The 70600-nt window shown below is 45.0% G+C and overlaps 4 protein-coding genes across 4 annotated transcripts; 2 read left to right on the top strand and 2 right to left on the bottom strand.

Moving 5' to 3' along the window:
• Positions 1-33238: 33238 nt before the first annotated feature.
• Positions 33239-37343, top strand: COX6A1 (cytochrome c oxidase subunit 6A1). The gene is made up of 3 exons (XM_075898085.1): positions 33239-33399; positions 34238-34377; positions 37079-37343. Exons 1-3 carry the CDS (start codon positions 33297-33299, stop codon positions 37163-37165), a joined length of 330 nt encoding a protein of 109 aa, XP_075754200.1. The 5' UTR covers positions 33239-33296; the 3' UTR covers positions 37166-37343.
• Positions 37344-39368: 2025 nt separating this feature from the next.
• Positions 39369-47316, bottom strand: LOC112546815 (TP53-regulated inhibitor of apoptosis 1). The gene is made up of 2 exons (XM_075898087.1): positions 47063-47316; positions 39369-43432 (listed from the first exon to the last, which is right to left on the bottom strand). The coding sequence occupies exons 1-2, from the start codon at positions 47207-47209 to the stop codon at positions 43349-43351; spliced, it is 231 nt and encodes a 76-aa protein (XP_075754202.1). The 5' UTR covers positions 47210-47316; the 3' UTR covers positions 39369-43348.
• Positions 47317-47365: 49 nt separating this feature from the next.
• GATC (glutamyl-tRNA amidotransferase subunit C) lies at positions 47366-51705 on the top strand. Its single transcript, XM_075898084.1, has 5 exons — positions 47366-47556; positions 48404-48454; positions 49946-50112; positions 50973-51076; positions 51500-51705. Exons 1-5 carry the CDS (start codon positions 47413-47415, stop codon positions 51556-51558), a joined length of 525 nt encoding a protein of 174 aa, XP_075754199.1. The 5' UTR covers positions 47366-47412; the 3' UTR covers positions 51559-51705.
• Positions 51706-53874: 2169 nt separating this feature from the next.
• On the bottom strand, positions 53875-61007 carry SRSF9 (serine and arginine rich splicing factor 9). The gene is made up of 4 exons (XM_075898083.1): positions 60636-61007; positions 57305-57474; positions 55380-55552; positions 53875-54158 (listed from the first exon to the last, which is right to left on the bottom strand). The coding sequence occupies exons 1-4, from the start codon at positions 60848-60850 to the stop codon at positions 54015-54017; spliced, it is 702 nt and encodes a 233-aa protein (XP_075754198.1). The 5' UTR covers positions 60851-61007; the 3' UTR covers positions 53875-54014.
• Positions 61008-70600: the final 9593 nt, after the last annotated feature.

The following is a 70600-nucleotide window of genomic DNA, read 5'->3' as shown; positions in this document are numbered from 1 at the left end:
AAAAGTTCTTCCCCTACCCCAAATAAATCTGTTTAATGTGGGATTATGACATGAAAAGGTTCCAGCCTCCTCCTGAAGACAGTGTCTCAGGACTCCACTGTCCTGGTTAAACCCTGCTAACTTTTCCTCTTTCACTCCCAAGTATCCCCCTATTCTGGGCTGTACTGGCTCCCCAAATCACTAGAATCCACAAGGTGCAAAAGGTGCTTAGTCCCATTTCCCCTCTCCCACTTCCTCCTAGGATGCTCTTTTTGTGATGGGTATGCTAAGAGGTGATGTGCAGAGCCTTGTGTCTTGAGTTCCTTGCTGACTCCCTCCATGAAGCAATACTAGGTTCTGCAGCTCTTATATGACACGTGTTTTCCTTGTGAATGCCAAAATCCACACATTTAAAAAAAGATGTTTAAAACTCCCAAATCAGAAAACAGAATCACACATGTGAGAGGGAAACCCTCCATTAGGTCGTCTTGTCCATCCTCTAACCTGAGGAAACCGAAGCTCAGCATCCAAAGTTACCACAGCGCCAGTATTGTTAAATAAATCGGTCATGGTCAAAAAATTGCTTGTTCCAGTTTGACGACAGATCACAGCCAAAGCAGAAGAGTCAAAATGTGTTGAGCTAGGATGTCAAGGGAAGTCACGACTAGGTTCCATCTATTGGAGAATTACTCTTACAATCAATTTGGCAATGTATGATTAAACAGAGCTTGATTAAACAGAGCCATAATGAGACGGGATGTAGGGAAAGCATCCAGCCAAGTATGCAAACTAGCCATCTCCGCCTAGAATAAAAGCTTCCTAACCAATAATTTCATGCTTTTATCTGTAAGATCATTAATAGAGATACCAAACAATGCCAGCTCAATGTGATGTCAAAGGCTCTGACAGCCTCTAATTGATAATAAATAATTCAATTTCTACCCCAATCCAAAACAGCTGAATCTTGGGACATGATCCAAATAAAAGATTAAAAAGAACTTTGAAGGTAATTATATCTAACACAATTGGGGGTATTGCCCAGATTAAATTTACATAATCTATTCAGAGATGCACAATTTCAATGTAACAAATCACACTGGCAAGTCTTCATGCCTACTGGAAATGAAATGTTCTTTACTCTAGCAATGGCACAGACTCAGTCGTTATCTGACAGCTGTATGCCAGAATCTCACCCAAGCCAATCTTGCCTCCTAAAGGGGTAATCTTGTCTATAAGCACCCTAGAGAACTGAGACACACATTTAACCGGCATCATATTGCACTTAAACTAGTTTTTTAGCATTCTGTAGAGGCAGAACTCAATCTTCCATCTGGTATGACTGATACGCCATCAAAATTGCCTAAGCTACAAACAGAAGAAGACTCTTTTTAAGGAATTAATATCCACAGTTCTCGGAGTTAAGAAATTAAGACAAAGCATGTACAGAAAAGAAAATTACTGTAGCAGAACCCTAAAAATCAAGAATACAGCTTGCCAGAGACAAACCATCGGTCCCCAATAAGAGTAATCAAATGCCACAGACTTGTAATCACATTATAAGAGAGAACCCCAGTTCTGCTTAAGCTAAGGTTAAGACCTAAGGCTCATGTGTCAAATTACATTGTAGGTATGCCTAGTGAGGCCATGAAAGCTAGCAATGCAACCTGGAACCTGAATATTTCAGAAGAGAATGTTCTGACAGTTGAACCCGTGTTCCACACAGGCACTGTTAGTTTAAGTCCACCCCGATGCAGAAATCTGAAATGGAAAAAATGGGGGAGACATATGGGTACAATCTGCCTCTGTCAGGTGGTTGTAGGGGGGTCGTTTTTATGATGGGAAAATATAATCTGAGTGCAGTGGGATATTCTGTAGACATGCTATTTTTTAAAAAGAAAATATTTATAATGCAAAGGCTTGTTGGACCATACTTCCACCTGATCACTTCACATGACAGTCGCAGCTCTCTCAAACGGCTCCTAATTCCTCCACTTCCAATATACCTAACACTGTGCATCTAGCTGGAATGCATGCAGATAATTCACATTAGGTAGCCTCGGATTGAACTGTTTTTTGGGGGGGGGCAGATGTTTCACATCACTGTATGTAGCATACAACTGTCAGGATCTTGGTTAGCATATGGTGAGAAGGGAATAGTCTACAGTCCAGTCTGACTCAGAGTCTTACAGTCCAGTCTGACTCAGAAAGGGATGAGTAGATTATTCTGGCTTTGCTGAATGGAGACACAGGGCCTGTACTGCTAGGCAGCTAGGGTGAACTCAGTTTAATAGGTTGCTACTTACAGGCTTAGATTGATTTACAGGTGTTTGTCTTGAAATATGACCATCCCATGTCCTCACCACTAATCTTTTCTCTAAGAAGTCACCTCCCCCTCTGAAATCCTCCCACTCTGACAGGTTCCTATTTTTAGAACAGAAAACCTCCCACAAATACTGTACAGCAACAGCTCCCCCTAAATCTCTCCACCTCCCCATTTACACAATGTGTAATATGTCTGCTGAACAAACTGTGTGACCCTCAGTTATTACCAGTATTACAGCAAGCCTGTGGCTGTCTAACAGAGATAGAACTCAGATCTAAAAGCACACGAGCTTTTAAAGGAGAACCTCTTTTTGCACAGCTGCCTCTGATAGAGGCTTATGATGTGTAGTAGATCGGTTAATTCCATTCAATATGGGAAAGTGGCACACATATTTGCCAGGTTATTAAAATGCTATACATACAAATATTTTTATTTACTATTTGCATTGCTCTGGCAGTGAACAAGGCTCTTTCCAGACATCTCCAGCCTACACAACCTACATATAATTATACAGCAGTTTTCATTCTAAATGAATTATTTGCTTTGGTCTTCACATCTGAGGTTGTTAGGGAGCTTCCCAAATCCAAGCATTCTTTTTAGGGGACCAATCTGAGGAACTGTCCCAGATTGAGGTGTAGATATAGTACACTTAGATTTCCAGAAAGCCTTTGACAAGGTCCTTCACCAAAGTCCCTTAAGTAAGTTGACATGAGATAAGAGAAAAGGTCCTCTCATAGACTGATAACTGGTTAAAAGACAGGAAAGAAAGGGTAGGAATAAATGGTCAGTTTTCAGAATGGAGAGGTAATTAGTAGTGTCTCTCAAGGTTCCGAACTAGGACTAATCCTATTCAACCTATTTATAAATGATCTAGAGAAAGGGATAAACAGTGAGGTGGTAAAATTTGCAGATGGTACTAAACTGCTCAAGACCAAAGCTGACTGTAAAGAACTTCAAAAAGATCTCACACAACTATGTGACTGGGCAACAAAATGGCAAATGAAATTTAATGTTGGTAAATGTAAAGTAATGCCCATTGGAAAAAATTATCCCAGCTATACACACAAAATGATGGGGATGAATTTAGAGATCTTGGAGTCATTGTGAACAGTTAACTGAAAACATCCACTCAATGTGCAGTGACAGTCAAAAAAGCAAACAGAATGTTAGGAATAATTTTAAAAAGAGATATAGAATAAGACAAAGAATATATTATTGCCTTTATATAAAACTATGGTAAGCACACATTTTGAATACTGTGTACAGATGTGGTTGCCTCATCTCAAAAAAGATATATTGGCAGTAGAAAAGGTTCAGAAAAGGGCAACAAAATTATTAGGGATTTGGAACGGGTCCTTTATGAAGAAAGATTAAAAACTTTTCAGCCTTGAAAAGAGGAGATTAAGGACGGATAGCATAGAGGTCTATAAAATCATGTAAAATCATGACTGGAGTGGAAAAAGTGAATAAGGAAAAGTTATTTACTTATTCCCACAATATAAGAACTAGGGGTCACCCAATGAAATTAATAGGCAGCAGGTTTAAAACAAACAAAAGGACATTTTTCTTCACACAGTGCACAGTAAACCCATGGGACTCCTTGCCAGAGGATGTTGTGAAGACCAGGACTTTAACAAGGTTCAAAAAAGAACTAGATAAATTCACTGGGGTTAGTTCCATCAATGACTATTAGCCAAGATGGGTAGGAATGGTGTCCCTAAGCCTCTGTTTGTCAGAGGCTGGAAATGGATGACATGAGAGGGATTACTTGATTCCCTGTTCAGTTTGTTCACTCTCTCTGGGGCTTTTGGTGTTGGCCACTGTTGGTAGACAGGATACTGGGCTGGATGGATCTTTGGTCTGACCCAGTACGGCTGTTCTTATGTTTATCCGAGCAGTCCTGTGGCACCTTAGAGACTAACAAAAACCTATATATAATATCATGGGCACAACCCACTTCTTCAGATGAGTAAAGAGGATAAGGATTATTTTTAATAGAATGCAGCACAGCTGCTCCTTGCAACATCCTTACCAGCCCTTTAGCTTGCATTAAATCCAGTGGAAAGGACATGTGTTAGCTATATACTAGTAAGGCCACAGCTTTCTAGGATCCATTGAGGGTCTTGGATTCAATAATCCACTGATTCAGATATATGTGTCTGGATCACCTGTTTCTTACCCAGAGAGAGTCCAAAACACTCTTTGAAAGTATAATTATTTCCACAGCAGCCAAAAAAAACCCCAAAACAAAGCAAAAAACCAAAATGAAACAAAACAAAAACCACCAGCATAACCGACACATACACATACCCCACAACCATACTTAGAGTTATACCTACAACTAGAGACAAGGGCAAAGAAGTCTGCAGGGAGAGAGAGGAGTTCAGTACCCAAAGAAATGAGAAAATTAATACCTGTGTCCTTAAGCAGCCTTGCAGGTCATGACCCTACAAGAAAGATCCAAACCAGAAATCATCTGTTTCCAGTGATAGACCCCCAAAGGTCCCAAGTTAATGCTAACAGTGAATCTACTTGTGGAGCATGGATTCCATTTACAGAGGAACACTGGAGTCCCTGTGTGCTACACCCTCAGATTTCACTGCTGGCTCTCCTGTCCTTAGCCTTCTTTACAATTATTTTACTGTGCGTTGGTCTGTGCACACAGACCAACATACAACAGACTTTCCAGATATTTCTGTAGACCCACTGATCTACCAAAACCTGCCTTATTGTATAGGAAGCAACATCTTTGTCTTTTCACGCTGGTTTTCTCAGTGTCTGCCTGTTTCTACCTTCTTCTATTTTCTTTCAACACAGTGTCTCTCTCTCACCCTTTTTCTGTTGTGCCTGCTGTTCTCACCTCATCCCTCCCTCTGACTCCTGCTTCTCTTTTCGCTCTTTCTATTGCAGTTGCTGGTTGTTTGCTATTCAAAATCCCTAGTAATTTAGGTCACAAGCCTGGTGAATCTAATGTGGATCATTTCACATGAAAATAAAAGTGAGAAACTGAAAACCACCTTATTCTTCTCAAGTGAAATGCTGCATCCTATTCATTCAGGTGTATACATAGCATTCTCTAGTGAAGCATCAAGGGGTCTGCTGTGGGATTAAACCTGCCTCCCTAACCTGTAATTAGAAACTTTACCCTTGAAAGGCAGGCTGCCGAGAGAAAAGACGACGAGAAGGAACCAGCTTCCAGACCAACAATTTTGTTCTTAATCAGTTATTCAGAGTTTTTGAAAGCTGAGATGGATTTCCATCTGCTAGCATCACACACCAAAAAGGAAGCTGAGTCTGTGTCCTCACTGCAGAATACAACAGAACAGAACACAGGGACTGGAACAGGATAAAGAAGTCTCTATTTTCAAAGAATCAAGAATCCAGCTCAGCATTTCTCTATGTCCTCTGCGTGTCCCTTTGCAGCTGGAGCCCAACATCTACCACTTCTCCTCCATGCATAGATGTCTGACAGGTCTGGGAGGGCTGCAGATGATCAATATGCACTAATTCCTGTGAATTAACAGGTCTCATGTTTGGACTGTAAAGTCAGAAGAAAAACTCAAAACTCTGCAGCCTCCTCCATTGATGTCAACAGCACCAGACCCTGATCCTTCAGGAAAGGCTGATGTTCATGATGAAATTAACCCTATAAGGACCAGTTTGTCTCAGGCAGGGCAAGTAATAAGAATAACCCTTTCCAAAGATGTCTTCTATCCAGAAGAGTTTATAATTTTAGCAAAATGTTGTGACCCAGGAGAAAATGAGACTGTAGGAAGTATTAAAAATGAGGCAACATTTACTATTTGAGACACCCAGCAGAATAATTGGCTTCTCATAGGGAAGTTTCTGGTCTCAAGTACTTAGTGATTGAGGTTCCTTAGTTCTGGGGGATTTCAAGTCTGAAGCTATGTCAAAACTACCATAATTTGGGTATAGCTTATGTCACTCAGGTGTGTAAATAAGTTACCCCTTCAGCAAAATAAGTTATACTGACCTAAGCCCCAGTGTGGACAGAGGGAAAGCATTTCCAACCACACATAAGGGGTGGATTAATTAAATTGATGGAAGACTTAGAGAGGCTACACTAGATGTAAGTTCTCTAATGTAGTTGTAGCCTGAGAAATGTTGGGATAATCTTCCCTTTGGTTACACTCCTACAAAAAGTAATCATTGGCTTTGATGGGTGAGACTGAGAGCATAGTTTTGGCCACTTGTGTCTTGATCCTTCAGCTCCATGAGCCCTCACATCTGTGTGCAAGTATGTTCTCTGCCACCTTGAACAGGAGTTAAAGACTGCCGAAGGTGTAAATTCAGTGTGTAAAGGTGTGTGAAATTCTTCTGAAACAGAACCCTGTCCCTTCCCTAGGCCTGGTGGCAGGGTTTTACATCCACCAAGCTCTATGTCTGCATGCCTTGCTTCAAGGAACAGAGAGTCTTCAGATCATGAGGGACCTTAACATTTTTAATAGGGCAGATTTTTAAAAGTAATCTTGATGCAGAAGCCAAGGTTTATTCGTACAGCTGCCAGAATATAAACCTGTGCGAAACTATTTTGGATTATGTTAAAAGTTTTATGAACTTTTTAAAGAAACAGTGCCTGGAGATTATGAGTAGTATGTATTGCCACTGGGAAAATAAAAATTTAATTTCATCTTGCTAAACTTAATTTGGAGTGGTACGATGATAACCAGCCTTGGTGTGAAATTATTCCTTTAAATACTAACTGAAAGTTAAAACCGATTCCTTTTGATCTTCTGAGAAAGGAAGTTTATATGAGATTTTTCTGATTAAATCCCTTGAGACTTGCAAGCCTCATTGCTTAGAACAAAAGAACAAGAGGAAATAAGGCATGCTGGGACTTGTAGTTTCCACTAACTGTACCTTCAAATTAAAATACAAGACTACACTGAAAGTGACTAAAAAAATGTCAGCATTGCTGAGCTCCATGTTTGTCTCAATAATTGTGGAGACACAGTATTAAGTTTGTGAGCACAAATACTTTTTTCACATAACCCCCAGATTGCAAATACAGCCTCAGATCTGAAAGTCAAGCTTGGTTCTTTCCGGGTTGTGCATCACTAGCAGTAATAAAGACACGGCAGGTCAATTTCTCCCATTGGCTTTACAATAGTACTTTAGAGAAGAATTTGACATTGGATTTGGAATCCAGCGTGCTGGTGCATAGCTATGTTTGTCCTATAGCTATCCCTATGTTAACAGAGGTAAAGTAGCAGTAAAGTGTTTATTTGTTCCCTAATATTAGCAGATTTGATTCAGAATGCACATATGGAACTGATCTATTGACTTAGACCTTGTATGCATTTAAAAAAATAATGAAGCCATTGTTTACACTTGAAAGATAAGGACAGCCAGGTGGCTATTTTAGAGCTCTATGGGGCACATTTGACCTTCAGGTTACACTTTTGGTGCCTCTGCATTCAAGTCCGAAGCTCAGACCTGCATCTCTAGGGTCACACAGTTGGTGCTTGTCTTCACTACACAGAAAATCGACACTGCTGTGGTCGATCTTCCAGAGTTTAAATGTAATGGGTCGAGTAAAGACCAGCTAAATCAAACTCAGAGGGCGCCCCCAACAGGAGAAAGCAAACCTCTTGACCTCTTGCTGTGGGGATGGTAGGGAAACTCCAACTATGTAATTAAAATAGCTGGATTTGAGTACCTTAATTCGACCTTCCCCTGTAGTGCAGACTTCGGCTAAAATGGGACAGGCAGAATAGAGACAGACATTAACCCAAGAGGTCAGTCTTTTTAAGCCCTGAACTCCCTTTAAGTTACATCCTGGGATCTTAGGCTATAGTGTATTTTCAGAGATACGAGTCTAATTTTGGAGTATTACTACTGATTTAATTTTCTCTGGTATAAGAGCAGAACCCAGTGCATTCTGTTTCAATGCTTAAAATAATGACAGCAATTGTCCAGCTCTTGTTGAAACACCTAAATAGCAGCAAGATTTACAAAGAGGCTGAGCACCCAATGTACATCCAGAGTGCTGAGCTCTGATTCTGAACGATCACCCACTTTAACTGTAGTGTCGTCAATAGAATTACCCCAGTTTACAATGCTGAAGATCAGAATCAGGCCCTCTGAGCGTAAATTGCACCTATGAAAGCCATAATGTTTACACTCAAGGGTTCCTTCTTTCCTTCTCCCTTGCAGGGGCATAGCAAGGAAGGAGTGCAAGAGAATGAGAGTAGTATACACGGATACATTCTTAGGGCCATATCCTGCTCCCGCTGATCAGAACTGGGCCTTCCCCATGCTGCATGACAACGTGAGCTAAGAACAAAACAAAAGCCTATTATTATTTTGTAGTAATAAAAGTACAAAACTACCAGAAGGGTTGGTAGGGAGAAAGGAGGACAAGCTGTACTTCAGTTGTTCTAAAGGCCTGGGCAGACACAGGGAGGTAACCTTTGCAGGGCACTATATCTACTTTGTTTCCCCAAGAGTCTGCAAAACACAATTTTTAAATCAGAGAAATTGTCTAATTCCAACATGAATGCCTCTATAAAGCCTTTTTATTTTCATCTTTGTAACACAAAAAAAGGCAAGCAAATCTAAACCAAATTCAGTCTTACTGACCAAAACTGCTCTGGATATTTCTCTCGTATTCCAGCAAACAGGTGCATTGGCCAATCTACAGCCCAATGAAGAGGACTGGTGACAGACACGCTAACATGGCTGCACTGGGGAGATTCACCATCATACAGTGAATTGGCTTGATCTTGCCTCCCTTGCTTTCAGGCATGCAGCTCAGTCCATCATGCCCCAAACGGTACAGGTGGAGGAAACATCCTGCGGCTACATGGCTCAGGTAGCGGGTGTGAACCATCCTTCAAAAAAGGAACTTGTCACATCAGCAAGGGAAAGATTAACCTTTTGGGAGAGGGCGAGAGAGGTTACAGCTGGAAAAGTCTAGGGAAAGACTAAGAAAGAGAAAGATGGGAGGGGAAATGACCTGGGATGAGTATCCCAAGAGATACTCTCAGCTGTCCCATGGAAGAGAACACATACACTGGGCAGCACAAAAGCACCTTCATGTGACACCATCCTGGTTACAGTTCCCAATGTACGCTGACATGGATACTAGACTGGAAAAGACCAAGAAGAACATCAAAGACAGCCTCAGGAAAACTGCTTTGGTTTTAACTTTGGCTGTATTTGGTTCTCCTTATAGAAACGTAAACTATGGACTTGGCACAGCTCAGCAGAGGAAGATGACTCTGCCTTTCAGATGATGATCACCAAGCCCCCTACACATAAGGCAGACAGAAGCGAGAGCAGGTAGGTGGCTCGCAGGCCAGATGCAGTTGGCCAGGCTTAGCCCCTGGTAGGTGGCCAAATGCTCTATTTACCTGTGTGTCCACCATTCCTGGACAATGGAAGCTGCAGGAAGCAGGACACACCTCTTCCCACAGCTCCCATTGGCCAGGAAGGGTGATCCACAGCCAATGGGAACTGCGAGAGGCTGTACCTGCAGGTGCACAGGTAAATAAAATGCCACTGGCCTGCCATGGGATAACCCTGGTGAACTGCATCTGGCCTGCAGACCACTTATTGCCTCTTCCCACCCCCTAGATTAAAGGGATATTTTCTAGAGCAGTGGTCACCAACCAGTAGAGCAGGATCTACTGGTAGATTTTCCCCTATGGCAGGGGATCCTGACTGGTTTGTCTGGGAGGCACTTCAGCTGCCCCTTCCCCCACTGCCTTGCCCAGAGTCTCAGAGCTGCGCCTGGGAGCTTCCTGCTTGTTGTGCAGGGTGGGGGAGACAGAGGCAGGGGACGCTAACATCTGAGGTAGATCTTAAATTCAAAAAATGATCTTGTGCTTAAAAAGGTTGGAGACCGCTGTTGTAGAGTGACTAAATGACTTGTGAGCACGTCTTACTGAATTTCAATGGGATTTTAGGCACTTTTGAAAATGCCACACTAAGTTACTTGCCCAAAATTACAGAAGGAGAGAGTTTCAAAGGCACATATGGCATCTGGATGCAGTGAAAATCAGTGGGACTTAAGTCAGTAGGAGACAGGTGCCCAATTGTAATTTGTGTGCATTTGAAAAATCTGGCATTAGAAGCTGTGTGGGTATGTCTACACTACCCCGCTAGTTCGAACTAGCGGGGTAATGTATGCATACCGCACTTGCTAATGAAGCCCGGGATTTGAATTTCCCGGGCTTCATTAGCATAAGCGGGGAGCCGCCATTTTTAAATCCCCGCTGCTTCGAACCCCATGTAGCGCGGCTACACGGGGCTCGAACTAGGTAGTTCGGACTAGGGTGCCTATTCCGAACTACCGGTACACCTCGTTTCACGAGGAGTACCGGTAGTTCGGAATAGGACCCTAGTCCGAACTACCTAGTTCGAGCCCCGTGTAGCCGCGCTACACGGGGTTCGAAGCAGCGGGGATTTAAAAATGGCGGCTCCCCGCTTATGCTAATGAAGCCCGGGAAATTCAAATCCCGGGCTTCATTAGCAAGTGCGGTATGCATACATTACCCCGCTAGTTCGAACTAGCGGGGTAGTGTAGACATACCCTATATGATTCCCAGGCTGCCACCGCCACACATTGAGCAAACTCTTAGGACTTGACTCGGTTACTATTCAAATCAAACTAGCACTATCAGTGTTCAAACGTAATTCTAGCACAGTTTTCCTGACCAATGTGGACAGAATTTCCCTTTTCTGAGAGGTATACCGATTGTGCTATGGGTTTAGCACAGTTATTTTCAATTTATGGTCCATCCTGGATCCCTTGGACTCTGCAGACTATTTTTAAGATTTCAAAAACTTTTTAGGGAGTCTGCAGATGAAAAGAGGTTGAAAAATCACTGGTTTAGTTTATAGAACAATGGGGGCAGGACTACAGCATAGTTTTGTAACTATTTTAATGTGGTTCTCAATTTAAAATAATACTTGTCCTTAAATCTTGAAGTTACTAGACAAAACTTTCATTGAAGGCAACTGAAGTTTTTTCTGATTAAGGATAGAGTAAGTATTTCAGAATTTGGCTTAATTATTGATAGAACTGTTTTCTCAAATGGGACCAAGGTCTCATTTAGATGTATACCATTTTCGTGGGTTTTGAGCACTAAAATGGGAGTGCCAAATATGGAGGATGTGCAAACTGTTGAAGATTCTTTTGTGCAAACCCTATTATGGTATGAAAAGGAGCAAAGGTGTAGAGAAGGGGGGGAAAAACTCCCTACCCAGAAAGAGGATCAATATGAGATTAAATTTAAACCCCTGAGACATTAAAAAAAATAAACTGCAGTAAGGGAGGTTTAAGTTGGACATTAGGAAAAACTTCCTGTCACGGTGGTTAAACACTGGAATAAATTGCCCAGGGAGGTTGTGGAATCTCCATCAACTGGAGATATTTAAAAGCAGGATAGATAGACATCTATCAGAGATGGTCTAGACCAGGGGTGGGCAATAATTTTTGATGGGGGCCACTCCAAGATTTTGGAAAGTGGTTGAGAGCTGCATTCTTCCATGCTATTAATGGAGATGCAGGGTCTGGGATGGAGGTTGGGTGCAGAAGGGAGGTTGGGGTAAGGGACTGGGGTGCAGGAGGGAAACTGGAGTCTGAGAGGGAGTTGGGATGAAGCAGGCGGTTGTGACCTAGGGCAGGGGTTTGGGATGTGACCGAGAGTAGGAGGGGATTGTGATCTGGGGCAGCAGACAGGAGTGCCAGATCTGGGAGGGGGTATAGGTGTAAGAGGAGGACATAGGGTTTAGGTATGTTGAGGGGGGGGGGCAGACAGTTGGGGCAGGAAAGGGCTGGGGGAGGCAGAAGCAGGCTGTGGCCAAGAGACTTACTTGTCAGCTGCCAAACTAGCCAGCCTGCCTGCAGAGCTTAAAATGTTTCCTTGCCTGGCCAGGTGCTTCATGAATAACTGAGCCCAGGAGAGGGGGCATGATTCTTCTTAGCTGCCTGTTATTCTAACAAACAGCCCCCATTGGCTGGTTTATGCCAGAAACGGGCACAAGGGAATGTGCTGGGGGCCGGGCAGCACCTAAAATTTCCCCCCTCCCCTCCAGTTTTACCACAGTAACATCCTTGTTCAACAATGTTAATTTATCCACAACTAATTTTCCGTTGTATAACTATCAAAAGGCCTGATTTAGGCCTGATCTTATTCAGTTAAATCAATAAATGTTCATTACCTCAATGGGGAACAAGATTTGGTCCTTTATTATTATTATATTTATGAGGTTTAATAGATCTTTTTCCTTCTGAAAGATAACAAGCCATATGGAACATGCAACCATCTTGCCAACCAAGGCTGCTCTGAATCTCCTTGATTTCCTTCCTCTGTTTGAAATTATATTGGTAAAAGACATCCTGTGTGTTTCAGAAGCAAATTTGTAGATTGTGTATGTTAGGGAAGTTGTTTCCTGCCTATTTCAGTGACAATAATATGACCTTTTGGAGTCTTGCATCTCCAGGAGTGATCTTGTTTCTTTAGATGATGTTTAAACTTTTTACGTCAGATGTAAACCTCCCTGTTTCGTTTCAGAATATTGGTGCCATAGGAATTTTAAAGGCAATGCTATCTCTTGCACATTTCACTAAAGATCTCCTCTCCTCCTGGCTTGTCTGGATCCTACATTCTATCTATTCTATAATCTATCAAATATATAATTCCTCCTAGTACTGAATGATCTATGTGCATTTCAGTACAATCAGTTACAATCTATGGGACATTATTTTCCCCTAATATCAACTATGGCATGCACACCCTTCCCAAATGATTCAGTTTTTTGCGTTTTGGTATATGTACAAATATTGATCTTGGCTCTAAATAAGTGTACTTTTCCTATTAAAGTTCCTGATAGTCACATTCAAATAGGATTTAATTCTGTTTTTTGTAAGAGATTTTTACCCAACTTTTCGTTTAAACCCATACCCCACATTCCACGTGTTACCACTTGAATGTGCAATTGTATGCTGGAATCAACAGCTAAGCATGAACCTTTAGTCTTTATATTAATAAGCTACTATAATCGGATACTTTTCTTGTCTCTTTCCCCTTGCCTTGCATGCTCCAGTGTTTTGTTATTCTCCGGTCTCCTTTATGTTTTAACAGTGCCAAGCAAGTAATCTCATGTGCATACAGATGGACTAGGTAGGTCCTCAAATTCACAGTAACTCAGCATGCTTCTGAGAGTCCCAGAGACTGCATTCCTGTGTACCCATGTCAGCAGTCAAAGGAATGCCCTAGACTTAATTCCTCCACCAAAGCCAGTCTTAGCCTAACTCCACAGGTCTTCAAAATGATCCCACCATCAAGTTCCTTCTCTTTGGGCTCATGTTACATATATCGAGGGGAACCAGGATGGTGTTTCTAGGAAAGAAAGAGCAGGCTTTCCTCTGAAGTACCACTGCAATTATGCACTTTTTTTAAGCAACTTACTGATTGTGGCTCTGCTCCATCTCACACAATTCAAGTATCTCATAACAGATTTCCAAGAGTGGACAGCCCTCCTGAGGTATTTAAAAGAAAATGGAGACAAAAGCCATTAAAAACAATCTTTCCTATGTAGTGAAGACTGAAAAACAAAATCTAAACTTAAGCCCATTTGCCTTTCCACTTGTTTTCTAATTTCCTTCCTAAAACTGCAACATGATTTCTCTGTGTCTGTCATTCCCACTCTCGCTGGGCCCAATTTGGCAGTGCCTTGCAACCCTTTGCTCATTGGCCCAGTTGCAAAGGCAGTGTAAAATGCTACCGTTCTGGTTTTGAAGCACGTCATTTACACTTCTGCAAAGTGGATAGGAAAACACAAGGCATGACATTGTGGAGAATCAGACTCTGTCTTTGTGTCCCCCATTCTGAGCTGGATTCAGCAAAGATCAGGATGAAATGGCCAAAGCAGCATTATGCCACCTTTGCAGACCTCTGGTTTATGAAAGCAGCTGGGTGCCATTCCAGTCCTTGGTGTAAGTTAGAGTCGCCCAGGGAATTCTAACTTCTGACTGCCGGTCATGACCCTATCTAGGCCATTACAGCAGCCAGTAATAGCTAGAGCATAATTCACTCTGACCTTGGCCTTCCCTCCTCTGACATATCCCTCCCGCATCACAAGCCCTTAGAAGGTGCAAGGGAAAAGGGGTAATGCAAAATTGTTTCTACAGCTGTTCTCCAAGAAGGAAACTCCCCCATGCCAGGGGATTCCTAAGGAGCTATTTCCCTGCCCCACCCCACATGTGCACAAAGAGAAAGGGCTTAGATTTGGGGTTTGTGTCACTTTTTAAAGTTGATTCTCTTGTTTGAAGTCACTGTTGCCAGACTTCGGCATCATAACCTTCCCTGATAACATCACAGATCATAAATGGTTCCACTGTGATCTATAAAGAGAAACTGGAAGAGCAAGTAGTGGAACCTCTACTCCGGCACCTTTGGAACCTGACTGATACCAATCCAGAGAATTTGCTGAACCATGGGAGATCAATATTGTCTAGCAGCATTACCAACACTTCCCCTGTATACTGGGCTCTAAGAAGATATTGAAGGGTAAATTAGAGCTAAATAACAACAGGGACCACTGAGAGCCAGGACTAACACCTGTAAACAAACTTTATGAGACCACAGGAAACTTGGCCACACCCATGCTAAGTGGATATCTAAATAACTAAATCATGCAGGACCAAAGATGTTGCTGGATGAGAGAGTGCCAGACTAGAGAGATTCAACATGTGGTGAAAGAGCCCATTTGAAGTAACCTGGTCCTAAATAAACCATTTGTGGGACAGTAGAAAAAAAATCAAACATGTTTATCCTTCTTAAATGGTTGACTCATAAAAATACTCAGCATTTATCCACAGCATTCATACGCAAGAATCTCAAAGAACTATAGAAAAAGTGTGTCAAGTACTATATTATTATCTCCATTTTATTGATGAGGAAATGGAACCACAGAGGTTCATTACTCATCTCTTAATACATATAAAGGGCTGATGTGCAGTGGGAAGGAGGGACCTAGCATGAGCCGGGAATTAGCTGTCCTTGCTCATACTGGGTCCCTCCTGCTGTGCTTCTCATTTTTAAATGTTTTAAGAGCCTATTGGCTCCTAATACATTTAAAAAGCAGAGGCAGAGTCTGGAACTGTGTACAAGCCGGGAATCAGCAGATTCCCAGCTTGTACCCAGTCCCTGCTATCCCCCTGCCTTCTCTGCCCCTCACAGAGATGGTGCTGGGGAGAACCGGCTTTTAAGCTGGGTTCCCCTAGCACCCACTCCTACTCCCTCCTCTCTAGAGGCAGCAAGTGGGGGAAGCACCTAGTCCAGGTACAAGTCAACTATCCAATAAGTCAGGGCTACTCAACTTTGGAAGCCCCAGGGGCCACAATGATACTCACAGTGCATGCCAAGGGCCGCAATTTAAGTGTGGTTGCATATACATGCAAATATGTATGCAAATATATGCAAATACCTCCTTTCACACTGACAGGCACAAATACAAAGCACTTCCCACAATGCACTGGAACTCCTGGCACTTCCTCCCTGCGGGATAAAAATGCTGACACCATGTACCCATCTGTTCCAGCCAGCCTGCCTGCTTGTGTCTTTCAGTGCTCACCCCACCTGGGAGATGCCTCACTGTTGTGAAGCTTGTTCCCAGTGGAGGCCGTGTTCAAAGGATCCCACCTGAAGGCTGTGAGTTGAGCCCCACGCAAACCCAAACTGCACTGCGGGTCGCAAACTAACGGGCCGTGGGCCACGTGTTTAGTAACCCTGCAGAAAGCATTTGCTTATCAGAGAGTCGACTAGTTGCTTCCATCCCTACACTGACCCACAGAAAAATCAGTCAGGGGCCACGCACACAAAAAAACCCTCACTGATGTAGGGCTATGTCTACAGCTGTTCTTGCGCAAGAATCTGCAGAGCGTCTACACTGCCCGCCCGCTCTTGCGCAAGGAAATTTACAGTACGGCGTGGTAAGAGAGGGCTCCTTGTGCAAGAGCTACACTCTTTTTTGACAGGTGTAAGCCCTCTTGTGCATGAGCTCTTGTGCAAGAGGGCAGTGTAGATGCTCGGCAGGGATTTCTTGCACAAGAAAGCCCTATGGCTAAAATGGCCACCAGCGCTTTCTTTCACAAGAGAGCGTCCACACTGCTATGGATGCTCTTGCACAAAAGCACAGCTCGCACATGGCAGTGTGGACGTGTTCTTGCGCAAGAAGCCGCTAGTGTAGACATAGCCCTGGAGAAGCAGAAAGATACTCCCCCCTTTCCCTCACACACCAGAGCCTAGGGTGGAGGAAGGGGGGCAACCTAGTAGATTCTGTGCTACAGCTCCATGATGGAGCAGGCTCCCCAATGCAGGAACTGAGGGTGAGATTCAGGGTCCGGATCCCTGGGCCTGAGGTTCCCCACCCCTGTTCTAAACTCTCCATTCCCTTGGCTACACCCAGATAACTCTCGTTCCTCCCAGTGCGTGAAGCAGGGGGATATGATAACACAAGCTGTGAATGAACTCCGTCAGGAAAGTACTTTCAGTCCCCAGCTCATAAAAGGATGTTGGCCTGTGCTAAGGCTGCTCCAACACTTTGATTATGTCTGGCACGATCTTGCTTCAGAAATATGCAAATGAGGCTTAGCGTGGAATATCACTGAGCCTCATTAGCATATCTAATGAGCTGCCATTTTGCAGAAGAGGCTCTTGCACAAGAAGGAGATCTACACTGTCCCTTCTTGTGCAAGAAAACCCCTCTTGCGCAATGCTGCTACTCTGATTATTTCCAGGAATAACAGCATTGCGCAAGAGGGTTTTTCTTGCGCAAGAAGGGGCTGTGTAGACAGCTCCTTCTGGCGCAAGATCTTCTTCCGCAAAATGGCGGCTCATTAGATATGCAAATGAGGCTCGGCAATTTTCCATGCTTAGCCTCATTTGAATATTTCTGGCACAAGATCGCACCAGTGTAGACAAAGCCTTCCTTTGCAGGAGAAGTGACCCATTTATTTCCCTGGCCTTTTCAAACACTTCAGACTGCTGACTTCATTGGCCATGGCTCCCCCACCACTACTCGCTGGGTCTGCTTCTCAAACAGGTGCTTCCAGACTGAACAGCTCCACCCTTCCCATCCCAGCTCCTTTAGTTTTTAGTTGCTGCAATTTAAAATCTGCTGTGTGAGGGCTTCCTGGGGGCTGTTCCATGAATATTCTGACATAGGCTGACTTTCAGTCCAGGAACTGGGTTTTTTGTATTAATCTAGATAGGTGGAGGCAACCAGAATGAGGTGAAAGGGAGGGTGGGGAAGGGCAGATGAAAGGAGGCAATGTGCCTCTGTGATAGATGAAGGAAAAAAGATATGCGAGGAGAGCTGGTGTTGACAGATATAACTAATCTCTCTGATTCATCCCGTTTGCAGTTTCCCCTCAAATCCAATGTGTGGCTGAAGAAGAAGAAGGCCTTATAGTTCTGGAATAGGACTGGAAAGCAGGACATCTGGGTTCTATTCCTGGCTCCACCACAGGTTCTCTGCCTATCTACCCTGTCTGTGAAAGAAAAAAGAGATAGGCGTATCATGAATCATCAATGCCGATAACAAACGAGAGAGGCTCTGAGGAGAGGTATTGCAGAATGGAAAAGTGTTACTGCTGATAGGATTTGTCTTTACACCAGCAAAGGGATGTACAGGTTGAACCTCTGTAATCTGGCACTCTCTAATCCATCACAATTTTAGTTAGCCAGATGTCCACTTATCATGGGTGTGGCCATGTTTCCAATGTCCCATAAAGTTTATTTACAGCCACCAACATGGCTCTCATGTTCTATGTTATTATTTAACACTAATAGTCTTCTACGAGCTCAGTAAACCGTGGAAACATAATGCTGCTAGATAATATTGTCCTCCTATGGTTCAGCAAATTGTCTGGTATGGCACTGGTCAAGTTTTATTCTGTGAACTGATGTGCTTTGTTACCTCGAGATAGCCATGCAACTTCTCAGTGCCTCAGTTTTAAATCTTCCCTGACTTATGATAAACAGATTTCAATCCACACCTCCTTTGTGCCAGCTTCCATCCAGGTATTGAAAGCCATATCACTGCAGAAATCTGTGTTTAGTGGATTTTTTATCCTCACAATACCTTTATCAGGTTACCAAGTAGAAAATATTACCCCCATTTTACAAATGGGGAACTGAGGCTTACCTAAGGTTAAATCCCATGTTCTTTCTATGGGCCACCTTGTCTATGTGCACAAAACAATTCCCCTACCTTGCGGGGGAACTAGGGATCTTATTATTTGTGAAATGATTTGGACCTCAGATGGAAGCCTATAGATGTGCACAGTAAATTCAGCAACTATAAGTGAATGAATCAACCTGACTCAAAACAAAATGGCTACATCTACACTGGCGCGTTCTCCCGCAAAAAACGCTTTTGTGGAAGAGTTCTTCTGCAAAAACTCTTCCAGAAGAGAGCGTCTACACTGGCATGTGCTTTTGCGCAAGAGCATCCATGCCAGTATAGATGCTCTCTTGCGCAATAAACCTCTGATGGCCATTTTAACCATAGGGCTTTCTTGTGCAAGAAATTCATGTTGCCTGTCTACACTGGCCTCTTGTGCAAGAGCAGTTGCACAAAAGGGCTTATTCCTGAGCGGGAGTGTCAGAGTTCTGGCGCAAGAAGCCCTGATTTCATACATTAGAATGTTAGTTTACTTGCACAAGAACACACGGCCAGTGTAGACTGGCAGCAAGTTTTTGTGCAAGAGCAGCCACTTTTGCACAGGATCGCGCCAGTGTAGACATAACCAACTAGTATTAAACAGATAAAACGAACTCAGCTGGCCCATCCAGTGGTCCCTGATATGTTTGCACCTGCTCTTTTTGTGATAACAAGTGTAACCTTCCCCCCGGGAAGAAACCCAGGTTGGATGATGGTGTTCACTCCCCGTTGGTAGTGTCATACATGTAGCATCTCAGCAGGAGGAGAAGGAAGGGCTCTCTGCAGAAAAACTCTCCCAAGGTTCTGGTACAAGAGAAACTTGGGTGTCTCAAACTGCTTCCCCTAGTAGAGACCAACCCTCTTAGTTTGAGAAAGTCTCCTGCCTGCTTTCTCTCGGAGTAATTAAGAATGAAATCCTCCCCTCGATGACCCCAAGGCTCCCAGTCTGGGCTGATTTACACATGAAAGGAGCCCTCTAAGGGGCTTTCTCCCTTTCACAGTCACAAAGAGGCAGGGCCTATAAATAAAACCTCTCTGAAAACAAGAGCTTTTTTAAATGTCTGTGTGTGTGGGAAAAAGAATGGATGTGTGTGAGAAAGAATGCATGTGCACGCCTGAGAATGTATGTCAAGAAGAGTGAGCTTGTGTGACCGGAGAATGTGTATTCTTGGGGATGCAGTGAGAGGGTACTCAAAACAGTACTGTGACTGTACGTGCAGGCGTGAAAGTATGGGCGCATGCATGTGTGTGAGAGAGTGTGTAAAGGGGCTACATTCTGATCTTAGTTACACCAGTGTAAATCTAGAGTAAGTTCACTGACAACAGTGGAGTCACGGACAATAGAGATCAGAATCTGGCCCCAAAGATATGTCTGAGTATATGTATGTGCATGCAGACAGAGGACCTAATTAATTAATCGCATTGTAATCATTTACACCTGTGCAAAGTCGCTGTAATACACTAGCAGATCAGAACAGCAACATTTTACACTTGCACCAGACAGGCTTAAATAGTGAAAAGCAGTGGTGAATCAGGCCTAGGGGTTTATCTATAAGTGTGAGTGTACCTGTCTGAGTGTGCTAGTGAATGTGTGTAGTGAATTTTAAAAACTCACAATATCCTGAGATCCAGAGTGAGCAAATAATACTGGGATTTACTGGTTTTGTCCTTGTTCGAAGGCCATTTTTACAGTTTGTTGATAAAAAAAGGTTCACAAAAACAAACAGTGCAGCTGTTGGTATTCTAGAAGAGAAACAGCATCATAAAAAACAATAAATGGTCTGGTAGCATTTTATAGACTAACAAAACATGTAGATGGGATCATGAGCTTTCGTGGGCACAGCCCACTTCTTCAGATGGCTGTGCCCACGAAACCTCATGATCCCATCTACATGTTTTGTTAGTCTATAAAATGCTACCAGGCCATTTGTTGTTTTTTTTCTGTACAGACTAATTTGGCTACCCCCTCAAGCTTCTGAGCATCATAAAGTGTGACAAAAAAGAGTGTCCAGGGATGTCTGGATATTGACTTGTGTAAAAATGCACAATGTGAATCTCTAGTCTCCATTCCCAATACCCCCATATGTCTGCATGTTTTAGATATTTCCCTTCCTAGGAAGCCTGAGAAGGACCCAACAGTTTCTAGGAAACTGGTAGCTAGTGTGACCCTATCTTTAATACAAAACAGGTGATACAGAGTCCTGAGCCAAGCCAGGGCAGAGCAGATTGCAGGGTTCCATAAAGAAGGTATTGAACTCTATCATTGTCCCTAATATGGGACGGCTTTTAAAGATTTGTCTACAGCATTACAGTTTGGTAAGTACGGAGCTGCTTTAACCCATTTCTCCTCAACAGCTTAACCACTTGCTTACTGACTCTGAGATTGTCTATACAGTGGCATATAAATGCCCAAAGCTGCTAACGATAGGAGTTACACCTCTGTCCACAAGTGGTCGGAGATTTTCAGATAGGACAAGGTCAGTAAGAACAAGGTGAGAGGCAGGAGACTGGGGAGGGGATGATGCAGTGTGGAGATTTAACAACTTTTACACAGGCATCTTTAGATTTCCCCCTTCCCTGATTCTCATGAAAGAATGGCAGGCCAGAAGCAGAGAAACATTACAGGTCAGCTATAAGTGAGAATGAGAACAAACCCTCCCATGCATGCACAATGCATGAAATGTTTCTTCAGCCAGTTAAAAAACAGGCTTCTAAGCTACTTGCACAGAGCAGGACTGCAGTATGTGGTGACAGAAATGCAGAGCTCCCCCTCCTTCAGAATTTGGAGCTAAAATCCTCCTGCAGTTTCCAGGATCTTCAAATGAAGATTTGCATAATATTTCCAGATAGGGTTGCCAGATGGTTTCAACAAAAATACTGGACACACGTGACATTGCATCACAATCTACATAATATCTTATTTAGAAAATACCAGACATTTATATTTTCTCCATTTGTTTTCTGAACAGAAAGCTCAAATACTGGACTGTCCGGTTCAAAACCGGACACCTGGCAACTCTATTTCCAGATCATTCTGGGAGACAGGACAATGGCTTTCTGCTTTCCCCATTTTCCTCTCCCACCTTAACATACAAAGTTGACAGTGTTCTGGTGACAACACAAAGAATATAGAGATGACAGAATATTTATTTCTGATCACTTTTCTGAGCTGTAGGGAAATGAAGAGCACCCTTACACTGTGTGTCTAAACTCCAGACTTCACAATTATTCATAGAATCATAGAATCATAGAATAATAGGACTCAAGAGGTCATCGAGTCCAGCCCCCCGCCCTCAAGGCAGGACCAAGCTCCGTCTACACCATCCCTGACAGATGTCTATCTAACCTGTTCTTAAATATCTCCAGAGAGGGAGATTCCACCACCTCCCTTGGCAATTTATTCCAATATTTGACCACCCTGACAGTTAGGAATTTTTTCCTAATGTCCAATCTAAACCTCCCCTGCTGCACTGTAAGCCCATTACTCCTTGTCCTGTCCTCAGAAACCAAGAGGAACAAATTTTCTCCTTCCTCCTTGTGACACCCTTTTAGATATTTGAAAACCGCCATCATGTCCCCCCTTAATCTTCTTTTTTCCAAACTAAACAAGCACAGTTCATGAAGCCTGGCTTCATAGGTCATGTTCTCTAAACCTTTAATCATTCTTGTCGCTCTTCTCTGCACCCTTTCCAATTTCTCCACATCTTTCTTGAAATGTGGCACCCAGAACTGGACACAGTACTCCAGCTGAGGCCTAACTAGTGCAGAGTAGAGCGGCAGAATGACTTCACGAGTTTTGCTTACAACACACCTGTTGATACAACCTAGAATCATATTTGCTTTTTTTGCAACAGCATCACACTGTTGACTCATATTCAACTTGTGGTCCACTATGACCCCTAGATCCCTTTCCGCCATGCTCCTTCCTAGACAGTCGCTTCCCATCTTGTATGTATGGAACTGATTGTTCCTTCCTAAGTGGAGCACTTTGCATTTCTCTTTATTAAACCTCATCCTGTTTACCTCTGACCATTTCTCTAACTTGCTAAGGTTATTTTGAATTATGTCCCTATCCTCCAAAGAAGTCGCAACCCCACCCAGTTTGGTATCATCTGCAAACTTAATAAGCGTACTCTCTATCCCAATATCTACATCATTGATGAAGATATTGAACAGTACGGGTCCCAAAACAGACCCTTGAGGAACTCCACTTGTTATCCCTTTCCAGCAGGATTTAGAACCGTTAACAACTCTCTGACTACGGTTATCCAGCCAATTATGCACCCACCTTATCGTGGCCCTATCTAAGTTATATTTGCCTAGTTTATCAATAAGAATATCATGCGAGACCGTATCAAATGCCTTACTAAAGTCTAGGTATATGACATCCATCGCTTCTCCCTTATCCACAAGGCTCGTTATCTTATCAAAGAAAGCTATCAGATTAGTTTGGCATGACTTGTTCTTCACAAACCCATGCTGGCTATTCCCTATCACTTTATTACCTTCCAAGTGTTTGCATATGATTTCCTTAATTACCTGCTCCATTATCTTCCCTGGGACAGACGTTAAACTGACCGGTCTGTAGTTTCCTGGGTTGTTCTTATTCCCCTTTTTATAGATGGGCACAATATTTGCCCTTTTCCAGTCTTCTGGAATCTCCCCTGTCTGCCATGATTTTTCAAAGATCATAGCTAAAGGCTCAGATACCTCCTCTATCAGCTCCTTGAGTATCCTGGGATGCATTTCATCAGGACCTGGTGACTTGCTGACATCTAACTTTCCTAAGTGATTTTTAACTTGTTCTTTGTGTATCCTATCTTCTAAACTTACTCTCTCTCTGCTTGTATTCACTACGTTAGGCACACCTCCAGACTTCTCGGTGAAGACCGAAACAAAGAAGTCATTGAGCATCTCTGCCATTTCCAAGTTCCCTGTTACTGCTTCTCCCTCCTCACTAAGCAGTGGGCCTACCCTGTCCTTGGTCTTCCTCTTGCTTTTAATGTATTTATAAAAGGTCTTCTTGTTTCCCTTTATGCCTATAGCTAGTTTGATCTCATTTTGTGCCTTTGCCTTTCTAATCTTGCCCCTGCATTCCCGTGTTGCTTGCCTATATTCATCCTTTGTTAGTTGTCCTAGTTTCCATTTTTTATAGGACTCCTTTTTTATTTTGAGATCATGCAAGATCTCCTTGTTAAGCCAAGCTGGTCTTTTGCCATATTTTCTATCTTTCCTACACAGCGGAATTGTTTGCTTTTGGGCCCTTAACAACGTCCCTTTGAAATACTTCCAACTCTCCTCAGTTGTTTTTCCCTTCAGTCTTGCTTCCCATGGGACCTTACCTACAAGTTCTCTGAGCTTATCAAAATCTGCCTTCCTGAAATCCATTACCTCAATTGTGCTGGTCTCCCTTCTACCTTTCCTTAAGATCATGAACTGTATTATTTCGTGATCACTGTCCCCTATACTGTCTTCCACTTTCAAGTTCTCAACTAGTTCCTCCCTATTTGTTAAAACCAAATCCAGAACAGCTTCTCCTCTGGTAGCTTTTTCAACCTTCTGAAACAGAAAGTTGTCTCCAATGCAGTCCAGAAACTTATTGGATAGCCTGTGCCTTGCTGTGTTAGTTTCCCAACATATGTCTGGATAGTTGAAGTCCCCCATCACCACCAAATCTTGGGCTTTGGATAGTTTTGTTAATTGTTTAAAAAAGGCCTCATCCACCTCTTCCACCTGGCTAGGTGGCCTGTAGTAGACTCCTAGCATGATATCACCCTCGTTTTTTACCCCTTTTAGCTTAACCCAGAGACTCTCTACACAGCTATCTCCTACGTTCATCTCTACTTCAGTCCAAGTGTGTACATTTTTAATATACAAGGCAACCCCTCCTCCCTTTTTTCCCGTCTGTCCTTCCTGAGCAAGCCGTACCCTTCCATACCAACATTCCAATCATGCGTCCCATCCCACCAGGTTTCTGTAATACCAATGATATCATAGTTGTATTTATTGGTTAGCAATTCCAGTTCTTCCTGCTTATTACCCATACTTCTTGCATTTGTATATAGGCATCTAAGATACTGATTTGATCTTGCCTCCCTGTTGTGCCCTGACCCTCCTTTCTCCTTGCCATTATAGGCCATAGTCCCCCCCATTTCCAACCCATCTCCCAGTCCCGCACATTCAGCACTTACCTGTGGGCTTTGCTCACCTGTCCCCGTCAAACCTAGTTTAAAGCCCTCTGCACTTGTCAGTACCCCCACCCCATAGCAGACTCTGGACATGTTGCTTTTCTGGAGGTCTGGCCATTTCTCTCCAAACTTGAAAATGCACACAGACTGCCACTCTGAAAATCCCACAGTGCCATTTGAGAGTATATTAGTTCTCAAATCCCCACTGAATGCACAGTTTGCCACCATGTGGAGCACTGAAATACTACATCTGATATATATATATATATATGGTCGTGCCAATTTTCTTCCACAAATTGATCTGAGGAAGTGGGTCTGGCCCACGAAAGCTCATCACCTAATAAACTATCTTATTAGTCTTTAAAGTGCTGCATAGTCCTGTCTTTTGTTTCAGCTAGACCAGACTAATACGGCTGCATCTCTATCACTACACCTGAAATAATAGTAGTTTGTACTCCAATAGTTACTTCCATTTGAGAATTTTTGAAGTGGTTTTGGAACATTGTCACATTCTACCAGTGAGGTATGGAAGCATCATTATCCCCAGTTACAGGTAGAATAAATAAGACACAGAAAGATCAAAGACAACATTTTCAAAAATGTTGAAACCCACAGAAGCTCATCACCTATTAAACCATCTTGTTAGTCTTTAAAGTGCTACATAGTCCTGTTTTTGGTTTCAACATTTTCAAAGGTGATCTTTGATTAAAATTCAAACCACCAAGTAACTATTAAAGATTCTTGAAGCCAGATTATCCAGAAAGCTTATGGCCATATTTTCCAGTACTTGTATTCACATCTGGGACCAGATTTTTCAAGAATGCTCAGTACCCAGCACTTCCCATGAGATTTTTAAGAACTCAGCACCCAACATGCATCTGAATTGTGGTTTCTTTTGGAAACACTGGCTCAATTTATGAGTAATAAGCCCTACTGAAAAGACTGGCCTTAGGGATGGACTTCCACAGTAGATGAGAAGATCCCAGTAGCTTCCAAATCAGACCCAAGATCTCATTTTGGATGCTGTGGCAGTGCAAGCACACCCTGTCCTGAGACAGAGTGGGGGCTGTCACAGGCATGTGTGATCACCGCATTTATCGCTATCTAAAGGTTACCCAAAAGTCAGTCTGTCACCACAAGGCAGTGCTTCCTAATGGCTAGTGTCTATGGCATAGCCCTTGGATTGCAGGGCAACATGGCCTGATGGGTGGAATCTAAAGAGTAGCCCTTTGGTTGCAGGGCAACATGGACTAATGGCCAGTAGCCAGAAGGTTGTTGTAGATGAAGTGGGTGGGGCAGCAATCCCAGTAGGTGGGCCTGGTCCCATCCCACTCCACTAGGCCCCAACCCAGAGTCCTGCGTGTTGTGGAATGGTCCACCACTAGCTTGGGGGGGAAGGGGGGAAGGAAAGCCAACCAAAACACTCTGGCTACGTCTAGACTGGCATGATTTTCCGCAAATGCTTTTAAACGGAAAAGCACTTTTTGCGGAAAAGAGTCCGTGACAATCTAGACATGCTTTTCCACAAAAAAGCCCCGATTGCCATTTTCGCGATTGGGGCTTTTTTGCGCAAAACAAATCTGAGCTGTCTACACTGGCCCTTTTGCGTAAAAGGACTTTTGCTTGAATGGGAGCAGCATAGTATTTCTGCAAGAAGCACTGATTTCAGACAGTAGGAAGTCAGTGTTCTTGTGGAAATTCAAGTAGCCAGTGTATATAGCTGGCAAGTTTTTCGGCAAAAGCAGCTGCTTTTGCGGAAAAACTTGCCAGTCTAGACACAGCCTCTGAGTTCATTCGACCTACCATCATCATCTCTCTCATGGCAGGACGATCAATGAGGCTTCGGAGTCCTCCAGCTCTTCAGCACGAGTCACTCCCTATGATTCCACCAGCTCTGCAGACTTGTTCCAGTCTCCAGTTCCCACTGCCTGGATCTGTACCTGTTTTGCCTCTGGAGCTCCTGCTGCAGGTCCTTTCTCTCCAGTATCCAGCCCAGACTGAGTCGAGTTGCTTCCTTTTATGCTAGCCCAGCATTTGGAGCATGCCTAGTATGGCTGAGAGGGCCAGGACTTCCTTCCCCCATTGTGTTAACCTCTTCCAGACCATTGCAGGGATGCATTCACCCTCACACATACTCTTCCTTAAGAGAGAACCTGGCTGGTGTTCTCTGCCAGTTTCCCCTTCACCCAACCTTGAGAAGAAATCTACATTGGTGTGGGCCTTGCCTGGATGATGGAACACACAAATCATAGGGCTGTAGGGAGAGGTACTACCACATGATCTGGAGGGGTAGTCTCTTTCATGTTGTGTAGCTGCCAGAGGGGTGAATGGTCAGTAATTAGTTTAAATGTTGTTCCTAGCAGATAGTACCACAGGGCATCAATAGCCCATTTTACCACTTTTTTAATTGTTGAAATACCATGTTACTCTTGGGAATAGTTTTCTGCTCAGGAACAAAACAATGTTCTTCCTTGTTAACCTCTGGGGATAGAACAACCCCTAACAACTCCTGAGGCATTTGTATGGAGCACAAACTCTTTTGTGAAATCTGGATGTCTGAGGACTGGTTTTTGGAAGGTCCTCTCACAATGATCCAACCTTTGTGCCTGATGGGGTTGGGAGTTCTTAGTTAGATTTGTAAGAAGAGCAGCAACTGTCACAAAGTCAAGAATGAAACACTGGTAATAGCTAGCTTCAAGTATCAGAGGGGTCGCCGTGTTAGTTTGGATCTGCAAAAGTGACAAGGAGTCTTGTAGCACCTTACAGACTAACATATGTATTGGAGCATAAGCTTCCATGGGCAAAGACTCACTTCGTCAGATGCTTATGCTCCAATACATCTGTTAGTTTGTAAGGTGCTACAGGACTTCTTGTCGGTTTTGGTAATAGCTGGCTAGACCTAGAAACTAGTGCACGTGCTCCTTTGTTTTGGGTCTTGGCATTTTTCGATAGGGTTTGTCCCTTGTCAACCACTGGCTGTAATTTACCACCTCCCATCATGTACCTAAAATAAGTCACTTCCTCTTTCCCAAAGTGACACTTTGCAGTTTTGCAATGAGGCCAGCATCCTGCCTAGTTGGAGGACTTTCTTCAGATGTTGGAGGTGGTCTTGTAGGAACCTCTATAGATGACAATGTTGTCTATATCGGCAGCTATGTATTGGTCATGAGGCTGCAATACTTTGTTCATCAGCTTCTGGAAGGTGGCAATTGCAGTCCAAATAGTATGGCTGTAAATTGATGGAGACCAAATGGAGTGGGAAAAGCAGTCTCCGCCTGTGAGTTAGGCGTAAGGGGTATTTGCCAATACCCCGTAGTTAAGCTGATGGTCAATACATACGTGGCCCTCCTCAGGCATTACAGTTCTTTAACACAGGTCATCAGATAGACAACAAACTGAGATATGGCATTAACTTTGTGGAAATCGGTGTAGAATCTGATGGTGCCAGGTGCCACTGGGTTTCAGCACAAAGATAACGGGGCTCCTCCACTTGCTCCTTGACCCTTTGATTACTCCCATCTCAAGCTTTGTACTGAGATCTTGTTAGATGGCTAACCACATCATCCGGGATAGGGGGATGGTGAATGTCCCACACTTTCTGCTCTGGTGCTACCACGAAGTATTGGTTTACAAGATTTGTCCACACTAAGCGGATAAACAGGACATCTTGAAAGTCATCCAAGAGTTGCTGCATCTAGTTTCATTGGGGTAGGCTTTAGGGATGCGAACAAGTAGTCGAATAACCAGTAAGTTTAGTCTTAGTGGTTAATCTAGTCAACTATTTGCATTCACCCTTCTTACTGCCTCTGTATCAGAGGCAGCAAGGGGAGAGGGAAAGGAGGAACGGGTGCTGCCTGCTCTCTCGCGCTGCTGCCTCTAATAGAGGTAGCAGCACAGGGACAGTGGAGGCTGCTGTGAAGCAGCCTCTGCCCACGGCAGCGTGGACACTGCCCTGCTATTTCAAAATTACTATTCCTCAGAGTCACTCAAAGTAATTACTCTCCAGTGCTTCCTGTGGCTCTAAGTTGAGGTACCACATCCATATTAAGGGAACCTGCCTCAGACTAATTTCAAGGCTTCCCATTATTGTGGAAACGCTATTTCAAAATAGTTATTTCTGGAGTTATTTTACAATAAGTTATTTCAAAATAATTTCCTAGTGCAGACATGCCCAGAGTGACCTGCTCAAGATTACAGAGTCAGTGACAGAAGCAAAAATAGAAACCTAAACTCCTTGGTCTTTGCTCTAACCTCTAGACTAAGTGCACATCTATTCTTCCATTTTATGTCTGTTCTGGACTGGATAGATTATTTCTAGCTTTGGAGAGGAAATCAGTTTCCATGTCTCGAGACTCTTAACCTGCTAAATTAATAGAAGTGCCACATATCACCTGTGCCAAGAACAGGTTTTTGTGGTGTGGATATCTGCTCAGTAGAGATATACATCAAACACATCACACAAGGCACTCAACAGTTGTCAAATGGAAGAGAGAATTCTAAATCCATAAGTAATTATTTGAGTTATTCAACTCAGATAATGCCAAGTGATTGAAACTGCCATCTAAAGAAAATGTGATCCCTAAAGTCTGGTAAAAACTTGTGACTAATGGAGGAAGATTTTAATAATGAGCAATGACTAATTAAATTCTATTAACAAATTGCCACTTTCTCCTTTCCAAGGATTGTTGTACATCAATAAAGACACTGCAAAACATTTAAAGAAATCTTTCTAACTTAAAACCCCTAAAACCAAACATATGGAATGGTACAAGAAAAAAAGGAAGATTCCACTTCTAGGTCCCCAAGTGTCCATTATCCTTCCCTGCAAAAAATAGCTTTGAAACAGAAAAGCATTAAAGCATGCAAGTGTTTCTTAAAAGTCAGGAGGTATGACATCCAGTCTAGTTATCATTCTAATCAGGATTTAACATACCATATTTTCCGGCGTGTAAGGCTACTGGGCACATAAGACGACCCCCTAATTTTTTAGTTAAAAGATAGGGTTTCGTCTTATACCCCAGCGCCCCTCCGCCTCCCCGGCTTTGCTCCCGGTGTCCCTGGTCTGCTGGAGACGGTCCCCAGCAGACCAGAGGCACCAGGAGCAAAGCCGCAGCAGCGGCTGGGTCCCGTGCCTCTGAGGCTTGTCAGAAGCGCGGCACCCCGCCGCAGCTTCGGCTTTGCTCCCGGTGCCTCTGGTCTGCTGGGGACCGTCTCCAGCAGACCAGGGACACCGGGAGCAAAGCCTCTGAGGACGCCCTGGCAGCGGGACAGCCCCGGCGCGCCTGGGCTGCCCCGCCGCCTGAGCCCCTCCGCGGCTTTGCAAAGCCTCAGGGGAAGCCAGCGGCGGGGCATCCCAGGCGCGCCGGGGCTGTCCCGCCGCCGGCTTCCCCCGAGGCTTTGCAAAGCCGCGGAGGGGCTGCGGCGGCAGGGCAGCCCCGGCACGCCTGGGATGCCCCACCGCCGGCTTCCCCCGAGGCTTTGCAAAGCCGCGGAGGCACCCCGCCACTGGCTTCCCCCGAGGCTTTGCAAAGCCACATACCCGGCGTATAAGACGACCCCCGATTTTTGGGGGATGTTTTTTAACATCAAAAGTCGTCTTATACGCCGGAAAAAACGGTACATTACTGAAACCTGAGCACATTTAAGTCCCTGACGCATAACCAACAGGGACTTACTAAACATCATTTCACAAAATTCACGTGCGTATTTGGTTCTTCATTGTTCTTTCTGCACTCTACCACTTTTTACAGACTTTCTTCAGCAGACACCAATACCTCTTTCTGTCTTAGGCTATGTCTAGACTATGGGATTTTTGTGGGATACTGGAAGAATTTTTTTGCAGAAGAGCAAACGTGCTCTTTCAGGGAAACCTGTATACCTTGTTTCACGAGGCATAAGGGCTCTGCCGAAAGAGGCTTTTCTGCCATTTGGCCCCATCTAGACTTGGCCAAATGATGGAAAAGCCTCTTCAGAAAAGCTATCGGAAAAAGCTATGCAAATTGTGTAGAGCAATTTGCATACCTTTTTCCGATAAAGTCCTGTAATCTAGACCTAGCCTTAGTGAGCATCCCCTTTTCTCCATTTGAACTGTCAAGATGGATGGAAAATCTGATTGTTTCCATTATTAACGTACATATCACACACTCACTGCTGTCCTTAGCTTGAACTCAACCTATTTTCCTGTTCTCTGTTGTTACATATGCTACCCAGAACAGGAATCTTTTCAGTTTACTACAGCATTGATGAATCTTTGAAATTGTACCTGTTCTGTTTAAATTAATTCTCTCTGTGGTCACCTGGGCATTAAACAGGGTCCAGTAAAATGGTGCTACCACAAAAGAACCCAGGAACCATGCAGAAGGTAGGCTAATATATACAGCTGATAAAAGTAGCTGACAACCCCAGTGAGCAAATAATATTATAAATATATAAATTATACATGCTAAGGAAAATGTCATAACATTTACAGGTATCAGTGCTATGTATTATTACTTCAGTTCTGCAGCTGTTTGCATTCAATATGTTTTGCAACCAAAGGGGCTAGAAAAAAATTAAATGAAAATACAGCATATAATTTTTTTTTAAAGTTTCATGATTCATTTTCACTATAAAGATGAGACCCACTCCTTTAATTCAGTCTAGCTGTAAAATGGGCAAGAGGCTATATTATTCTTTTAGACTTCTATGGCTCAAATAAACATTAGAACCAGCACATAAACAAATACATGAGAAATAAATCACTGGGGTCTGTAAGTGTATTTCATTAAGAAAGAGTACTTTTACTGCCACGTCAGAACACTCTTCATCCCAAAGTGCTGAGTTAAGGCCAGACAGAGCAGTAGCCAGTCAAATGCAGCAGCCATTCTGCACTCAGAAGAGGCTCACACAGAGCTGCAGACATTGTGATCCTCATTTCTGAGCTAAAATTAGGGTGCTAGGATTTTCTCCTCCTCCAGAAATTACGTGAACAGACCAAAGTTGCTGCTGGAGAGCAAGGTTTCCTTCACAGCCCAAAGGGCGACAACAGCTTTCAATATTTTCATTTCCACCCCACTTCCAGGCAGTTGGGCAGGTTCCTGAAAATCAGAGCATGTTAAATGTGGCCCCACATAAGTAAAACCACTATTTCAATTAAAAAGCAACAAGGACTCCGGTGGCACCTCAAAGTCTACAGATTTGGGCTGAAGCTTTCCTGGGTAAAACCCACTTCATCAGAGGCATTTTGAGGAAGCAGGTTTTCTCCAAAAAAGTTGATGCCTAAATATCTGTTAGTCTTTAAGGTGCCACAGTTGCTTTTGCAGATACAGACTAACCCAGTTACTCCTCTTACACCCTTCCCATTGAGACTAGGGCTTTGAAGTGACAGCCCCCACTTTCTAGCCTCATCTAGATAGAGGTTTGGAGCTGCCCCCTCCTCTGCTGGGACCCAGGAAGAGCTGGCAGGACTCTGGATGCTGTGGAGAGCTGCTGGAGACAAGGGGCTCATTTGGCGGCCTCCTTCACCTCCCATTAATGCAGCGCTTGTGCGTCTAGAACCCCCTTGCATTCCTCTGGAACCCCGCCCCCGCGTCTAGAACCCACCCACGCTGCTCTGGAACCCCCGCCATGTGCGTCTAGAACCCGGGATACACTGCCCTGATCCCCCCGTTTGCCTAGAACCCGCCCACGCTGCTCTGGTTCCCCCACCCCGTGCGCCTAGAACCCGCCCACGCTGCTCTGGTACCCCCCACCCCGTGCGTCTAGAACCTGCCCATGCTGCTCTGGTACCCCCCGCCCCGTGCCCCCTAGAACCCGCCCGCGCTGCTCTAGAATCCCACCCTGCGCTTCTAGAACCCGGGACACACTGCTCTGATCCCCCCCGCCCGCCTAGAACCCGCCCGCGCTGCTCTGGTACCCCCGCCCCGTGCGCCTAGAACCCGCCCGCGCTGCTCTGGTACCCCCGCCCCGTGCGCCTAGAACCCGCTCACGCTGCTCTGGTACCCCCACCCCGTGCACCCTAGAACCCGCCCGCGCTGCTCTAGAATCCCACCATGCGCTTCTAGAACCCGGCCGCACGGCTCTGGAACCCCCGCGCTGCTCTGGAACGGCCCCTCCCTCTACCCGCCCGTCCCTGCTCCCGCGCCTGGCGCGCCGCGATACAACATCCCCACGCCGGCTCCAGGCCTAGGCGCCCCCCGCCCCCGCACGGGGCCCCGCCCATCTAGCGAAGCAGCCGGCAGCTCCCAGCCAGCGCCCGCAGAGCGCTCACTGCCCAAAATGGCGGCCAGAGGACGGGAGGGGGGAAGAGGAGAGGCGCCAGAAAGAACCACGTGACGAGTGAGAGGCCGCCCATGAGCGCATGCGCAAACAGGGCGGACTTTTGTCCGCGGCCAAGCGCCGTGCTCAAGGTCAGTCTCAAGATGGAAGCCGCTCGGCGGAGGGCGCATGCTCCGTACGAGCCTGGGGGCGGCGGGGTCATCCTCGTAGGAAATGGTGCTGGGAGTGGCGCGCATGCGCGTGACGTGCTGGCGTGTCCCACGCAGGCCGCCGTCTGGCCGCCCATTTCCGGTTCGCTTATTACCTGTTCCGGAGACGCTCCTGCGGCCTGACTGACCCCAGCGGCAGAGATGGCGGCGCTCGCTCGAGTCTCCCGGCTGCTCCTCGCCGGCGCTCCCCGCTCCCCGCTGGGGCGGCGCATGTCGGCGGCGGCTCATGCGGAGGCCGGGGCAGGTGAGCGGGGAGCCCGGCCGGGCGGGGCCGGCGGTGACCGGGTGACCTTCGGCGGGGCCCAGTTACCCCGGGAGACGCGGCCCCGCCCAGCCCGAGGAAGCAGCGAGCGGGCGCGAGGCCGTGAGCCGCCGCCGTCCGTGCCCCCGTGCTCGGGCCGGGGCCGCCTCCCCGTGTGCGATGGGGGGGCTCCCCCGTGGCCCCGCCCCCGCTGTACGGAGGGCGCTTCCCCTGGTGGGAGGGTTTGCAGCGCGCGGTGTAATCGCTCCCGTGCTCTCGTCCCGGCACGGACCGGCCCCAGTGTCTGCGGGGTTGTGGTAGGATGTAGAACTTGTCAGTCAGCTACTCAATCAGCCGAGGCTCATTGCAGGGTCCAGCCGATTATTCTTATTTCCCTCTCCCCCTTCGCTGCCTCCCTACCTGTTAACTGGAGCGCATCAGGAAATTTTAAAGTTTTCTGCCAAACCACTGATTAAGTCAACTTTTACCTGAAACTGGGACTTTGAAATTGGAACTTTCCTTCAAAATATCAGGTTTTTTATGTTGAAAACTTGTTTGTAACTAGAATTATTGAACATAGTTATTTATTTTGTATGTAATACTAGAAGCTATATTATTGGAATTCATGTCACAGCTTTCATATAAAACTGAAAACATGTTTTTGAAAAATTATGTTCAAACAAATCTTAAATTATGCAAAGACACAATAGTTAATTTCTCTAAACTCTGAAAACTTGTTTTCATTCTAATTCATAACAAACTTTGAAATGCATCAAATGAAAATGATTTTTTACTAGCTGTTCTGTTGACCTACTTCACAGTATCCTATTTCCTTCATTAGCTCAGACATGGAAGATTCTGACTTTTGTGGTTGCTCTTCCTGGTGTTGCAGTTTGCATGCTGAACTGCTACTTAAAGATGCAGCATGAGCATGAAAGAGCAGAGTTTATTCCTTATCCTCATCTCCGCATTCGGACCAAGGTATGTGCAACAACATTTTAAAGGTGCTATCATCTTCACTGAATTTATTCCAAAATGTCTGCAGCCTGTATTTTCTTGCAGTAGATATACATTATAATTAATGGAACTGATGGATGGTAGGGACATAATAGTGTAGTCAATTTAATGATTAACCAATAAGCAAATGGCTTAACAGTTAATGCTGTGGACTGTACGCATTTCTCCCCCTTCTCCTACCAGCCAATAATTTTTTTTAGAGGCCTGGCCAGCGGCCTGGCCAGCAGCTTGGCTCAGTCCAAGCTTGTGCTGGATCACAGGACCAAACCCCCACTGTGGCTCTGCATTAGGGATGGAAGTGACTAGTAAACTATGCCCTCTTGCTGCCTCTATCAGAGAGAGACAGCAAGGAGGTGAGTGGGAGCTGGTGCTGGGGGAGTCAGCTTAAAAGCTAGTTCCCCCCCCCAGCACCGACTCCCTGGGGGGGACAGGGGAGGCAGAGGCATAGGGTAGGAACTGGACTGGAGCTGGGAATCAGCTGATTCCTGTATCATGCCTGGATCCAGATGCTGTGCCTCTCCTTTTTAAACATATTAAGAGCCTGGAGTCTCTTAGAGTATTTAAAAGGCAGAGCCGAAGAGGGGTTAGCTCCTATCACTGGGAAGTAACCATACTGCGGCTCTGCAGTTCTCCCTTTATTGACTAATTGTGTTATCAATGGAAATTCCATTCACTAATCAATTAGCTGATTAAACTCAAATTAACATCCCTATTCTACATTAAAACTATTTTAGGAGCTGGGTGGAAAGGCAGCCTGGCTCAGTCCCCATAATGGGTAGCTCCCAGGACCTGGTGCAAGCTGGGGCTGACCTGGGGTGCCTGCCCACCCAGCTTCTAAAATAGTTTTTAATGAAGAGTTGCAATGGACCAGGGGAGGGGGGAGACTCAGACCTTGTGCAAGCTGGGCCTGAATGCTTGCAGTGCTAGCCGTTATTGATTAATCTTATAGTTAGCAATTTTTGTCATCTACATGATTAATGAATTACATGCTTCTTAACATCCCTAATGGATGGGGAAAATATCTAAGCATTTGTCATACCGTGAATCAAGAGTTCACTTCTGTTAAGGCAGTGGAGCACTTTCAGGCTGTCTGCTGAGGTATTTAGGTGAAGTTGTGGCATTCTCCTTCCTATTTATACTCATGCCTGAGTGCAAGAAACTTTAAACATCCAAGTTTTGGTCCTGTATAAGTTTTTCCATTTATATTCATGCCTGATCAAAAGAAGGCTTTGTCAGGAATGAGGGTGGGAGGATGTGTACGATGGGCTCTCAGCCAAGGGGTCGCAAACTAGTGTCAGGCTGAGATCATGCTATCTTTCCCGTACTGCTAAATGAGAGAAGAGGTCTTGCTATAAAAACTATTGAGAACCTTTGAAATAACCCCAACCTGCTAATACCCCAAGCAGAAACTATTAGAGAAAATCCAAATGGAGTGCAAGTAATTGTTGGCTCTTTGATTCTTAATTCTACTCCTTGTTTTGAAGTAAAGTAATTTGTAAAGTTCTCTCTACCACTTAATTACTGGTTGTGCCTCTCCGGTCTGGCACCTTCGGGACCTGACCAGTCCCGAACTGGGGAATATATCAGCCCAGGGAGGTCAGTGTTTGCCATTCTACTGCTGCCCTCAGTGCTTAACTGGATTATCACATTTTTAGAATTGTAGATTTATCCAGGCATTCAAGAAAATGTGTGTCTAACTTCATGCAAGTGGTGGGTGTAAATTATTCAGCTTCAGCTTACTAATTGCAGGCATCTAACTTCTGTAGTATGTACAGACTCAAAAGTAGGGCTGTGAATGTGTAGTTGACTACGATTAATCAATAAGCCTGGTCTTAACTGTTAATCCTATCAGCGACATGCATTTACCCCCCCCCCCCGCTGCCTCTTTATCCAAGGCAGCAAGAGGGGAAGGGAAGGCAGGAACTGGTGCTTGTGAGGAGTCAGCTCTTAAGTTGGCTCCCCATGAGCACTGGATCCCTCAGAGCCACCTGCCCCCCTCACCCTCTGTGCTGCTACCTCTTTCACCACAGGTGTAAGGGGAACAGGTAGGAGACAGTACATGTGGCTTTCAAGCTGCTGCCTCTCTATCACCCTTCGCCTTCTCCCTGCCCCCTCCCCTCTCCAGTTGCCTTTCTTCATCTTTACTGCCTCCCACAAAGGTGAGGAGGAGGTGAGTTGAGGAGCTGGTACTTGCAGGGAGAGCTGGCTTAAAAGCTGGCTCCTCATGAACACCAGCTCAACAGAGCTGCCTGCTCCCCTTCCAAGATGCCATCTAAGAGGCAGCATTGTGGGGGTGGGAGCAAGGCAGGCTGTAGTAAAGCAGCCTCTGTCTGCAGTGGGCCTGGGCTCACTGCAAACAGAGGCTGCTCCTTGGGATGCTAGCGCAGTCCCTGTCCATGGGGAGCTTGAGACCTGCACAGATAGGTGCTGCTGCTGCTACATTCAGGGTGACAGAGGGGTCTCCAGGAGTGGGACTGGGAGCACACTGGCTGCTGGGCCCATTCCTTTAATTATGGAATGATTGTATAATTAAGTTTTGATGTGGTTACATGATTATTAAATTAATATCTAACATCCCTACTCAAAAGTTGTGTTTATAGAAACTGACTTCTAGTATGTTACCAGATTTGTCAAGCAGTTACTGAGCAATTTTTTCTTTCAACAGCGCTTCCCATGGGGAGATGGGACCAAAACTCTGTTTCACAATCCTCATGTTAATCCTCTCCCAACTGGCTATGAAGACGATCACTGAATACTTGGACCACAGTAGCAGTTGGGGTCACTTCTCCACGTGGACCAGAGCATTGTATGGGACCCTCAATCTAAACAATATTCTGCATTCCTTGTACTGTCACATTCTAAATGATGTTCTGACCTTTAGTCCTGTACTTGAAGGAGATCACTTAACATAAATAAATCCTAATCTAACATCTGTGTGTGAACCTTTGTAAAGCTGAAAACCTTAATCTAGTATTTTCCAGATATTTTGAGTTGTTAGAGGTGGAGGACAGAAAAGTGTTGTAAGCAGTATGGTAGTGAGAGGGATTTAAATGCTGCCTATCTACTTGACACAGCCATTTAGGGGTAGGAGTTTTTACTGCATTATGGCCAGGGCTTGCCTGTGGCAAATAGATTTCAGCCGGTGGCTCCATGCATCCCATTCACTGGCACTATGGGCATGTGCAGTGCTGTTCTGGTGCATGCACAATGAGGGGCTGGCAATTAGTTCACTGGGGTTTGTCAAGCCCTGATTATGGCCTATGACAGACTGGCTTTCTAGTATGCATTCCTATGACTAAACTAATGCAAGAACCAGGATTGGCTCTAAAGTTACATTATCCTCTGATTGGCTGAAGGGAGATCAATTAGGGGTCATCTAAACCAGAGATGGGGAACCTTTTTGGGTTTGGAGGGAGAAGGGTTAACCCACAGAAAATTGTGAGAAACCAAAAAACCCACAAATTCACTGAGCCCCCGATTGTCTTTCTGCTTCTCACTTCCCACATTCAACAACCAGTAGACCGGGATCTACTGGTAGATCTTGGAACTTTTGACAGGTGATCCTGATTGGTTTGGCCAGGAGGCTATCAAGTGCTGGCATTTCATCTGCTCTCCTCAGGACTGCTGTGCTGCTCCTGCCCTCTACCTTGGGGCTGCCTCCTGTTCCCCCCTGGAGTTTCCAGCTTGCTGTGCAGGGCACAGCAAGAGGAGGGGGAGCTGTCCGAGTGCCCTTCCCCCCCACTCTGTATCCCATCTACACAGGGGCAAGGATAGAGAACTTGCTGGCTGCTTTTGGAAGTGGTGCAGGGCCAGGGTAGGAGTAAGCAGTGCCCAGCTAGAGCCTGCATTCCAAACTGCAGCCCTGAACCCCTCCTGCCCCCCAAACCACTGCCTTAGCCGAGTCCCCCTGCACCCAAAACCCCCTCTTGCACTTCAACTTCCTGCCCCAGGCTCAGCTTAGAGCTACTCCCACACTCCAAATCCTTTGGCCCAAGACCAGAGCCTGCATCCTCCTCCCCTGTACTCCAACTCTTTGTCTCCACCCTGATAAGTGAGTGAGGATGGAGTTAGCAGAGACAGGGCCTTGCAGAAGAGGCGTGGTAACTATTTGGGTTTGAGGTAAATCCTGGATTGCACTTAAATTAAAAAAGGTGATCTCATGTTTAAAAAGATTGGAGACCACTGGGCTAGAAGGGCCCAGGCTAGTAGATTGTTTCAGTCCCATGGGGGGGCTGGAACACCAGCATGGACTCCCCAGTATAGGGGCAGGAGAAGCCCTGAGCATCAGGGGCCAGATCCAGGCAAGCTTCCTTTTCATTATAATCAATCTGTTGGCAGTCTGAAGCAGCAGAATTTTCACATTTCACCATGAATAAAGTCTTGTTGAGAAGACAACTTGCTTTTAAAGAGGAAGCAGCTCCTTAGCTATGACAATTCAGTTTAGCCAAAGGTGAATCCTCCTTAGCCCTCGTTTTCATAAACAGGTCCTAACCATTCAGTGGTAACATTTTTTAAAAATGCTTAGTTCACAAATGAGAGGTGGTGGTACACAGATGCTGCAACAGCTGGTTTTTGATTGGGTTCATGTACTTACAAGTCACTTTAGTGGAGTCTTATTTCACTACTGCTCCTTTAGAACATTAAAAGCTCCAGTACAGATCAGGAGTATTCTAGCTGCAGAGTGAGACAGCTGTGAGAACATACAAAACATAATCAGCCAGAAACTCTAAATTCTGCTGGAACTGAAAGCTTTGTTCTTACTGAGTAAGCATCCTCATTGCATTAGTGGAAATAGATTGTAAAATAAGGGGAAAAGATCATTTATACTGTTAGGAAAGCAATATCATGCTTAAAAAAAAAGCTGTCTAAAAAGCTTAGCTATTCTATTCCTACTATTTTCTAGCTGACGGGAGAATAGCAAATGATCAGCCAGCCAATGTAAGACACCATATCCCTCTATTTCAGTTATTTATTTCATTCCAGTTATTACAGTCCACAGAGCATCTTAGCTGAATATGTTTGGTAAAGCAAGCATAAAGCTCAGAATAAGGCACTTTTTTCTAGCTTCCATGTATTAGCTGATGAAGCTGTTTTTTCAAAGTTTTAGAAGTAATGCCTCTTTCTTCCCACCCCTCACTGAGGTGAAGTGCAAGCTGCAGCATGGAGTGAACATGATTTTTAGGAATGTTAAAAGTGGTTTCACAAACAGCATCCCTGACAGACATTAATTCTGCCCCAAAAGAGGCCATCCTACCATCTTTCTCTGCATGAAACGCTCCAAAGAAAAGTTGCTTGATAACTTGTATCCTATATAAATGCCTCATTTATAGGTGACTTTTACAATATTTTTTCATATTACCACTCAATCTGGGTGTATGAGGCTTAAATATAAGCTAGTGCTGTTTCTAATACTTTTAGATAACAGGGTTCTAATATTTTACAGGATCAAATTGATTTGGTTTAAGTTTTTACTGCAGAAAAGTTTGAATACACATAGCAGGATCAGACCTATACTGAAGACAATGGGAATGAATAGCTTTCATATGCTATGCCTATTTTTTTTTTTTTTTTTTGAAGGGTGGGTGCCATGTATGGTCTACAGCCACACAATCTCCTTGAGACATTCTATGTTTTGGCCACAGGGAGGATTACATTTCTGAATGCATAACCTTAAAGAAGCTCACTAGCCTCAAAGGGATAGCTATGTTTCTGGGTCTGGTTCCGAGGGAGCCAGAACAGGGAGGTCCAACATTCACCAATTAAACAGATGAAATATTAGTTTAATCTTACAGAAATTATATATGTCCATTTCTTTAATGATTTTAAGTGCTATGAATACTTGTATAGAGAAACTTTGTTTCTGCAAACTCTAGAGTAACCTACAATAGTGGCCCACTGCAACCCATACAAAGATAGCTTCAGTGGGTAGCCGAGTTAGTCTGTACAGAATAAACTTAAACAACAGATGACTCTGGTCATCTGAAGAAGTGGGCTGTGCCCACAGAAGCTCATGATACAATCTACATAGTTTTTATTAGTCTATAAAGTGCTACCAGACCATTTGTTGTTTAAGTTTATTTCATACAAAAATAGTTTTCTTTCATTTGTTGGCCAAAACTCTCTCAATCCTCTACACCAGAACTCTGTACAGGCAGTCCCCGGGTTACATGGATCTGACTTACATCGGATCCCTACTTACAAATGGGGTGAGGAAATCCCACACTAGCTGCTTCCCCCCAGCAGACCAGGGAGATGTGAAGCTAGCGCTCCCCCCCAGCAGACCAGGGAGATGCAGAGTGGCTTTTCTCAACAGACACCTCAGCTTGAGAATAAAGGACTGAGGGAAGTGAGGTGTGGGAGAATAAAACTGAGCTCTGGAGAAATGTTTGGCTAGAGTTTCCCCTACAATACATACCAGTTCCAACTTACATACAAATTCAACTTAAGAACAAACCTACAGTCCCTATCTTGTACGTAACCCGGGGACTGCCTGTAGTTGCAGATCTCCTCTGGAATAAATCAGGCTCTGCTCTTACAAAAAGATCAAGGTTTTTCTCCTTGTTTAAAGCCGAAACAGCCAAATGTTTGGTCTTATTGACTAATTAATTTCCAAAGAATTGAAGCTCTCCTATAGTCCAAAAGAATAGCAATAGTTTTTAAACAGTCTGTTGGAGAGCAGAAGCAACATCAATAGAGGAGACTGCCTGACTCCTTCAGCTGCTGCCTGTGCTCATCATGATGTCAACTTTCATATGGCTAAGAGTGTATTCTCTTTTGAAAAGTTCAGGTTCAGAAGTGGGGATGGTGGGACTGCTGTACTGAATCACCCCCCATCTCTTGTTTTCTCCAGCTATATTACAGTCTGAAGAAAAAAAAGCTCCATTCTTGAGGGATATGGGTAAGACAGACTGGGGGAAACTTTGTTCTTTATAATCTTCAGGCTGACTTGGTGTTTTTAATTCATCAGAAGCTTCTATGAAAAAATGTTTTTCAATAGGAAGTCTAGAGTGCAAGGTGCATTGCTGCAAGGAAGAGGGGCTAAACAGAAGTCTCAAAAGAACACTGGAAAACAAGCTTAGCTCTCTAATAACCTTTCACATGCTATATTGATCACTACTCAATATTTCCTGAGGTTACTAAATCAAACTTCAGTAACTCTTAAAATCAGACTTCAGCCAGCTAAAATTTGGTGTAGAACACTAATTTTCATACCAGAGTATATTGTAAAGTTGTATTTCTCCCTGTCCTTTCAGATTTCTTATTACAAAGCAGAAAGACAAATTTCTGACACTCAAATATGGTTTAGGGTGTCCTAAGGCAGGAACCCCTTCTCTAATTCAAATATCTAACTTAAGATGACATTTAATGTCATGATTTTGATGCTAATCTGCACAATATATTTGAGAGCAGAGACAGAGGGGTATATGCCTGTAGGATAAGGAAAACTGAAGTGTAACTGAATGACATAAGAATGGCCATACTGGGTCAGACCATCTAGCCCAGTGTCCTGTCTTCTGACAGTGGTCACAAGAACAAAGAATCATCAAGTGATCCAGCCCCTGCTACCCATTCCCAGCTTCTGACAAACCGAGGCTAGGGACACCGTTCCTGCCTAATAGCTATTGATGGACCTAACCTTCATTAATTTATCTTGTTTTTTAAATTCTGTTAAAGCCCTGGCCTTCACAACATCCTCTGTCCAGGTATTGCAGAGGTTGACTCGGTATTGTAAAGAAATACTTCCTTCTGTTTGTTTTAAATCTGCTAGTTATCAATTTCATTGGGTGACCCCTAGTTCTGGTGTTATGGGAACAAGAAAATAACTTTTCCTTTTTCACTTTCTCCACACCAGTTATGATTTTAGACCTCTATCATATCCCCCTTAGTCTCCTCTTTTTTAAGCTGAAGAAATCGCAGTCTTATAAATCTCTTCTCAGATGGCAGCAGTTCCATGCCTTACATTGTTTTTGTTGCCCTTTTCTGAACTTTTTCCAGTATCAAGATATTTATTTATTTAGAGGTGAGATCCAGAGGCAGCAAGGGGTGGGGGGGGAATAGATGTAGTCCATAGGATTAACTGATAAACCCAGGCTTATCAGTTAATCATGTAGTCAATGTCATCTTGACATCCCTAGTATTATTAACCTTAATATTCATCTGCCATTTTGTTGCCTGGTCAACTTGTTTTATGAGATCCTTTCGTAGCTCTTCACACTTGAAACTTCATGGGGCTACAGCCATTTCAGTAGTATAGATAAATTCAACAGTGTGTCAGTGCCTTTCACCTGTCTGCATGAACTACCCAAGGCAGTTGCCCCTTTTCACTTCTGTGACTGGCTGCTTCCCATCTCAAAAAGTCTGTAGACAGGTTTTACTAGACAGATGTCTCTTTTATATGTATTCTATATTAAAATAGTATCTTGGGAACCCAAACAAAAATCATTTAAACTCCAGAAGTGGTACTTTTATAGCACCACTAGTTGCGCTACAGCTTTGTTTCATATAGTACATCAGTTTTTAGGAACACTGAAATCAATAAAATCCAGCAGCACACTACAATAAGTTAATTTACCCCTTTCACATTAATTTCAGCAATTAAAGTCTAACAAATTTAAAAAAAAAGGACTAGAAATTGATTATAGGTCAGCTAATATCTAAACCCACTTCAATAAGTACTCTCCTAGTTTGGAATACATTCACTTATGATCATAGAGTGATAAAAAGGCTTTTCACACACTACACGATGCCAGATGAAGAACATTCATTTAAGATGAAACAGTAATTGCCACACAACCTAGCTGAAAGAAACTGCAGAAAAGACTCCTTTAAAAGTCAGACAGAAACAACAGCTAATTCAAGTCAATCTCTAGTCTTTGTGAGGTTCTTTCTCCAAGTCCTGAAGGTCATAATAGTGGCACAATATGCCTGAACAAGGTCAGGAGGAGTTTTCAGGTTTTCCTTTATTGGGACCCATGAATTCCAGCCCTTCGATGGGTATGTCTTTCTCCTTAATAGCTTTCTAGGAGGGAAAAAAACATTTGTTTTAATAAGTTTCATGATACTACATGAAGACATGTTCACTGTCTGATATAATTAAACATCAAAATGCAAACACAGTATAAAACATAGCCAAGGCTCTTTCAGATAAATGTATCCAAGACCAAGACCAAACACTCATCTGTATGTTGGAGGAAATATACCTAGGCTGCGTATAGACTGGCATGATTTTGCGCAATAGTGGTCGCTTTTGCGCAAAATCTTGACGCCTGTCTACACTGGCCGCGAGAATTTGCACAAGAACACTGACTTTGTAATGTACAAAATCAGTGGTTCTAGCGCAAATACTCTGACGCTCCTGTTCAGGGATAAGCCCTCTTGCACAAGTATTCTTGTGTAAGAGGGCCAGTGTAGACAGGCAACATGAATTTCTTGTGCAAGAAAGCCCAATGGCTAAAATGACCATTGGAGCTTTCTTGCACAAGAGAGCGTATACACTGGCACGGATACTTTTGCGCAAAAGCAAATCTTTTGCGCAAAGGCACATGCCAGTATAACTGCTCTCTTGCGCAAATACTTTTAACGGAAAAACTTTTTCATTAAAAGTATTTGCGCAAAATCTTGCCAGTCTAGACGCAGCCCTAATGTGGCGAGTTTAAGAGAAACTAGAGGGACCTAAAGATGTTGTTTCAGCACTGTGAGCACAAGAACCAAGGCAAAAGATGAAGTCTTCATTGAGTAACGATTATCATGAAATAAATTGATAGCATGACTGTTAGGCAAATTGGTGTTTTTGTGTTCTACCAAATGGATTGTCAAGAATAGTCTGTAAAGCTTCACGTAGAAGGAATGTGGAAGAAATGGAGGAAAGTAGAATTATATATTCATATACACACATTTTTGAGAAAAAACATAAGTAAAAGTTACTGCAATTAAGCTCTACAGGAGAAATTAAGAAAAAATGACAATTTATATCACAAATGTAGGACAGGAAGAAACAGATCTCACCAGGACCAAGTAAACCTAGACTAACCCTGACAAGTGTTTGTCCAATCTGTTCTTAAAAGTCTCCAGTAGTATGGATTCCATGATCTCCCTTGGAAGCCTATTTCACAGTTTAACTGCCCTGACAAAATTTCTCTTTATTTTAAATCTTCTTTACTTCAGATTAAATCAATTAATAATTTGCCCTACATTTATTAAAGGACGTAAAAAAAAATCATTTCAAGTAACTGTTAAAAACCTAGTAGTTTCACACACTGCAAGCTCTGGATATAAGTTTTATATTTAAAAGCCCAAAACACAGGATGACAGCTAGCTCCCTGGGAAAAGGGCCCACAGCGGGACCCAGTGTGCACCAGGAGCTGTCTTATGCACACTAGCTGCCAGCCCCACTCCTGGGGAACCAGCTGTACTGCAGAGTCTACAGCATGAGGCAGCAGCCAGCTCCCTGGGAGCAGAGCCCAAAGGCAGCACATGCTTGTGAAAAGTCTTTGCCAGGAGAAGTCTGGCGGGGACGGGGCTGGGAGCCACTCCCCCCTCCCGGCTTCCTCTCCCAACCAGAGTCTCCCAGCTGGGAGACAGGCCACGACTGGCACCCGCCCCATCCAGCTTTTGCACGCGACTACAGGGCTCCCAAAGCCAATCGCGCTCCGCCTCCCAGTCGCTCCCCTGCCCCCACCAGGCTTCCCTCCCGCGCCCAGGTGGAAATTCACAAAATACCGGACATTGCACATGTTCGGTATTTTCTGAATTTTTCTACTGGACAGATGGTGCAAATACCGGACTGTCTGGTAGAAAGCCAGACACCAGGCAACCCTAGCTCTGGCGGTAGCACCGCTCAGCTGGGCCCTGGGCAGCAAGCAGCCGTTTGGGGTCCACGCTCCCCACACATGGGAGCACAGACCCCTTAATAGCCGCTTGCTCCCCTGCCACCGCCCCGCCCCTCCTCCCCCATGGTGGCCTGGCTGAGCGTGCAACACTCAGCCGAGCCACCACGGAAGGGAGGGAACGGGGGCAGGACGGTGACATACACGGCCAGGAGACGGGGCCATGTACGTCACTGCCCCCCTTCCCCTCCCGCTGTGGAACTCAGCTGAGTGCTGCGCCCCTCGGCTGGGCTGCTGGGGGAGCCAGCAGTGCAAGGGGCCATTTGGGCTCCCCTGTGGTGGGACGGGAAGGGAGAGCGGTGACATACACGGCCCCACCCTCAGCCAGCACTCAGCCAAGCGCCACGGTGGGAGGGAAGGGGAGAGGAAGGGGTGCAGGGAGAGAGAGAGGCAGGAGGAGGACAAGAGAAAGAAAGAGACGGAGAGAGAGGCAGGAGGTGGAGGAGAAATGAGAGAGGGGAGTAGGCAGTAGGAGGAGAGAGAGAGAGAGAGACACAGAGCAAGAGCGCTCTGGAGAGAAGACCTGAAAATCCTGTCTTATGACGGGCTAATTGGCTAATTCTTTTAATAATAGCCCTTAACATATCTGAAAGTCTTATCAGGGCCTTCTCCACCCAGTCTTCTCTGAAGATGAGACATACTTAGGTTTTTTTAACCTTTTCTTGTAGGTTACTTTTTCTAAACTATTTTTGTTATACTCCTTTGGACTTTCTCCAATTTCCTAAAATGTTGTACCCAACTGGATGCAGTACAGTACACTGACTGAGGTCCCACCGGTGCCAAGGAAAAAAAGACAATTACCTCCCATATCTCCAGTTAAAACATCTCAGACTTAGGGATGTAAAATCCTGTTTGTTCAACTTAACTAACTGAAGGGGGAGCGGACAGTGGACAGGCAGGAGCGGCTCCCCACTGCAGGCAGAGGCTGCTCCAGAGATCTGGAGCAGCTCCTGCCTGTGACAAGTCTGGGCTCCTTGCAGACAAGGCCAGCTGGAGCACCCCTATGTCTAAGTGGGTCAGGGATGCTTCAGCTGCCAGTAGTTAACCATAACCGGTAAGAAAAACCCATTAAGGCTGCAGGCGTGAGTGAGGCTGCTCCTCAGTAACTGGTTACCCATTCATATCCATACTCTAAGATAAATTTCATCTGGCTCTGATGATTTGAACACACATAACTTATCTAAATAGTCTTTAGACCAGAGTCCTGCTACCCTGCCTGATCCAGCCCACTTCTGTCCATGAACCAGCCCGAGCTTTAAGCAGGCTCTATGCCAGCTACGACCCCAGGTGGTACTCAAAGTAGCAAGCTGCAGGGGCCACGTGCTCTCTGTGCAACCAGGCAATGGGAGCTATCTGGGCTGAGCTTGTAGTCCAAGGGGACGGTGCCCCTACACAGAGAGGCACGAGACCCTCACAGCCCTTTGCTCTGAACAGCATCCAGGGGCGCAGAAGACCAGTAGCAAGCCTGAGGTTCCTGATGGGATGCTGGCCAGGAGCCACCTCAAGTACCTCCCAGCCAGAGCCTGCACTTGGCGCCTCCCCCCAACCCTCCCCCGCAGCTTTCTGCCTCCCCCTGCGCCTCCGACCCAGGTCACCACCCAAACCCTGCACCCCTCACGCATTCCCCCTCCAGGCCAGACTCAGGGAAGTAAGAGCCCAGTCGGCTGGTCACTTCCCTGCCCCCTCGGCCAGAGGGGGGAGAGGAGGCGCAGAGGCCGGGGCGGGGCCCCCTGTAACCGCCCCCCCGGCGCGAGCCGTCGCACCTGCACGCAGAGCTGGTAGCGCTTGAAGAGCTGCACGCAGGGGTCCCCCGCGCTCTCCCCCTTCAGGAACTTCTCGGCGAACCAGCGGTTGAAGCACTGGTCGTACTCGCGCTTCAGCTCCGTGCAGGCCTCCCCCACGCTGTTCATGGCGCAGGCGCCGGGGCACCGAGCGGGCCTCCCGCCGCTGCCTCCTCCTCCCCCCCCCGCCGCCGCTGCTAAGGGCGGCGATCAGCGCTGACGTGTTTCCGTTTCCTCTAGGCCGCTGGCGCGCGCGGCGTGGTGACGCACATCCGCCGCGCCGCCCGAGGCCCCGGAACCGGAAGCGCGCGCGCGCACGGGAACGAGGCTCAATGTGGGCTCCGCGGATCGGCCGCTCCCTCGGGGGCGCCTGGTGCTGGGGCGGCCTCCCCCCAGGGAGCCGCGTCACGCGGGCTGCTTCGGAAGGGCGTGACGGCCGGCAGCGAGCTTCGGGGGACCCACGGCGCAGGGGCCGGGTGAGACCCCCGCGGCCGCACAGCAGGGGCCGGGGGCCGCTGCCCCGAGGGTGTCCCCCACCCAGGGTTTCCATCCGCCGCCGGCGAGCAGCCGCCCGAGGGGCGCCCCCCTCTGACAAGCGGCGGCAGTGAGCACAGAGCGGCCTGTGGTCAAAGGGCGATAGTTGCGATATGGAGCCTGACACTCTTGCAGCAGCCGGGCACATCCCAGTGGAACAGTCACCACCCACTCTACAGCCCAGAGCGATCCTAAAGCTACACACAGGAATCAGGATCCATTCAATCCGTTACACTTGTATGTGTCCTCACAAACAATTACAGAAAGGTGACCGCAGCTAGGAGGCAGAGTTTCTAATACATCTAACTTTCAGTAGTTTTATTAGTAAATTAAAAGCTGCCAAACAATAGATTACAAAATATAATCCACTTTACGTTAATCAGAAGGTAAATGAACATGAGTATTTAAATCAGCACGTTTTGGGCAACAAAATACAGTTCAAGGTTGAAAGCACTTACTCCTGAGTGATGTACCACAACCTTACATGTCCTTTGGCAGGTCACAATTTCAGGAAGCTTCCCTATGCTTAAATAATTCTGATATCCAAGGTTCAGAAGTGCAAAGTATATTTTGTTTTGTGTCAGTTGATTCATCACTACAGCCAATCTTTCAACTTTATTTCTTGGTATATGTGAGTTTGGTTTCATTCTCCTCTCTAGGGCTAATTTTCCCCTAAAACCAGAATTCATTAATGAATATTTCAGACAACACGGCTATGATCTGAAATTATTCACCCTAAATATTCAAACTGCTGCTGCTCTTTATTGTTGCCTATCTCTTCCACTTTAGGTCTACCAGAATCCAACATGGCAGTACATGGAACAGAAACCACTCCCTCAGGTATTGTGAATTCAGCAAAACATTTCAATTCAAAACTATAACTTTCTTCTATCAGATGACATCTACAAATTTGAGAAGAAATAATGGCTAAATTAATGACATCCCTTCCAAATAAAAAAATTTGACAGTTTCTCTACACCCTATATTCAGTTGTGCTTAGATGTTAGTGCAGATTAGAACCTGGAAGTCAGAGCTATACAAAATAAATTGTCATTGATTTTCAAATTAAACTGCTAATAATTAAACTAAACCTTTGATGTCTGGGATAGCATGTATTTAAATCAAGTGTTCTCATAATAGTTCATAGGTCACTCAAACTTTGAGGCATATCAGCTGCTATAAATAGTCATGCTCCACTGAAGTCAACAGAATAACAGATTACTCAAGTTGTGGATCTATTCCACATTGCTAGCTCTATGGATTGATCAATGGCTGCAGTAATATGTTCTTTGGGCATGCGTACACTACACAGCTTTTAGTAACAAAGCTGTGTGGACACAGGCCTGTCAGTAAAAGTCAGAACATGTGAATGCTGTTTGTTGGCACTTTTGCCAGCAAAATACTTTCACCCCCAGTGAGGGGGGTTTTGCACTGTCAGCAGGAGAGTACTCCTGCCAACAAACAGTGTTCATATGTACACTTGTTGGGGGAAAAACTCTGCTTCACAGGGGAGAAGGGGTTAAGCACCAAGAACAACAAAAGTGTTGTCAAGCAAATGCAAGTGTTGAGACAGCTTTGGGCGCTCCTTTAGCCCCGTGGTTCTCAACTGGAGGTACACAAAGGTCATCAACTCATTTAGCTATTTAAAGCACTATCAAATCTGTACAAACTAAAATTTCATGTAAATGACTTGTTTATGCTGCTCTATATTCTATACGCTGAAATATAAGTATGTATTTTATGATATAAAAGTGAGAAAGTAAGCAGTTTTTCAGTAATTGTTCTGAGACACTTCGAATTTTTACATTTGATTTTGGTAGGCATGTGGTTTTAAGTGAGGTGAAACCTGAGGGTATTCAAGACAAATCAGATTCCTGAAAGGGGTACAGTAGTTTTGAAAGGTTGAGAGAGACTGCTCTAGCCAACTGCCTTGTGGAGTTGTATGTATGGATTATAAGAGTAACAGCTTTTTTTTACTTACCTCTACTAAACACCAAATGAGGAAAGGAAAAATAGTGGGAATGCTGGTTCATACAAACAGCTGGGCACTTGTGCTACACTGCTGTATTCATTCATCACTGCTTTTCAGGAGCTTCTAATCTGGTTTCACTAAAAAGATGAGGAAATATAAAATACAGCAAAAGAAATCAAGATGCTCAAATATAATAAACAAAATGCTTTTTTATTTCTTGAACAAAAAATGCTTTTTCTCTAAAGTATTTTGGCAGTAATTTTTTTTGTAGCTTACTCATCTCTGCCCAAACCAACTCATCAGTATGTGGCAGTATCCTTCCAGGACCTACATATATGATTGTTTTCTTCTTTTTACAGAAAACTCTAACTGTGGAAGTGCTTGATCACCTGGAACGGTTGGCACTAGTTGACTTCCGCACCTTGGAAGGTGTACAACGGCTGGAGAAAGCAATCCAATTTGCTGATCAACTTCATGCTGTTAACACACAAGGAGTAGAGCCAATGGATTCAGTACTAGAGGACAGGTAACAAATCATGGCAAATAACTTGCTTATTTGTTATCTTTCCAAGTTGCCTACATCCATAGTCTCAACAGAAGTACTGTTTTCACTGATCATTCCAGCTATGCAACTGATCCCTTTCCCACAAAAACTTTATATCTAGTGTTCTACGTCAGTGTGGTTCTGTGGAAGAAGAGCACCGCCAGTGTGTGTCCCTGAAATTAGGCACAGAAGCACAACAAAGATGTACTTCAATTCCTTAACATATCTTGTGCAGATCCTTCATGTCAGAACAAGCTGTCCTCCAAAAGTCCTGGAACAAGATCCTTGGTCCCTTTTAAATTTGCTTATACCTGCTGCTTGATACACAGGCTGCCTGCTTTGTATTGCTGTCATTTCTGCAGCTTTAGTTGGTCAAGAAGTCAGCTTGACTATAAACTTTCATTCACCTATTTACAAAGTAGCAACAATAATCTTGAGCTGTAAGTCCAATACAGTGCTTCTGTGCTTGTGTCTGTACAGCTCAGTGCTGAAGGTCCTGCTGATTTGAGGACACTGGGAAATTTCCCAAGGTTTCATTGTAGTTTACAGTAACTCATTTGTATGGTGGTACGTGGGCCCCGCCAACTAATTAAGCAATAGGGCAGACAGGAAGGAGATTGAGGTTGCTCACCCACCTTCTAGTGGCCCTAAACAAAAGTAATGCAAGATACGCCAAGAGCATTTTGAACTGAAACAAGTTTAAAAGATTGTTAATGAATAGAGGCAAGCAATCTGCTCCCAGCTCAAGGGGCTTGACTTTACATCTCGTATCAGATGCTCCTGTGCTTAGCTGGCAAAGAAATTAGTCTCAGAAATTGCTAGTAGTTTCTTGTTCTCCTCAGATGTTTGTATCTCAGAGAAGATAACATCACAGAAGGCAATTGCACTGAAGATCTGCTGTGTAATGCCAGAGAAACAGTTGAGGAATATTTCGTAGCCCCACCAGGTACAGCCATCTTAATATATAACTCATTTGGACTTGATAAAATTCAGGTAAGAGAGTTGAGATGACTTGATAGATGTAACCTTCCACAGTTGAATTTCCATGTATACTGGCCAGCAGCAGAATACTGAAATAGGGCATTAATAGCTTTGGCCACCCATGGAGAAACTGGTGTCTAGCTCTATATTTCTTAGCCATTAGTGTAGAAAGAAAAGGGTTTTATTCTGCCTTAATGTTATTGCTCTTATTTGACTTATTCCTAGAGATAAAAGATATCCAAAGTAAAATGGAGCTTATTTACAGGGGAAAAATTAGTCAGTTGCTAGTTTTTAAAATGAGCCACATAGGCAACTGAATGTTTTGTGGTAAAAATGGCTGAATAATGAATAGTTTGTCTCATACCATCATTGTTTTGTTTACTATTAGGTAACATCCCTTTACCAAAGCTAAACGAGCGAGATACTTTTCTGCAAGTCTCTGAATAAAAGTCAAGGTCTGGCGTGCCACTTCATTGTCTGGGACATATCTTGATTCAACAGTCAAGTCTCAAGAATAATAGCTGCACATAATTACTTTTTCTTCCTTTGTTCTGTAAGATTACTTTGAAATTAAAGGTTTGGTGTATTTTTTCAGTACAAAGACAGAAGGCTATTGTCTATTTACAAGTCTAGAAATTTGGTCTCAATGCCTCTGATTAGTCAATATATGGTGAAGCTTACCATGTCAACCTTGAAACTATCATGCACAGTTAGCACTCTAGACACAATAGCTGTGTCCATCAACCCTGGTTTGGGGGTAAGAGGAACTAGGTGCTATTTTTCTTTATCAAATTACTTAGGCAGAATGAGTAGAATGTTGCAGTACCTAGATTCACTGGAAACTTCTTGTCACTCAGTGATCTGGTACTTACCCAAACTCTCCCATAGGACAATGCTATGTAAAAGCACTTGATTTATTACATACTGCAATCTTTAACTTTTTTGCTTCTACAAAATATCTCCAAGTAAACGCTATCTTGTTCCACATATGCTATACTCCATTCAGTGCTTTGTCCAGTTTAAATTAGGTAACTAAATTTGTAGTTAAGAGTGTATGAGAAATGTACTTGTTTTTGAAGTGAAATAATGGTTTTAGAGTGAAGATCCCTACTCAGATAAGTGGAAAGATTCCCAGGTCCAGGTCATTATGAAGGTGTATTCAAAAGACCAGTTGCCCACTGCTTCTGTCCACATTGACAGGGTGGTAAGCTGGTACAAGATTCAACCATTGTGGGCTTTGCTCATAGCAAGTGTAGTTGCCGTAATACTGTCAATATCCATCCACTTCTGTGGGATACAAAGCTGTTAAGCTTTGCAATTGCTTGCACTGCTGAAATTCACTAGAATAGCTAAGCCTTCCCATCTCAGGCTGAGGCAGCAGAACTGTCATTTATTCTACACAGTTCCACTACATGTACACTAAACATTTGTTCTGCTGTCAGGTGTGAAACAAAAGTGCACAATAACTTTTTTGGTCACATCAGAACACATTTAAGTAGTCTATCAAGCTTCTGTAGCCCAGGTAGACAACATAAACCATGAGCTCCATGATACACCTCCACTAGAAGCAGTGTGTTAATGGTTGGAGCTAGGAATGTGATAATGTAAACGTGTAAAGGGTAACACATAGCTACCCCCCCACCTTTGTATTAGAGGCAGCAGTGCAGGGGGCTCCCTCAGAGTCAGTGCTCACAAGAAGCCTACTTAAAAGCTGGCTTTCCATATGCACCAGCTCTCCTGAAGCTACCTCCTCCCCACCCTTGTACGTAAATATGTACACGTTTACCGAAAGAAATGCATTAACAGTCCTAGATGGAGCACTGGTATTCATTAGACCTGGGTTGATTTAGTTGGGATTGGTCCTACTTTGGGCAGGGGGCTGGACTTGATGGCCTCCTGAGGTCTCTTCCAGCCCTAAGATTTTCTTAGCTCTGTATTCCTACCCTCCTGTATGATCTTGAGTCAAATTGCTTCCCTCCTGTTCCCCACATATGCTATATGTAAATGATACTAGTCTTTTCTGTAAAGCACTGTGGGCTCTAATGCTGAAAAGTGTTAAGTATTATTTAGAGACTGTTTATAAGAACAGCCAGGAGCAGCAGGATTTTATTATTTGTCCTACCATAGACTCTGACTTCATGAGTCACTAACTGCACTGTGATTTTAGGCATTTGTAAAACAAGCTGTACTTTTGCATCAGCCCGAGATGCTTGATAAATGCATAAAGCACAACTGAGAAAAGGTGCTACTGCCCAATTTTAATTATTTTTCCTAGTTATTGTAAAGGGGAGAAAGTCAGCTCATTAATACCGTTGCATGTGTGAAAATGCTTTCAGGCAATTCAGTCCCTTTCCACTTGCCCTTGTGGAGTGTACTGTTCTGATACCGCAAGAAGGGAAAACCACTCAGTACATATCTAGGCATCTAGCAGCCCACAACCTCCCAAAAGTTGCTTGCACCTACTCCCCACCTTCTCTTAATGCAGTGATCTTCTAATTGTACAAAAAAACAACCACCGCTTGTGAGTTACTAAAACATTTAAATATATTTCTACACAACAGGCTGAGCCATACAGTCACTCCATTGCTTTTTATCACCATCCTGTAGACAAGCCATCAAGAGATACTGCACTAATTCTCAAGCTTATTTTTCCTCAGGAGGGAAAAAAAAGTACACTTGACATTTTCCAAACCAAAAACAAAACTAAGCTGCAGATCTTCCAAATATCTAGTTTCCAATATTTCCCTAGTAAAAACAGTTAAGTCATAAAAAAAGACTTTTATTGAATAAAAAGGAAAAACAAAGAGCTCCTACGAAAAACTATATCCATCAGTTTTGGAATGTAAATTCTGAGCAAAAAGGAGGCTCAGTTCACATTTTTAAAAAGTCCCTGTGGGATGCAATCAGTATGGCCTGAAGGGGGACGAGTAGCGTGGTGATCCCCTGCTTTGGTAGGGAGAATCGCGACCCCTTGAACCAGAACGGGACCGCGAGTAGCCATAGCTGGTACTTCTTTCAGGACAGACTCTGATATAGGAAGTTTCACCCTGAAATTTAAACAAAGAAGAAAACCCAAACATTTACATTGCATCCTGATTAAGTTGTCCACTAATATGAACATCACCAAATGGAGCTCAATCAAATAATCAAATATTGGAGTTTTCACAAAGAGGGTGTTATAATCCATCTACTGCTGCTTGGGTCAAACTCTGCGCTGGCACTTGATGCCTCAAAGAGGTATGTTATTAAACAATTTTGTGCATATACTAATGAGAAATACCTTGATAGCCATAATCATCTGCAAGGGCAGAGGCTCAGCAGCCAGAAGAGGAACATGGACAAGTGCCTCCCACATCCAACCACAAAGGAAGAGGCTGTGGCAGCCAGTGCTGCTAGAGGGTGAAGGTCTCAATGGTCTGACTCCATCCTTAACTGCTGCAGGGAATAGCTATAGGTACCAGTATGGTCCTTCAGCACCGTAAGGAGAGGCCAAACTCTCAGGTCACAATCATGTATCAGCACCTCAAGTTCGGTAAGGAAATCTCCATAGCAAGCACTCTCAGCCTTCAGCTGCAGAGGAGATGGTTGGAGCAGAACAGGTCATCCACTGGAAGGTGGTTGCAATGAAGTAGCACCGCTCCAAGAATGAAAAAGCTGTGGTTTACTGGCTAAGACACCAGGAGACCATCAGAAGAGGTTCCATGCTGGGGCAAGGGATAAATAGCTATAGAAACCAACAGAGCTGTTCAGTTTGTCCTCTGGGAGAATGCTGCAGTTTGCTGACAAAGCCCCCAGCTGGCAGAGGCAACACAAGTTGGCTTAGTTGAAAGAAGGCTGTGAGCCACTATGGCAAAAGGGAAAATGCCATAGCAAGTTAGCTTACCTCGTAGAAGTCAGAGGCAAGCAGTCCAAATTCTTGGCTTCCTGGTAATGAAAGGTGTACCCTACAGAACAGCTCTCAGGTAAGACAAACAGGCTTGTCTGGGACCTGTCCCTTCCACATGTTTTTTTTTTTTTTTTTTAAATCCAGTATTAGTTACTTCATGCACTGAGCCAAGACCCTAACATGCCAAGCCATTGTGGGGTATGCATCATAAAATGTAGGAAAGGCCCTTTATATTATTCTAACAGGTTACTATTAATCACCAACTCCATGATTAGGTTTCTGTTCTTATGCCTCCTGAGACCAGCATGACAAGGGAAAAAAAAGTGTATGCTCCTCCATGACTCTGCACGCACATGCTCTTCCCCTGAAGGCATGAACCCACCTCATGAGAGCGGAATTTGGTGTCATCCAATTTACGCAGTGCGTATTCCATGTCTTCCTGGCGGAGAAACTCAACTATACCCATTCCATCTTTCTGAACATCTGCATAACAAACATCACCAGCTTCACGCATATGATCCTTCAGGTCCTGCCAGCTGCCTGATGGAGGAAGCCCTAAGCATGGAGAACACAAAACATAAGACACTACATAAACAAAAAAGCCATCTACTCAGGCTGTCCCAGGGATGCTGACCCCGCCATGCCAAGGGCTCCATCACTTCCATGTCCTTTATCACTTTTCCATAGGATCAGAACTGCAAAAAGAATGGAGGGATCCAAAAACAGTACTAAGTTCCATTCCAGAAAACCAGCAGCAGAGCCCTTCATGCAAGGTTCAAAATTTGGACCTCCTGTCAGTAAGATAATCCCTGGGTCTCTCTGGAATTCAAAGTGCTGATATTTCAGAGGAAACTAGTATTTCTGCTGTTGCAAAGTAATTCAGAACCACCCCTCAAGCCCTGTATGTTTGTAATGAAGATTTTGCTTTCAAAGTAGGACATTTTTTCCTTAAGGTTCCTCAAGCTCAGCTCCCCATCCAAGTCTGGCTTGTCCAATTCATATCAGTTGTATTAATTTGGGTCCTGAGATTCCAACAGCTCATCCTCTGGCAGTGAGCAAAACACATGTGTTTTACTGGTAATTAATCGGCACATTTACCTAAAGGAAGGTAAAGGATTGAGTTTTCCTGCCCCACAACATGCTGGAGACTCGAATGTACTGGTCCTGGCAATTTTCAAGAAGGCTTCTCAACACCCTCTATCAATGCAGGTTTTCACACTCACGTGAAAAATAATAATTATAAAAAAAGGATGATTTTCAGTTATTCTCCCCCAGCCCTCCCAGGCTCCTGAAGAGGGGATGTTCTCCTCGTATCAATGATTAGTATTCAGATCCTGCTGCAATGCTGAAGATATTATCAATACAGTAGAGTGGCTTCCTTGCAGGACACTCTTTAAGCCACAAACTCACAGGAGCATGCAGAGAACAGAGGTGTGGATATCTTAAAATAATGCAAGGAGATAAGCATGTATTTGGGAGATATATATAGGTATGGTTTTGTGTTTTATGGACTGTTCCAAGCATCTGCTGTCAGGGAGTACTGAATTTCCTCCTGGGGTTTGATATACATTGCAGAACTTTCAAACATACTTTCATTTCTCTCCTCCAAAGGGCTCCCTCCACCCATATGGCCCAATGTCAACTCACTACTTGAATGGCCTGTTCAGTTTGTTTCTTTAGGTTTTTTGGTATGAAGTCCCACCTTAAGAATCCACTGGTTGATTGAGGGGGCTCCCTTCCATGGTGCCTTAAGCCATTCTTTCCCACAGTGAGTAGATCATTTGTCGATAATAAGCAGATCGTGTGGAGCTGCTGAGGCACAGACCACAGCATTTTTTTGTAAATGAATGAAATGTCAACCCTTATCAAAACAAATTACCTCGTAAGATATCCTTTCTGATCATGATGAAATATAAGGAACCATTCCATCTAGCGCCCATCTGTTTTCATCATACAAGAATGATGCCCAAGTTCCTCCTACCTACCTGTTCACTCATGCAATATTGGTACCTTTCGAAATCCAAAACTGAGTTCATAACTGACCCCGTATAAAGACTTTTCTGCTCACCATTCACCAAGATGCACTCCAAAAACCAACAAGATTCCTCCTTGAGTCAACCTGGAAAGGGATTGTCCTCTCCTTGCACTGTGATACTCCTTTACAGGAAGAGGTTTTTATGTTATAGGAAAAACCTTAAACTGATGAAATGATACGAGAAGCTCCTTCTCCCCGAGACAAGGATGCAATAAGCAAGAGACACAGCATTAGGATGAGTCCTAGCCAGGCTGAAGTAGAAAGTAACATACCTGAAACAAGGACTCGAAATTCTGAGCGTCGTGATGGAGGGCCATTCCTCCCACGCAGCCCCCCACCAAAACCTCCACCCCGACCTCGGGAGGATCTGGGGAATTCAACACGCAGTCGGCTTTCACCATAATCATAACCATTTCTCCCATAAACTGCATCTTCTGCATCTCTGCAAACAAACAACACGAATCAGTGATTAATGATGCTTAATCAGTGATTCCCAACATCTTAGTGGGACATTACGCATGTTAGAAATACTGCAGTTTTTAAAGTAGCTGAAAACAATATTTTAGGATATTTTGGACTGAGTATGAAGTGGGCTCATCAGCTATCACTGGCTAGCTCCACTGTCATATCTGTAAACCAGTATAAGTTTTTTCTAATCTCTTAGGTTCCTGTGTGCCATACATTTCAGCTAAAATACAATATGGTCACTGGAAAACACAGGAGAGTCACATTATATTGCATTCATCAACAAGTTCAGGCTATCCTCTATTCTTTCAGGAGGGGGCCACTTTTAGAGCACTGTGCAGATACAAAATTTGTATTTGCGTCCATATTCACAAAAGTGAGCTGTGGCTATGGATGTGAATACCTGCAGATATCCGCAGATTTGCAGAGGGCTAGTCATTTTCCCTTACTTTCTCAGAAAGGCTGCATTTTCATTTAACTCTGCCTACCAGATTATGAAAGCGCTTTGTTCTGTATGGATCAATGACGACAAATACTTTACCTTCACTAATAACCTACTTATTAGTAACTACCTCATTATGGTGATTTGGCTTGCATAAGTATATAAAGGGACTTTTGTTTTTCTGAGAGAATTCTGATGTTGTATTAAAGTCTAAATCTAATCTCGCTTCCCATCCCAGCTGGCTTGTGCTAATGCAAGCAGAAGGGTATGAACTGAAACCAAAACCCTGAAACTAAATGCAAAGTTATAACTGTTTAAACATAAATCTCTTCAAATTTCAGACCTTGCAAGCTGAATTTTACAAAATGTGCAAACCAAACCCCCTCTAAAATGAATTTCTGAAAGTTTTGCATAAAATAGAAATAACTCTGGAAGGTGATATATATAAGAACACAATGCATTAGAGCATCTAAATCCTGAGAAGTTTTGCCTCTATTGTTATTAGTTGGCATTTGTATCATCATAGCACCAAGGAGGCCTATAGATTTAAATTCTTCTTAAGCATCAACAAAATACCCGTAAACAAAATAATCTATCAAATTACATAAACAAAGAACACCTCTTCCTATTAGATTGCCTCACTGTTGTAGCGACTTACCCATTTTGGGAACAAAATTATAAAGTCTTAATCAAGAGTGGTCCATAACACATTGCCTGATGGTCCTAGAGGAAATGGCTGGTCACATAATTCTGACTGTTACACACCTCCCACCAAATGTTAATCTACCTTAAAAAGGGGGGGGGAAACCCCACAATTCTCTCATTTACATTCTTTTTCCCCCAGTTGTAACTGCTAAATAATTGTTGTAACTGCTATAAGGATATTGCTTTCTCTGTCACTGGCAATCAGATATATGTGATGCAGTGTCTCTGCTGAGCCAAAGAACTAGTGTCTCTGTAATACCTAAGACGACATCTACAATATGTCCATCAACTCTGATTAAAAATAGAGAATAAAAAAGCCTGAATTCACTGTCATCATGTGTGATATAGTAACTCCACTATTAGGAAATTCAGGTACATGTCACCAATGATAACTGTTCTTAGGCACAATATGCCCATATTAAAAAACAAAACCATAAATGTAAGACCTAGCAGGCATGAATCGTCATAATTGCTGCAGGTAAGCATCAGTTTGAGTGTGCGAGTACTTAAACATCACAAACCAATTTTTAAGGGAAGAAAAGATGGTAACTTCGTGTGTAAAACCTTCAGAGGGGGTAGCCAAGTTAGTTTGCAAGTGGAAAAACTTATAAAACAAGGAATAGTCTAGTAGCACCTTAAAGACTAACAAAACATGTAGATGATATGATGAGCTTTCATAGGCAAAACCCACTTCTTCAGATGACTGGAGTATTTTAAAAAAAAAAAGACTTAAATGGGTTTTGCCCATGAAAACTCATACCATCTACATGTTGTGTTGGTCTTGTACAAACAGTAATCTGTTTGTAAATGTACACATAGTCCTAGATTCTGAATTTCTGTTCATCTGACTGTACACACAAAAAAGTCTAGTTATACCTTAAAGACTAACACAACATGTAGATGGTATGATGAGCTTTCATGGGCAAAACCCATTTAAGTCTTTTTTTTTTTTTTTTTTTAAATACTCCAGTCATCTGAAGAAGTGGGTTTTGCCTATGAAAGCTCATCATACCATTTACATGTTGTGTTAGTCTTTAAGGTATAACTAGACTTTGTTTTTTGTGTACACAGTCAGATGAACAGAAATTCAGAATCTAGGACTATGTGTACATTCACAAACAGGTCACTGTTTGTACAAGACCATGACCCAGACTTATCCCATCTGATGCTACCCAAAAAAGGAAAGCTTGGGAGAATTCACAGGACAGTTATCTAAAATGCTGCAATCAGTTTAACTCACTAAAAAAGGGTAACAATGAGCTTGCATTCCTCCCTCCTACTTGTCCTTTATTTTTTTTTTTGTATTTAACAACAGTGTGGTGCAAAGCAGTATCCCTTGCTGAGCCAGACTGGAGGAAAAATTTTCAAACCTAATCCATTGGTGCTTTCTTTCTTACACCACACACACACACACACACACACACACACACACACACACAGACACTAATTTACAAGCTCACACCTGGGAGTTCGTAGTACAATTGCTTCCCAGGAGATACAATTGTGACATTACACACTGCGCGGTGGCATCTTGGATTCGAAGTGGGAAATCTGCTCATTTCAACTAGCAGAGGGGGGAAGCCAAACGACGGGGGAAGGATCGGAACAGCCCGATGGGCCTTTCCCCCCCCCCCGGGTGGGGAAGGACGACGCAGCGGTGTCGCAGGCTTCCTTCGGCTCGCAGGGGGAGCGCGGATCCCCGCTGACAGGTCTGCGGGGCGAGCCCCCGGCCAGGGCCGGGGGAGGCGCGGGCGCGGCAGGAAGGGTGTGTGGGGAAGGGGGGGCCGGGGTCGGCGCTCCCGCGAGGAGAGGCCGGCAGGCGCCTTCTGCGGGGGAGGGGCAGGCCGGGGGCGAAGGCGGGGAGGCGCCGAGGGCCCGGCTCTGGCGCAGAGCAGCCTCCCGTCACGGGGCCGGGGGGAATCCGCCTGGGCGGGCCGCGGGAGCGCGTCGCTGCGGCCCAGGCCGGCCCACCCCCCGCGCGGCCGGCTCACCGCGGGTCCTCGAAGCGCACGAAGGCGAAGGGCACCAGGCCGCGCTTGCTCTTGAGCTCGATGTCGCGGATGCGGCCGTACTTGTAGAACAGCTCCTCCAGGTCCTTCTCCCGCACGTCGGCCGGCAGGTTGCCCACGTAGATGCGCCCGTCGCCCGCGCCGCCCCGCCCCGAGCCGCCGGGCCCGAAGTCCATCTCCCGCTCCCAGCCAGACATCCTCGCCGCGCGGGAACGAGCGGCCCGCGCCGAGCCAGCCACGCACTCTGCACCGCAGGCGCTGTTCCCCCCTCCCTTCCCTCGCCTCCTGACGGAGGACACTAAACCACCCGCTTAAAGGCGAGGAGGCGCCGGCAACCGCACACAAGCTTACGTGACGCATGCGTCGCGGGCCGGCCCCCCCTTCCTCCGCGCCCAACACGCGCACATTGCGCATGCTCGCCGTTTTCCCGCGGAGGTAGCCCCCACTGCGATTGCGCAAGCTTCCCGTTCAGGCGGGCTGAGCCTCTCGTAGTCAGAGCGCAGGCGCCACTTTTGTGTCCTAGCTCAAGGCCTTCCTCCTGCACACGTGCCACCTCCTCGCTTCTGTGGCTACCTGCGCGTGCCTGAGGATGGGGCCCCTACTCTGCTGTCTCATTTCTTTTATCTGTGCTGGTCCTTCCCATTCCTTCTCTAGTTAAATGGTGGCTCGCTTCATTTCTCTTTGTTTAAAAGTGACAGAAACCATTAAAAATTAAGTATTTCTGATTTTCCAATCACCTGTAGCAAAAACGATTATCTTCCTGATTGCTTTCTGAAAGACAAAAAAAGAGGAAGCTTCCAGGAAAACATTCTACACCAAATAAGGAATGAATGGAAACAATTTTCCCATAATTCCAACCCCTTATCCCTGACAATATTGATGGTCTTATAACTCAGTAGAACCTCAGTTATAAACATCAAAGTTATTAAATGACCAGTCAAACACATCTTTCACAAATGAGATATATATTCAGGCAGCAGAAGAGAGAATTTTTTAAAGCAAACAATAGTACTGTGTAAAATGTAAACTATTTAAAGGGGGGAAAGCAGCATTTTTTTCTGCATACTAAAGTTTCAAAGCTGTATTAAATCAATGTTCAGTTGTAAACCTTTGAAATAACCATAATACTCAGTTCAGAGTTATCAAGCTTCATTCCCAAGATATTTGTAACTGAGGTTCTACTGTATGTGAAGCCTATTGAAATTGCAAGAAATATCAATTACAGTAAAGCCACAAACATAGAAAGTGCCATAGCAGATATGACCATTGGTCCATCTAGTCTAGTGCCCTGTCTCCAACAGTGACCAGTACCATATCCTTTAGAGAAGCAAGGTGTAAGAAACCTAGTATAAAGTATCAGCGGTAGCCATGTTAGTCTGTGACTATAAAAACAACTAGCAGTTTTCTGGCACCTTGAGGACTAAAATTTATTAGTTCATGAGCTTTCATAGGTAAAACCCACTTCATCAAATGAGTTGGACTGAAAATTACTGAATCTGAGGTCATGAGCTTTCCTGGGTAAAACTGCACACACACACGCACACTCACACACACAAAAATAAATACATTGTATTCTGTAATTTCTACTCAAACCCACTTCATCAGATGAGCTATACCCACAAAAGCTCATGACCTAATAAATGTATTCATCACTAAAGGTGCCACAGACTGCTCATTGTTGAAATTTTAGTATAGTTAGTTATGAAAGAAGCTTCGTACAAGGAAAGTTTCTGACTAATCCCATTATGTACAGGCTGTTTGTTCTCCAAAATTAGGCCTCACATCCATTCCAAACTTTTAAAATAAAATCCTATAATTGTGACTGGATAGTCTTCTTATCTATATGAATGTCTGTCTTTTAAAAACAGATTCTGTCCAGGTCTTATGCATTATGTGAAAATATATATTTCCCTTTTTCAATTTTAGATATGCTTTTTTTCCCAATCTCAAATATCAGAAATGTGATTTCCAAGCTATTGAAAAAACTGTAATTTACAGTTTGAGAAGCAATTTAGTCTAATCTGTACTAATGAATTCTTTTCCAACTCCCAGCTCTACTGCATGCTCAGGGCTTTTCACTTAAAAGGCTACAGCAGAGAGGAGATGCTTCTATACACCTCCCTGAAAGAGGGTTGCTATGTTGCTAAGAGAAGCCCTCCACTTAGCATAGCAATTCCTACCCTGAGAGTTAGGTCAGTATAAATGTCTCACTACAGAGTTCTTACCAAGCCACAAAAGAGCAGAGCCAGCAGCACAACACAACATAAACTATACTGGTTCACTATAAAATGGTCTTTCCAAGCCTTGCTGAGCAGTTAGCTCAGTGTTGAGCAATTTTAATGGCTCTAAATTCAGAAGTTAGCCTCTCCACTGCTGCCCTTCATCCAGGCAGAAACTTTCCCCTCTTTGCTTCATATATTTTATATAGGACACAGCAGGCAGCTATAATAATTAGGATATTTTTCATACTGATGTCTAATCTTGAGAGTATTCAATGCCAGCATCTCTTCAAATGACCAGAAGCATATTCAATTATCATTCTGAACCTGCTGAGCCAATAGTCAAGTCATACATGGGTGCTGTTGAAGTGACCAATCCCATTATAAGCCAGAAGACCAAGGGGTAGACTGGAACCTCCAGGATTATTACTAGAATGTCAGCATTCCCAATGGTAATTCACAGGTTGGGAAAGAAAGTCTGTGCTTGTAGTTGTTTATTTTTAACAGTCCTGTGTTCTTAAAGATGTGTCATTCACCTTCCCTGAACATCCTACACTATTGTCAGTGTGCACAAAATTGTACCCACTGTGGCAGGGTAACCCCACTTCTAGGTCCCAGTAACCTGCTAAGTCCTTAACCTGATAGTCTCAGTACTGTGCTATTAGACCTTGGCAGGGTTTGAGCTATGGTCCCCCAGCTACAAAGGGAATTGGGGTCAGCCTGGACTGCAAAAACAGTCCTCTTCAGTTCTTAGGCTACCAGGAAAAGAAGGGTCAAAAACCCGTTAGGAGCATCTCACCCCCCTTTGCTGTCTCTGGCAATGTTGCCATTGGTTACCTTTCTTCATTTGTCTGGTTCTTTTCCTATCTTCTGTGGTCCCCTCTTACTCCATTTACTCTCTCCATCCCTCCCTGCAAGGAGGGCTTCTTTTTAAAATGCTCCACAGCAGCCTCAGGTGAGATCAGAGGGCTCTGATTGATTTACAGCAGCCATGTCTCATTTGCTCCTGATTAACCAGGGTTGTTGCGGCCTTTTAGAGCTGCCTTTCTCTTGATATATTGTAGTCCTGCAGCATGACCCTGTCACACCACACTCTAGGGCTGTGTCTACACTGCAGGCTTCTCGCGCAATAAGGCTACATCTAGACTGGCCCCTTCTTCGGAAGAGGCATGCTAATTTCTAACTTTGGAATAGGGAAATCCATGGGGGATTTAAATATTCCCCGCGGGATTTAAATAAACATGGCCGCCCCTTTTTTTCCGGCTTGGGGAAAAGCCGGAAAAGAGTGTCCAGACTGGCGTGATCCTCCAGAATAAAGCCCTACTTGAAAGTAGGAATAAGAGATCCTCCGGAATAGGGCTTTATTCCGGAGGATCGCGCCAGTCTGGACACTCTTTTCCGGCTTTTCCCCAAGCCGGAAAAAAGCAGCAGCCATGTTTATTTAAATCCCGTGGGGGATATTTAAATCCCCCGCGGATTTCCCTATTCCAAAGTTAGAAATTAGCATGCCTCTTCCGAAGAAGGGGCCAGTGTAGACACAGCCTAAATGTTTTGCGCAAGAAGCCTGCAGTGTAGACATAGCCCTAAGCTATGTCTAGACTGGCATGATTTTCTGCAAATGCTTTTAACAGAAAAGTTTTTCGTTAAAAGCATTTGCGGAAAAGAGCGTCTAGATTGGCATGGACGCTTTTCCGCAAAAGCACTTTTTGCGGAAAAGCGTCCGTGCCAATCTAGACGCGTTTTTGCGCAAAAAAGCACCGATCGCCATTTTCGCGATCGGGGCTTTTTTGCGCAAAACAAATCTGAGCTGTCTACACTGGCCCTTTTGCGCAAAAGCTTTGCACAAAAGGGACTTTTGCCCGAATGGGAGCAGCATAGTATTTCCGCAAGAAGCACTGATTTCAGACAGTAGGAAGTCAGTGTTCTTGCGGAAATTCAAGCAGCCAGTGTAGACAGCTGGCAAGTTTTTCCAGAAAAGTAGCTGCTTTTGTGGAAAAACTTGCCAGTCTAGACACAGCCCTAGAGTATGGTGTGACAGGGTCATGCTGGAGGACTACAACATATCGAGAGAAAAGCAGCTCTAAAAGGCCACAACAATGCTGGTTGTTGAAATGTTTTGCGCCAGAGTGCATCCACGCTGCCATGTGCTTTTACACAAGAGCCTCAATGGCAGTGGGGAAGCTCTCTTGTGCAAGAAAGCTCTGTTGCCCGTCCACGCTGTCTTCTTGCGCAAGAGCTCTTGTGCAAAAGGGCTTATTCCTCATGGGGAGAGGAATAACTTGCGCAAAAAACCCTCTCTTCGGATGCTTTACTGTAAATTTACTTGTGCAAGAACACATGAGCAGTGTAGACGTGCTGCAAGCTGTTCTTGCGCAAGAAACCTGCAGTGTAGGCATAGCCTAGGGGCACACGTTTTTACCCAGTTCCTAGGGCTGACAGTGTAACCCTATACATTTAAATGCCCACCATTACCCAAATCCTAGGTCTCAGGGCACAACTTCCTGCAGGTTTGCAGGGCCTTTTATCAGTGAAAGAGACATACACAGGAATAGCCTTACTCTCTAGTTATTAAAAATTACCAAGCAAGCAGAATACACATACTAAGCATACAGTACGAGCCTCACCAATCCTGATCAAGGCAGACAAACTTCCCCTGTTGCCCAGGCCAGGTCTGTCTCGTCTGGATTCTGGTTGCTGCATGTCAGTCATGCAGAGGTAGGGTTGCCAGGTGTCCAGTATTAACCCGGACAGTCCAGTATTTTCTCCTTCTGTCCAGTAAAAAAATTCAGAAAACACTGGACACCTAAAATGTTCAGTATTTTCTGTTTTTTTCCCCTGCCAGGAGGCAGAAATACCGGACACCTGGCAACCCTATGACATACTCGGCAACTGGGCCTAACCCCTTTTCCCCAGACCTACCCCCCCTTTGCTTACCTCTTCTCAATCAAGAAAACAAGATGGCCACCAGCAAAAAGACCTGAAGCAAGGGGAACCAATGCCTTCCGTGGGTCTTAGTGCTCAACCTCACCCCTCTCGCACTTAAAGGGGTCATGCTATTTTAATGCTGGGTTGTTTTTGGGTTTTTTTTTTCTTAATAACTTTCGGGGTCCTTTTTTTTTTGCTCAACACCTTTTGTCTTCCCCCTTTTTGTCCTCCCTGGTTCGGTATTTTTGGTTAAACCATCTGGCAACCTTATGTAGAGGATTCTTGGCAGCTCTGAACTTAGGTTGTGTCTTGGAAGTGAGTTCTTTTGGGTCTTTCCTATTATTTCTGTTCCTTCTTTTCCTTTTTTGCTAGTCTCCTTCTTGAACCCCAGTTTATAAAGTGAAACTTGAGTCCTGCTTAGCTATACATTAAACAATTATTTTACTAAAATTTCACTAATCAATCCTAACACACTGTAACAGAATAATCTAACCAATCATACTCCACTACTTTAATTGATTTATATCTAGCAAAATTAATTATACAACAGACAAAAACAATTAAAAACCAGACAGAGATCATACAAAAAATAAGAAAGTGAGGACATAATCATAGAATGAGGATTTCACAACCTCAATTATTAAGTAGTTTCTTGCCCGATTAAATGCCATCAAACTAAGTTTTCTTTAATCATCTTGGGATGATTAAAGAAAACTTAGTTGTTGTTTCTTTATCTATTGGGTATCTATTGGACAGACTGAGGGTATAAGCCAGAGGTCTGCCACTACAGCCTGGCTGAAAAGGCCAGTTACAGCCAGCTGAACAAGCCCATGTCTGAAGGGCTAATGGAAGCAGCTGTGGGACTCATTAACCAGAGGGCTAGATAAGGCAGCCAGAAGGGAAGTGGAGAGAGAGGAGTCAGAGAGTGGCTAAGTGTCTCTGCCAGAAGTAAAAGGGTGCTGAGTTACCTGCTGGGGAAAATAAAACTCTGTAAATAGAAGGTGGTGGGAAGCTAGCAATTAAAAGATATTGGTGACTGCACAAGAGAGGGTTTCCTGGTCATTTGTGGCTGAAGAAAGAGTCCTAGGGCAAGGACCTTGCCACACATAGGTTGCGTCTAGACTGACATGATTTTCCGGAAATGCTTTTAACGGAAAAGTTTTCCGTTAAAAGCATTTTGGGAAAAGAACGTCTAGATTGGCGTGGAATTCGTGTTATAACAATGCGCTTTTGTGGAAAAGCGCGTCTACATTGGCGGCGCGCTTTTCCGCAAAAGCAGAAGCCCGGAACCATTTTGCAGAGGGCACAAGGGCACTAGCCCTTTCCGGGGGCGGGGGCTGGAGCTCCTTTCAGACACATGCTTAAAGGGATCTCCCCGGCCAGCCGTTTCTCTCCACTCCGTGCTATATTCCTCTTGCAGGGACTGACAGCCATAGCAGATTTGGTGGTTACCCTCTGACTTTTGGACACAGCTGCCTTTGGCCACCTACTGCTTTTGCCAGGTTTTTTTTTCCTTGCCTTGTTTCTTGTGCCATGGAACATGGGGTGGCCATGTCCCTGCTCTGGCCCCTGTCAGACATTTTGCAGTGCCTGCAGCTGCTGCTCCAGGCTGGTGCCCTCCTGTTCCAGGACCAGGAGGCGCAGACCACTTTGGACTCCCTCACCAGAGAGGCCATGGCATCCCTGTGGTACCCCCACCCCAGGGTGGAGAGGCCACTGTGGAGACTGGACACCAGTACCGACTGGTGGGACCGGCTGGTCCTAGGGCAATGGGATGACCAGCAATGGCTCCGGAACTTCCGCATGCGAAAGCAGACATTCCTGGAGCTCTGTGCCTGGCTCACCCCTGCACTTCAGAGAGCCACCACCCGGCTGCGTGCACCCATCCCCATCAAGAAGAGGGTCGCCATCGCAGTCTGGAAGCTAGCCACCTCGGACAGCTACCGATCAGTGGCACACCAATTCGGGGTGGGCAGATCCACTGTCGGCGCTGTCGTGATGGAGGTAAGTCCCAGGAGGAGTGGAGAGTGGGGTGGGGGGAGGGTGCTGCACTCCATGCCCAAGGGCAGCCAAGACTCTACGCTGGGTCACCCAGGAGTTCAGGCTGTCCCTCCCTTGCACAGGCCTGCTGGGGGGGGGTGTAGGGCGAGGGGGCTGTGGTGTGTGTGTGTGCGTGCGTGTGAGGACAGAGGGAATCACGGGGAGGGGGCCAAGGGAGCACACATCCACCCCTGCCTTATGTGATATGTTCCTCTGTGTTTCTCTGCACCCTTCTGCAGGTCGTCCATGCCATCAATGACGTCCTGCTCCCCAGAGTGATCCGCCTGCGGAACGTGGATGCTACCCTCGCCGGCTTCGCTGCCCTCGGGTTCCCCAACTGCGGGGGAGCCCTGGATACAACCCACATCCCCTTCCGGGCCCCGGAGCATCGAGCAGCCCATTTCATGAACAGAAAGGGGTACTGCTCCATTGTTCTGCAGGCCCTCGTGGACCACCGGGGCCGCTTTCTGGACATTTATGTGGGCTGGTCCGGAAGGGCACACGACTCCCGCATCCTCCGCAACTCCGGACTGTTTCGCAGGCTGGAGGCGGGCACCTACTTCCCCCAGCGGGAGTTGACTGTCGGGGATGTGCCTATGCCCATCTGTGTCATCGGGGACGGGGCCTACCCCCTGCTGCCCTGGCTAATGCGGCCGTACACGGGGCAGCCGGACCAGAACCGGGCCCGGTTCAACGACCACCTCAACCGGGCCCACAATCAAGTGGAGCTCGCCTTTGGCCGATTAAAAGCCCGCTTCCAGTGTTTGCTCACCCGTCTCGAGATGGGTGAGCAGAATGCAACGGAGGTACTGGCCGCATGCTGCGTGCTCCACAACATTGTGGAGCGGAGCAGGGAGGCCTTCCTTCCCGCATGGATGGCAGCGGAGGGCCAGGCCTACGAACAGCCCCACACAGCTGCCAGCGGCCAGGCACACCAGGATGGGGTGCGCATCCGGGAGGCCCTCACTGACATGTTTTCACAGGCCCCACAGTAGGGTCGCCTCGGTTTCCCCCTACAACTCCCTCCTCTCCCCTTATCTCCCAATACATAACACCACAGTTTGGGGGAGAGGGAGATGTTGTGCAGAATGTTCATGATTGTTATATGAAATATGTATGAGCAGTCTAGTTCAGAGCAGAGTGCTCTTGTCTGTTAAGGGTTTGGTCAGGTCAAGCGGAAGGCTTGTACCTACCAATTAGGATTAGGTTTAGATTTAGGTTTAGTTAGATTAACTATCGTCGTTGGTTCAAAGCATTTCAGCCGTCGTCGAGTTTGTTCGTCGGGCGCGTCAGCCATAGCTAGGGTTTTCTTTTAGTTCAGGGTTAGGTTTAGGGATATTCTAGGCTACCATTGTCTGTTCGAGCTGTCCCGAAGAATAGGAAGAGGATTCGAGGTTCGTGCAGAAGGCTCAAATCAGTGCACCCGATTCCAGTCATCTTCGAGGGATCTCCTGGCTGTTCCTCTCCTGAGGCCCGGAAGGACCAAAAGATCGAGGTCGCCAGCCACAGCTTCGTCCATCAAGGGATCTCCTGGCAGTTCCTCTCCTGAGGCCCGGAAGGACCAAAGGATCGAGGTCGCCAGCATCACCGCAATCGCCCTCCGCGCCTAGACTGTGTTTAATGTATTTTGTGTTGTGTTTACTCTTTTGTAATCTATCCCTTGCTTGATTGTGATTTTATGCATGTCAAATATAGTCCTGTGGTTAAATTTTATCTTCAGAGTTGGTATTCATTTATGCATCACAAACTCATAACTCTTTACAATTATTTCCCTTTTTTTTTTTAGAAAACCAGTGATAGATATGGAATTTGGAGTCCGCATTTGTCATCTTCATGATTTTATTAGGTTGATCAGCATTCTAAATTAATTATTCACGTTACCTCGCGTAACAGAGAGGAGACCTTGAACTGGGAGGGGGAGGGACGCTACTCCTGGGAAGGGTAGCCCCTGTGACCGCTCCTGCGGGGGTGGACCTGGACATAGGGGGCAGGCTGAATGGGGAGGTGGGCAGGAGGAGCAGGAGCAGGAGGGGCCACTGCAGGAGAGGGCGGGGGCAGGTGCACCATGATGGGGTGCGCATCCAGGAGGACCTCACGGACATGTTCTCACAGGCCCTGGAGTAGAGTCGCCTTGGTTTCCCTGGACAACTCCCTCCCCTCCCCTTCCCCCAATCCTCCCCTCCCCTTCCCTTATCTCCTTTCCCCTTACCTCCCAATACACAACACAGTTTGGTTTCACCAAAAAAACTTGTCGTTTTTTATTTACAAAGGGGGGAGAAGGGGAGGAGACCTTGAACTTGGAGGGGGAGGGGTGCTACTCCTGGGAGGGGTGGCCCCTGCGACCACTCCTGCAGGGGCGGATCTGGACATGGGGGGCAGGCTGCATTGGGGCAGCCTGAACGGGGAGGTGGGCAGGAGGGGCAGGAGGGGCCATTGCAGGAGGGGCCATTGCAGGAGGAGCAGGAGGGGGCGGGGGCAGTGCTAGGGGAGGGATGGCATGGGCAATGTGTGCGGAAAGGCTGGCAACGGAGTTCGCCATCAGCGCACAGTGTCCCTGGAAGGTGGCCCAGGCCTCCTGACGCCACTGCAGGTCTGCCTCTGTGCGTCTGTGGATGGCAGCCTCTATGCGCTCGACGGCCTGCATGTGGTGCCGCAGAAGCTGGTCCCGCTGTCGGACACGCTGCCTCCATGGTTGGGCGGTTGGGGGTGCTGCTGCTGCCGGACTGGAGAGTCTCCCGCTCCTGGTTGGTCCTGCTGCAGAGA

Source organism: Pelodiscus sinensis, chromosome 15 (assembly GCF_049634645.1).
Source record: "Pelodiscus sinensis isolate JC-2024 chromosome 15, ASM4963464v1, whole genome shotgun sequence".
NCBI lineage: Eukaryota > Metazoa > Chordata > Testudines > Trionychidae > Pelodiscus > Pelodiscus sinensis.
This window is presented reverse-complemented; position numbering and strand designations above follow the sequence as displayed.

Bases quoted from the DNA above. Each gene is read 5' to 3' on its own strand.
- SRSF9 (XM_075898083.1), bottom strand. From the start codon at position 60,850: ATGTCTGGCTGGGAGCGGGAGATGGACTTCGGGCCCGGCGGCTCGGGG. The intron at 57,475-60,635 runs GTGAGCCGGCCG...GTTTGTTTGCAG, and splicing joins GTGCGCTTCGAGGACCCGCG to AGATGCAGAAGATGCAGTTT. The intron at 55,553-57,304 runs GTATGTTACTTT...CTCCATGCTTAG, and splicing joins ATTTCGAGTCCTTGTTTCAG to GGCTTCCTCCATCAGGCAGC.
- LOC112546815 (XM_075898087.1), bottom strand. From the start codon at position 47,209: ATGAACAGCGTGGGGGAGGCCTGCACGGAGCTGAAGCGCGAGTACGAC. The intron at 43,433-47,062 runs GTGCGACGGCTC...TTTCCCTCCTAG, and splicing joins GCTACCAGCTCTGCGTGCAG to AAAGCTATTAAGGAGAAAGA.
- COX6A1 (XM_075898085.1), top strand. From the start codon at position 33,297: ATGGCGGCGCTCGCTCGAGTCTCCCGGCTGCTCCTCGCCGGCGCTCCC. The intron at 33,400-34,237 runs GTGAGCGGGGAG...TTCCTTCATTAG, and splicing joins TCATGCGGAGGCCGGGGCAG to CTCAGACATGGAAGATTCTG. The intron at 34,378-37,078 runs GTATGTGCAACA...TTCTTTCAACAG, and splicing joins ATCTCCGCATTCGGACCAAG to CGCTTCCCATGGGGAGATGG.
- GATC (XM_075898084.1), top strand. From the start codon at position 47,413: ATGTGGGCTCCGCGGATCGGCCGCTCCCTCGGGGGCGCCTGGTGCTGG. The intron at 47,557-48,403 runs GTGAGACCCCCG...CTTCCACTTTAG, and splicing joins ACCCACGGCGCAGGGGCCGG to GTCTACCAGAATCCAACATG. The intron at 50,113-50,972 runs GTAACAAATCAT...TGTTCTCCTCAG, and splicing joins GATTCAGTACTAGAGGACAG to ATGTTTGTATCTCAGAGAAG.